Genomic DNA, 72,089 nt, shown 5'->3' with positions numbered 1-72,089 from the left:
CTGACCTAAGACGGGGATTTTTACTAGGATTAAATGTCAGGAATTGTGAAAAACTGAGTTTAAATGTATTTGGCTAAGGTGTATGTAAACTTCCAATTTCAACGGTATATCCTGCCTTGTGGCTCTGTTGAGTTTTGGTGCATGAGAATTTTTGTTTTACTATTCAGCTTCAGCTAATCATCCTAAAATGTCATTAGAAACAAGGTGGTGTTTTTGGTGTAACACTAATATATACTATGCTATTATATTCTGTTATGTAAAATAATAATTCATCATTATGTGATCTTGCGAGGCATTGATTCAGCTTTGATCTAACTTTACTAAACAAGCACCATTGTGAGAAGTGAACTTCTTCTATTCCTAATAATAATAATAATAATAATAATAATAATAAGTGATGAGCATAACTATTAGATGTAGGCAACAGATATTGATGAGTGTTGTTTTAAACTGTTGGAGCGCCCTTCACAGTTCTACAAGGACAGCGCTAAATAAACGTTGATTTGTTTAGCTTGAACTTATGGTTACAATATTCCCTATTACAGAATAAAAGAATACAGAGAGTTAAACTGTCAGTTCATAATATGTCTTTGCATAGATGTAATCATCAAATCGATTGACCAAGTAGTTAATCATTACTAATGTAGAATTGCAGGAAAATCGTTTTAAAACAGACATTAAATCCTTTCCCAAATATTTGTCCACTGACTGGATGTTTTCTGTGGAATTATAATTAAAAACATGTTAAGTATGAAACAATGGCATTATGTACAGTGCCTTCAGAAAGTATTCAGACCCCTTGACTTTTTCCACATTTTGTTACATTACAGCCTTATTTTTCAATTTTTGCCTAAAATGACATACCCAAATCTAACTGCCTGTAGCTCAGGCCCTGAAGCAACGATATGCATATTCTTGGTACCATTTGAAAGGAAACACTTTGAAGTTTGTTGAAATGTGAAAGGAATGTAGGAGAATATAACACAATAGATCTGGTAAAAGATAATACAAAGAAATAAACCAACCGTTCTTTTTTATTTCTTTGTACCCTAATCTTTGAAATGCAAGTGAAAGGCCATAATGTATTATCCCTGCCCAGGTGCAATTTAGATTTTGACCACTAGATGGCAGCAGTGTATGTGCAAAGTTTTAGGCTGATCCAATGAACCATTGTATTTCTGTTAAAAATGTTGTATCAAGACTGCCCAAATGTGCCTAATTTGTTTATTAATAACTTTTCATGTTCAAAATTGTGCACTCTCCTCAAACAGTAGCATAGTATTCTTTCACTGTAATAGATACTGTAAATTGGGCAGTGCAGTTAGATTAACAAGAATTTAAGCTTTCTGCCAATATCAGATATGTCTATGTCCTGGGAAATGTTCTTGTTACTTACAACCTCATGCTAATCGCATTAGCCTACGTTAGCTCAACCGTCCCGTGGAAGGGACACCGATCCCGAAGAAGTCAATTAAATAAAAACATTTCTTAATATACACACAACACCCCTTTATGAACAAGCGAAAAAGGAAGCCGCTCCTCAGTAAAAGGCACATGACAGCCCGCTTGGAGAATGCCAAAAGGCACCTAAAGACTCACAGACCATGAGAAACAAGATTCTCTGGTCTGATGAAACCAAGATTGAACTCTTTGGCCTGAATGCCAAGCACCATGTCTGGAGGAAACCTGGCACCATCCCAATAGTGAAGCATGGTGGTGGCAGCATCATGCTGTGGGGATGTTTTTCAGCGGCAGGGACTGGGAGACGAGTCAGGAGTGAGGCAAAGATTAACGGAGCATAGTAAAGAGAGATCCTCGATGAAAACCTGCTCCAGAGCGCTCAGGACCTCAGACTGGGGTGAAGGTTCACCTTCCAACAGGACAATGACCCTATGCACACAGCCAAGAAAATGCAGGAGTGGCTTTGGGACAAGTCTCCGAATGTCCTTGAGTGGCCCAGCCAGGGGCCGGACTTGAACCCGATCAAATATCTCTGGAGAGACCTGAAAATAGCTGTGCAGCTACACTACCCGTCCAACCTGACAGTGCTTGAGAGGATCTGCAGAGAAGAATGAGGGAAACTCCCCAAATACAGGTGTGCCAAGCTTGTAGCGTCATACCCAAGAAGACTCGAGGCTGTAATCGCTGCCAAATGTGCTTCAACAAAGTACTGAGTAAATGGTCTGAATACTTCTGTAAATGTTATATTTACGTTTTTTATTTGGAATAAATTAGCAAAAATGTCTAAAAACCTGTTTTTGCTTTGTCATTTTGGGGAATTTAATACATTTTAGAATAAGCTGTAACGTAACAAAATGTGGAAAATGTCAAGGGGTCTGAATACTTTCCGAAAGCACTGTATTTGTGATGTAAACCCTTTTGCCATTCTCCATAGTTACGATGTTGTTTTGTTCAGGGGCTGGGTCCAGAGGCATCATGAAATCACATAATAAGATATGTGTTTTATTTCCTTAAACAGCACTTACTATCTGTCACGTATTGGTTGTTTACTGTACTGTACTCAATCAGTGTAATAAATATGAGGCCTTAATCCAACTGAACTTTTCTTTTTTGATGTGGAATTATTTGTGTTTGCTAATATAATACTTTGTAAACACATATACTAAGGCCTGACTTATTCAGCAGTCGTCATTGTAACACATCACAAGTGCTTACGTAGGCATATTGTACTTAGGCCTAAAAGGCGGACATTTAAACATTGGCATTCTGCTGGAAGTGTTTCGACACTGCAGCCATTAACTTGAGGTTGCATTTGTGTAACATACCCTATGAGTAGGCTAATCTATTTTCACACATAATAAATTATGAGTCAAATGTTATTTTAACATACAGAGGAGGTGGGTTTATCATGATACATTATGGCAAAAGTTTAACTCCAATGCTAAGTAGGGTGGAAAAAGATGTCATGCATCAATTCACATTATTAGCCATATTAACTAACTAATGTCCCAATGTATCATTTTAACCAGTGCCCAGACTAAGGCCTCAAGGCCCATGTTCCTCCAAGCATGTATAAGTATGTACTTTTTAACACCTGAATAGAAAGGTCAAGTCTTGGCAAGAGGGAAAGGTTAGACAAAGGGCATTTTCTGGCTTGGAGTTGCAGACAGTATAGTATGCAATTTGGTCTGGTTGTGTTTTGGTTAGACTGGTGACAGAGGTTGAAAGCACAACACAGGGCACATTCAACAGTTAATTAGTACTAAATGTGGGTACTTGATCATGCATGTAGATGTTCACAGGAGGTTATGTGAAGTATGCAACAGGTCGATATCATTTCGTCAAAAGTTCTGAAGTTCCTACAGCTCATTTTACAGTGCATACTTTATACAGATAGGAGCAGGACTGCCGATTCCCAGCACCCAAAGAGCACAGCACACCAACAATACATGTTCATTATCCATTGTCCACAATTAACATCAAGCAGAATACATATACTGAGAAGGCTGGCGGGGAAAAGGATCGAACAAAGCAAACATTGTAAATCTCTGAGGAAGAAAAATGCCACACCTTTTTCCATTCTGGAGAAAACACACAATTGTTTACAGCAGACCACAACTCTTGTGCAATATTTTTAAAAAGGCTCCAGTGCAATGTAAAATTCTTGTACCAGGGCTAAAGCCATTGATTGAATTTGAATTATTATTGAATTTAAGCATGTTTGTAGAGTTTTCTATAGACTTTTTGAGGGGTGGCAGGTGGTTAGAAGCGTTGGGCCAGTAACCGAAGGTTGCTACATCTAATCCCCAAGCTGACAAGGTAAAAATCTGTCATACTGCTCCCGAACAAGGCAGTTAACCCACTGTTCCCCGGTAGGATGTCATTGTAAATAAGAATTTGTTCGTAACTGGCTTGCCTGGTTAAATAACATTTAAAAAATGAAACTAATAGGGACAAGGCCTGACACAACACAAACTTAGGGTCTATCTGAGACTTACATCACATTATTTCTGTTTGATAAGCACTCCTCAGAGTCACCAGCGCATATACTATGGTTACGTTTTGAGGGGCTGTTTCACCGATGTCACCAATGGGTAAATTGAAGGGAATAATGATAAGACAACATTTCAGCTAATCTGCAAGCAGAGGCATATGTACAGTGAATTCGGAAAGTATTCAGACCACTTGAATTTTTCCACATTTTGTTACAATACAGCCTTATTCTAAAATTGATCAACTATTTTTCTCCCCCCATAATGACGAAGCAAAAACATTTTTTTAGGAAATTACGCAAACGTATTAAAAATAAAAAACGGAAATATCACATTTACATAAGTATTCAGACCTTTTACTCAGTACTTTGTTGAAGCGACTTTGGCAGCGATTACAGCCTCCAATCTTCTTGGGTATGATACTACAAGCTTGGCACACCTGTATCTGGGGAGTTTCTCCCATTCTTCTCTAAAGATCCTCTCAAGCTCTGTCAGGTTGGATGGGGATCACCGCTGCACAGCTATTTTCAGGTCTCTCCAGATATGTTCGATCTGGTTCAAGTCCAAGCTCTGGCTGGGCCACTCAAGGACATTGACTCTTGTCCCAAAGCCACTCCTGCATTGTCTTGGCTGTGTGCTTAGGGTTGTTGTCCTGCTGGAAGATGAACCTTGGCCCCAGTCTGAGGTCCTGAGCGCTCTGGAACAGGTTTTTATCAATGATCTCTCTGTTCTTTGCTCCATTCATCTTTCCCTCGATCCTGACTAGTCTCCGAGTCCCTGCCGCTGAAAAACATCCCCACAGCATGATGCTGGTACCTCCATGCTTCACTGTAGAGATGTTGCCAGGTTTCCTCTAGATGTGACACTTGGCATTCAGGCCAAAGAGTTCAATCTTGGATTCATCAGACCAGAGCATCTTGTTTCTCATGGTCAGAGTCCTTTAGGTGCCTTTTGGCAAACTCCAATCAGGCTGTCACGTGCCTTTTACTGAGGAGTGGCATCCGTCTGGCCACTCTACCATAAAGGCCTGATTGGTGGAGCACTGCAGAGATGGTTGTCCTTCTGGAACCTTCTCCCATCTCCACAGAGGAACTCTGGAGCTCTGTCAGAGTGACCATCGGGTTCTTGGTCACCTCCCTGACCAAGGCCCTTCTCCCCCAATTGCTCAGTTTGGCCAGGCGGCAGCTCTAGGAAGAGTCTTGGTGGTTCAAGAACTTCTTCCATTTAAGAATGATGGAGGCCACTTTGTTCTTGGGGACATTCAATGCTGCAGAAATGTTTTGTTACCCTTCCCCAGATCTGTGCCTCGACACAATCCTGTCTCAGAGCTCCACGGACAATTCCTTTGACCTCACGGCTTGGTTTCTTCGCTCTGATATGCACTGTCAACTGTGGGACCTTATATAGACAGCTGTGTGCCTTTCCAAATCATGTCCAATTAATTTAATTTACCACAAGAGACTCCAATCAAGTTGTATAAACATCTCAATGATGATGAATGGAAACAGGATGCACCTGAGCTCAATTTCGAGTCTCATAGCAAAGGGAATAGTTGTGTAAATAATGTATTTCTGGTTTTTGTTTTTTTATAAATTAGCAAAAATATCTACAAATCTGTTCTTCGCTTTGTCATTATGGGGTATTGTGTGTAGATTGATGAGGGAAAACACTTCTTTAATCCCTTTTAGAATAAGACTAACGTAAGAAAATGTGGAAAAAGTGAAGGGGTCTGAATACTTTCTGAATGCACTGTAAATCTACACACAGTAAGAATATAAGCACAACATGCAATAATTTCAAAGTTTTTACTCAGTTAAAGTTCATATAAGGAAATCGGTCGATTGAAATGAATTCAATAGGCCCTAATCTATGGATTTCCCATGACTGGGAATCAGTGGAAGCAGTTGAGGGTAGAACGGCTCATAATAATGGCTGGAACAGAGCGAATGGAATGGTATCAAACACATGGAAACCATGTGTTTGATGTATTTGATACCATTCCACTTATTCTGCTCCAACTATTACCATGTTGTCCTCCCCGATGCGCCACCAATCTCCTGTGCTTGGAATACAGATATGTATCTGTTGGTCACAGATACTTTGAAAAAAAAGTAGGTGCGTGGATCAGAAAACCAGTCAGTATCTGGTGCGACCACCATTTGCCTCATGCAGCGCGACACATCTCCTTCGCATAGAGTTGATCAGGCTGTAGATTGTGGCCTGTGGAATGTTGTCATGCTCCTCTTCAATGGCTGTGCGAAGTTGCTGGATATTGGCAGGTACTGGAACACGCTGTCGTACACGACAATCCAGATCGTCCCAAACATTCTCAATGGGTGACGTGTATGATGAGTATGCAGGCCATGGCAGAACTGGGACATTTTCAGCTTCCAAGAATTGTGCACAAATCCTTGCGACACGCAGCCATGCATTATCATGCTGAAACATGAGGTGATGGCGGCAGATGAATGGCACGACAATGGGCCTCAGTATCTCGTCACGGTATCTCTACATTCAAATTGCCATCGATAAAATGCAATTCTGTTTGTTGTCCGTAGCTTATGCCTGCCCATACCACAACCCCACCACCATGGGGAACTCTGTTCACAACATTGTCATCAGCAAATCGCTCACCCACACAACGCCATACATGCGGTCTGCCATCTGCCAGGTACAGTTGAAACCAGGATTCATCCGTGATAAGCACACTTCTCCAGCGTACCAGTGGCCATCGAAGGTGAGAATTTGCCCACTGAAGTTAGTTACGTTGCAGAACTGCAGTCAGCTCAAGACTCTGGTGAGGACGACGAGCACGCAGATGAGCTTCCCTGAGACGGTTTCTGACAGTTTCCTCAGCTGTCCGGTTGGCTGGTCTCAGACGATCCCGCAGGTGACAAAGCCGGATGTGGAGATCCTGGGCTTGTGTGGTTACACATAGTCTGCGGTTCTGAGGCCGGTTGGACGTAATACCGAATTCTCTAAAATGATATTGGAAGCGGCTTATGGTAGAGAAATTAACATCTGGCAACAGCTCTGGTGGACATTCCTGCAGTCAGCATGCCAATTACACGCTCCCTCAAAACTTGAGACGTCTGTGGTATTGTGTTGTGTACTGTGGCCTTTTATTGTCCCCAACACAAGGTGTAATGATCATGCTGTTTAATCAGCTTCTTGATATGCCACACCTGTCAGGTGGATGGATAATCTTGGCAAAGAAAAAAACGCTCACTAACAAGGAGGTGAACAAAATCTGAGAGAAATAAGCTTTTTGTACATTTATTTCAGCTCATGAAACATTGGACCAACACGTCACATGTTGCGTTTATATTTATTTTCAGTACGTATGGAAGTCTACTTCTGCCTGCAACACTCACCAATGCTATGCATTTTCTACAACATATGCATTGAAAACACACTCCCACATGTACAGTACAGTAACTATATGTACTTATACACAGTATATGCACATTTACACAAACACACACAGTGTCAATGTCGCCTCTCAATTGTGTCACTCACTATGCTAATGACCACCATGTCACCACAACAACCAAGACCTAAACACAACATGGTGGATGCTCCATTACCTTTAACTACTAACCTTTTGAGGCTGAAACACCATAAATCATATCTGTCTATGCACAAATTACATGATCAACTGTTCAAATGCAGTCCACTAAGTCCTCCACTACATCACAACTTGCCGCACTCAATGAAAGTTCTCCTCAGCTGTCATGTCAAAACACCCAAATAAGTCCGTCATCAAACGGTCACCTAACAGTCCAAATCTGCTAAGTACAACTTTACACTAACACAGTTCATCTGCTATGTCATGACAGTGTATTGTTGGTTCTTATGACTGAGGGTCATGTTGAGTATGACCCAAAAATATTTTTGCATTGATGTGTGTAGGCTACCAATCACTGTAGCTTTCCTTTTTTCCCCAAGTAGACAATGTTTTAGAATTCGAGGGCAGTGCATCATATTTAGGTTAGAGGAAAATTAAATGCAAAACATTATTGAATTCAAATGATCTGTTTACAGGTTCACAACAATTTGCAATTATTTTGTCTTTCATCAAACGGTCAGATAAAGCAAATGTTACTGCAAAAGAAAACATTCTGCCGACACCTTCAAAGACATTTGATCAAGTTCACAATTGCTATTTCCTTTAGATACGGTCTTGGTCTAATTCCAATACTTCCAAAGTATAAAGCAAATAAGGGCGTTATTATCACCATAAAAGATGAATGATGGATGTTTTTCAGGTTACAATGCTCATTCACGCAAGCACAGTTTTATGACAGGTCTGATCTCAATATTTTTGTGCGTCTTTTCAGAAATGGTGCACACAGATATTTAATGTAAAATGTACTTGTTTATAAATGAGGCCCCAGAAGAGGACAGCAGGACAGAGGATACCTCAGGCAGCAGCCTGCTCTCAGAGCATTTCGTATTATTGTTTATGTAAATCCGAGACACTCCATTTAGTGTACGTTAGGTTTCGTATGGTTACATAAGACAGATGGTTACTTAAGGCAAAAATGAAAGGAGGCTGGTTGGTTGGAGTGGATGAGTTGGTGTAAAATTGCCAATGCGCAACCAAATTTCTAAATTGCACCTGGTGTATTCTACTATTCTTACTCTCAAGAGTAAGTTGAGACCCCGACCCCTAGCGGCAGGGGCCCTTAGCGACCGCTTATGTAGTTAAAACATTTTTTGGGAAAACTTTATTTAACTAGGCAAGTCAGTTAAGAATACATTCTTATTTACAATGATGGCCTACCCCGGACGACGCTGGGCCAATTGTGCGTTGCCCTGTGGGACTCCCAATCACGGCCGGATGTGATACAACCTAAATTCGAAACCAGGGACTGTAGTGATGCCTTTTGCACTGAGATGCAGTGCCGGATGTGACACAGCCTGGATTCGAACCCAGGATTGTAGTGACACTTCTTTCACTGAGATGCAGTGCCTATGCCTGGCATCGGCTCTGCGCGTGCATTCACAGTGACAAGAAGGAGACTGAGAAGCTCTCAGGACAAAACAGCACACAAATAGACCTACATGTTACCGAAATAAAAATGACCATAACGACTTCTACCTCATGAGCGTTATGAACGCTCATGTGCTCTATAAGAGGGTAAGAAAAGGCAAATGAAAACTTGTAGTCTGTATCAAACATGAATCAGAAATATCTTAAATGTTGCAATAAACGGCAGGGGAATGGAATTGTGAAACGCTAGCAACTATTGCAGTATAATATGGAATATTGATTTACAACGTATGCATTTACTCATGTGAAAGCAACAGCAAACATTTCAACAAGAGAACAAAGAGTTCTCCACTGGCGGGAGTTTGAAAAGCACACAGTAGAGAAACGTGCCTATGGTATATATCCACCATAAACGGTTTCAGAAGCATTTTACTTGCTGTCTGTGATATGTGGTTGTTTTAAATCACCAACATGTACTGTAAATGTACAAATGTACACTTGCAAAGAACATTGGGTATTATTCTAATGAGTTCTGCCCCAAATTATTAGTTTTTTAATAAAATGTGGTCTTGTTTGGGAGCAGAGCTAGAATAATACCCAGTGTGCATTTTCACATTTACATTTTGGTCATTTAGCTGACGTTTTTATTACACCATGGTGCCATTATACTTTTCACACGAAAGCAGCAGAGGATGGTAGGAGGAGTTTCAAGAGGATGGGCTCGTTGTAATGGCTGGATTGGAATAAATGGAACTGAGTCAAACATGGTTTCCATGTGTTTGATTCGTTTCATACTATTCCATGTATTCAATTCCAGTTTATACAATGAGCCAACCCTCCTATAGTCCCTCCCACCAGCCTCATCTACAATGCAGTAAATTTGTGTTGATAAGAGGCCACAAAATTGTGAACCGCTATAAAGAAAATGTTATAGAAAGGTATTTTGCATTTTGAAAGTGTGTAACATGTTACAAAATCCATTGTATTGTAGTTCAGGCCAGTGAAATGTACAAATACAGTACCAGTCAAAAGTTTGGACACACCTACTCATTCAAGGGTTTTTCTTAATTTTTTTACTATTTTCAACATTGTAGAATAATAGTGAAGACATCAAAACTATGAAATAACACATATGGAATCATGTAATAACCAATAAGGTGTTAAACAAATACAAATATGTTGTCAGGATCTCCCATCTCAGCCAATTAACTCTGTAGTTCTGTCAGAGTTGTCATTGGGTTTTTGGTCACCTTCCTAACCAAAGTCCTTCTTGCCCAGTTGCTCAGTTTGGTCGGACAGCCGGCTCTAAGCAGAGTCTCAGTAGATGCATATTTTTTCAATTTCCCAATGATGGAGACCACTGTGCTCTTGGAAACTTACCAACAGCCTAGAAATTGTTTTATACCCTTCCCAGAGATATGTCTCATCACAATTATATCTCAGAGATCTATGGACAGTTCCTTGGACTTCATGGTATAGTTTCTGCTCTGATGCACTGTCAACTGTGGGACTTTATATAGACAGGTATGTTTCTTTCCAAATCATGTCCAATCAATTGACTTGGCCACAGGTGGACTCAAGGATGATCCTCTCAGTGTCATCTCAAGGATGATCAAAGGAAATTGAATAGACCTGAGCTCAATTTGGAGTGTCATAGTAAAAGGGTGTGAATACTTACAGTACCAGTCAAAGTTTGGACACACCTACTCATTCAAGGTTTGCTCTTTATTAGTACTATTTTCTACATTGTACAATAATATTAAAGACATCAAAACTATGAAATAAAACATATTAATCAAAAAAGTGTTAAACAAATACAACTATATTTTAGATTCTTCAAAGTAGCCACCATTTTCCTTGATGACAGCTTTGCACACTCTAGGCATTCTCTCAACCAGCTTCACCTGGAATGCTTTTCAACAATCTTGAAGGAGTTCCCAAATATGCTGAGCACTTGTTGGCTGCTTTGACGTCGCTCTGCAATCCAACTCATCCCAAACCATCTCAATTGGGTTGAGGTCGTGTGTTTGTGGAGGCCAGGCCATCTGATGCAGCACTCTATTACTCTCCTTGGTCAAATAGCCCTTACACAGCCTGGTGGTGTGTTGGGTCATTGTCCTGTTGGAAAAAAAACGATAGTCCCACTAAGCGAAAACCAGACGGGATGGCGTATCGCTGCAGAACGCTGTAGTGTGCATTGAATTCTAAATAATTCCCTGACAGTGTCACCAGCATAGCACCCCCACACCATCACACCTCCTCCATGCTTGATGGTGGGAACCACACATGCGGAGATCATCTGTTCACCATCTCTGCATCTCACAAAGACATGGCGGTTGGAACCAAAAATCTCAAATTTAGACTCAAGACCAAAGGACAGATTTCCACCGGTCTAATGTCCACTGCTAGTGTTTCTTGGCCAAAGCAAGTCTCTTCTTATTATTGGTGTCCTTTAGTAGTGGTTTCTTTGCAGCAATTCGACCATGAAGGCCTGATTCACACACTCCTCTGAACAGTTGATGTTGAGATATGTCAGATATAATTACATTCCCTTACCATGTAAATTCCATGTAATTCAATTAAAATTCCACACCAGTCTTTGAATTCAGAGATGATTCAATTCCACCCAATTGCAATGTTAGGTCAATTATAAGAATTCAATATCCAATTCAATATTGTTCTCTATAATTCCACAAATCCTAATTCAAATTCAATTCCCACAGGCTTTGAAGCTGATAACGTAACTATTTAGACAGACTAGAAATACAAGTTGAAATTATTTAAAACAAATCCTGCAGTAAATGTTTTATACTAAGTGCATTAATGATATTACCTGAGAAATACACAAATATGTCATTGTAATTCAATTCCAAATATTTTTGTGTTTATAATTCAGACAGCCTAATTCCAATTAATTTCCAATTCCATTTTAATTAAATTTAACTGTCACGTCCTGACCAGTTTAGGGATTATTTGCTATTGTAGTTTGGTCAGGACGTGGCAGAGGGTATTTTGTTTATGTGTTTCGGGGTGGTGGTGTATGTACTAGGGTGTTTGATTTATTATTTCTGGGTTTTGGTCTATGTTCTATATTTCTATGTTCTTTCTGGTTTGTTGTATTTCTATGTTTAGGTTGATGGGGGGTTGGACTCTCAATTGGAGGCAGGTGCTTTCTCGTTGCCTCTGATTGAGAGTCCTATATTTGGGTAATTGTTTGGTTTGGTGTTGTGGGAGATTGTTTCTTGTTTTGCCTGTGTGAGCATGACAAGACTGTTTTGTCGTTCGTTCGTTCTGTTATTTTGGTGTTCTCTTTATTTAAAATAAATAACAAGATGAGCATCCACATTCCTGCTGCGTTTTGGTCCTCTATTCCCGACGACAGCCGTTACAGAATCTCCCACCACAAAAGGACCAAGCAGCGGAGAAGGGAGTGATGGGAATATGATATGGACTGTTGGGAAAAGGAGACATGGGCAGAGTTGAGGATAGGCATTTCCAGGGCTGTGGAGGATTTAAGGGAGCCCGAGAGGCAGTCCCAAGATTTTTTTTTGGGGGGGGGGGGCCCGGGTAGTTTGGCTGGGCGAGGAGTGAGCCCCAGGCCAAATCCCTGTACCTTTTTTGGGCAACCAGTGACTGGACAGGTCCTGTGATTTGGGGTAATGGGTACTGTGGCGAGGCCAAGTATTTTTAGGCTGGTACACGCAGTACCAGCGCCCCGCATTTACCAGGGGGAAGTGGGCATCCAGCCAGTAAGAGCGATGCCAGTTCTGCGCTTGAGACCGCCAGTACGCCTCTACGGTCCAGTGCGTCAGCCCAGTCCGACTCGTCCCGTTCCCTCTCCCCGCACTAGCCCTGAGGTGCGTGTTCCCAGGCTGATACCTCCAGTACCAGCACCACGCATCAGGCTTCCAGTGCGTCAGCCCAGTCCGACTCGGCCTGTTCCCGCTCCCCGCACTAGCCCTGAGGTGCGTGTCCCCAGACTGGCACATCCAGTACCACGCATCAGGCTTCCAGTGCGTCAGCCCAGCCTCGAGAGTTTGGCACCAGTGTGCAGTCCAGAGGATCCGGCACCAGTGTGCAGTCCAGAGGATCCGGCACCAGTGTGCAGTCCAGAGGATCCGGCACCAGTGTGCAGTCCAGAGGATCTGGCACCAGTGTGCAGTCCGGAACCGAGGGAGACTGCCTGCGACCCGGAACCGAGGGAGACTGCCTGCGACCCGGAACTGAGTAAGTCTGTTGACGATCCGGAACTAAATGTGATTAACTGTGTACAAAATGATTCTGCTTACAGCGTGGAACGGAATGGGTCTGCCAACGATCCGGAACGATGGGAGTCTGCCTACGGCCCGGAACTGAGCAAGTCTGTCTGCAGTCTGGAGGGCAGTAGGCCTGAGCCGGAACCACCTCCAGTTTAGGTGGGTTGGGGAGGGGGGGTGTAGCACAGGTGCCGTCGTTGACGGCAGCCACCCTCCCTTCCCTCCCTTTAGTTTAGGGGGATTTTTGTTTGTTTTTGGGGATTATGTTTTTTTTGTGTAAAGTGCATCCGGGGTTTGCACATTTAGGGGGGGGTAATGTCACGTCCTGACCAGTTTAGGGATTATTTGCTATTGTAGTTTGGTCAGGACGTGGCAGAGGGTATTTTGTTTATGTGTTTCGGGGTGGTGGTGTATGTAGTAGGGTGTTTGATTTAATATTTCTGGGTTTTGGTCTATGTTTTGTATTTCTATGTTCTTTCTGGTTTGTTGTATTTCTATGTTTAGGTTGATGGGGGTTGGACTCTCAATTGGAGGCAGGTGCTTTCTCGTTGCCTTTGAGAGTCCTATATATGGGTAATTGTTTGGTTTGGTGTTGTGGGAGATTGTTTCTTGTTTTGCCTGTGTGAGCATGACAAGACTGTTTTGTTGTTCGTGCGTTCTTCGTTTTGTTATTTTGGTGTTCTCTTTATTTAAAATAAATAAGATGAGCATCCACATCCCTGCTGCGTTTTGGTCCTCTATTCCCGACGACAGCCGTTACATTAACATATATTCTCCACTTCATGATTGAAAATAAGAATTTAATTGGAATTGCATTTGACCCCAACCCTACAAATTACAATACCCAAAAGGTACCCTATTGGTGAAACAGTATGCCTATTGTTATACTGGCTTGTGTTTAGAGATTGTGGTCCTTCTGTAAGAGGTGACTGGGAATCTAGCGGTTGCTGGGGACAAAGGTCTAGTGGTCAGTTATAGGAAGGTTTTTTTCTGTATAGAAAACTTTTGGACAGGCCACCTAAGTGTTTTTTCAGGCTGCCTGAGTCCAAACAGTGTAGAGATCAGCATGTATTGATTCTCAGTCCTGCATCTCATTCGGAATGTACTGTATGCACTGACATGAACGCAATGGAGAGGTTGGAGAGAGCCGAAAACATTCCTGCTTCGATTGCATGCCATGGATTCTCTACTGTTAACAAACAGTTGAAGTGTCTGACAAAAGACTGTTCTTTTTGGAAACTGTTGAGTCATTATAAACAAACAGGAAAAGAACTTGATTAACATGTGACTCTCCCCTAAGACCTGACACAAAGGGAGTAAAGACAAGATTTCTGTTCTCAAAGACTGAAAACCCCCTTAGAGAAGAGAGATCCATTGGTATCTTCCTCATTCCTTTGTCCATGATCATTAATACGCTCTGTCTATTGAAGAAATTGGCTTTTTAGAGGTGTGTAAATAACAGCAGACGGACTGAAACTTCTCTAAACTAAACTTTCATAAGCAATGTTTGATTTGTAAACACCATCCTTTTACCTTATAAACTCAGCAAAAAAAGAAACGTTCTCTCACTGTCAACTGCGTTTATTTTTAGCAAACTTAACATTGGTAAATATTTGTATGAACATAACAAGATTCAACAACTGAGACATAAACTGAACAAGTTCCACAGACATTTGACTAACAGAAATCGAATAATGTGTCCCTGAACAAAGGGGGGGTCAAAATCAAAAGTAACAGTCAGTATCTGGTGTGGCCACCAGCTGCATTAAGAACTGCAGTGCATCTCCTGCACCTGATTTGCCAGTTCTTGCTGTGAGATGTTACCCTACTCTTCCACCAAGGCACCTGCAAGTTCCCGGACATTTCTGGGGGGAATGGCCCTAGCCCTCACCCTCCGATCCAACAGGCCCCAGACGTGCTCAATGGGATTGAGATCCGCTGGCCATGGCAGAACACTGACATTCCTGTTTTGCAGGAAATCCCACACAGAACAAGTAATGTGACTGGTGGCATTGTCATGCTGGAGCGTCATGTCAGATGAGCCTGCAGGAAGGGTACCACATGAGGGAGGAGGATGTCTTCCTGTATCGCACAGTGTTGAGATTGCCTGCAATGACAACAAGCTCAGTCCGATGATGCTGTGACACACCGCCCCAGACCATGACGGACCCTCCACCTCCAAATTGATCCCGCTCCAGAGTACAGGCCTCAGTGTAACGCTTATTCCTTCGACGATAAACACGAATCCGACCATCACCCCTGGTGAGACAAAACCGTGACTAGTCAGTGAAGAGCACTTTTTGCCAGTCCTGTCTGGTCCAGCAATGGTGGGTTTGTGCCCATAGGAGACGCTGTTGCCAGTGATGTCTGGTGAGGACCTAACTTACAACAGGCCTACAAGCCCTCAGTCCAGCCTCTCTCAGCCTATTGCGGACAGTCTGAGCACTGATGGAGGGATTGTGCGTTCCTGGTGTAACTCGGGCAGTTGATGTTGCCATCCTGTACCTGTTCTGCAGGTGTGATGTCCGGATGTACCGATCCTGTGCAGGTGTTGTTACACGTGGTATGCCACTGCGAGGACAATCAGCTGTCCATCCTGTCTCCCTGTAGCGCTGTCTTAGGCGTCTCACAGTACGGACATTGCAATTTATTGCACTGGCCACATCTGCAGTCCTCATGCCTCCTTGCAGCATGCCTAAGGCATGTTCACGCAGATGAGAAGGAACCCTGGGCATCTTCCTTTTGGTGTTTTTCAGAGTCAGTAGAAAGGCCTCTTTAGTGTCCTAAGTTTTCATAATTGTGACCTTAATTGCCTACCGTCTGTAAGCTGTTAGTGTCTTAACGACCGTTCCACAGGTGCACGTTCATTAATTGTTTATGGTTCATTGAACAAGCATGGGAAACAGTGTTTAAACCCTTTACAATGAAGATCTGTGAAGTTATTTGGATTTTTACAAATTATCTTTGAAAGACAGGGTCCTGAAAAAGGGACGTTTCAAATTTGTTAATGTTATAAATGACTATTATAGCTGGAAATGGCAGATTTTTTATGGAATATCTACAGAGGCCCATTATCAACAACCATCACTCCTGTGTTCCAAAGGCACGTTGTGTTAGCTAATCCAAGTTTATCATTTTAAAAGGCTAATTGATCATTAGAAAACCCTTTTGCAATTATGTTAGCACAGCTGAAAACTGTTGTTCTGATTAAAGAAGTAATAAAACTGGCCTTCTTTAGACTAGTTGAGTATATGGAGCATCAGCATTTGTGAGTTTGATTACAGGCTCAAAATGGCCAGAAACAAAGCAGTTGCTTCTGAAACTCATCAGTCTATTCTTGTTCTGAGAAATGAAGGCTATTCCATGTCAAAAATTGCCAAGAAACTGAAGATTTCGTACAACGCTGTGTACTACTCCCTTCACAGAACAGCACAAACTGGCTGTAACCAGAATAGAAAGAGGAGTGGGAGGCCTCGGTGCACACCTGAGCAAGAGGACAAGTACATTAGAGTGTCTAGTTTGAGAAACAGATGCCTCACAAGTCCTCAACTGGCAGCTTCATTAAATAGTACCCGCAAAACACCAGTCTCAACGTCAACAGTGAAGAGGTGACTCCGGGATGCTGGCCTTCTAGGCAGAGTTGCAAAGAAAAAGTCATATCTCAGATTGGCCAATAAAAAGAAAAGATTAAGATGGGCAAAAGAACAGACAATGGACAGAAGAACTCCGTCTAGAAGGCCAGCATCCCGGAGTCGCCTCTTCACTGTTGACATTGACACTGGAGTTTTGCGGGTACTATTTAATGAAGTCCGAGTGGTTTTGTCTGTCACTGTGACATTTCGATAAAAATTCTTTGGCTAATTTTCTGTGTCATACAGAGCATTTTCTTTGTTTATTTCATCATTATTGAGGAATATTATTTTGATATGTTTAATTTCCATTCATTTAATTACAGCCTTATAATCTGTGGATCTGTGGCGTGCCAATTGACCACTCTGCTTGACAGGTCCTTCATCCTTTATGGTTAAGTCACAATGTGCATTGCATCACCAGTAGTTGATTTATTAGACACAATTTACCAGAACCTGGATAAGAGAGTCTGCTAAATGACCAAAATGTAAAAAACAACCAATCGGCAACCTACTACACATTTAAATGTTTACACAAACAACAAAATCAAAAGGAGCTTATGTTGATGCGATTTGGTAATACAGGCAGACAATGAGATGACTGTGTCTGCTGTTATACAAGCAATTTACTTCCTCCCTTCAATGTGATACCACAAACAAGTCGATAGAGGATAGAGAAGGCATTTTCTGTTAGCATGAACAGTTGCTATCAGCAGCAATGAGGAATACGGTTTGTGTTAGCTGTTCCAAGTCTGGGCACGAACAGTCTACCTGACTCCCTCTCTCCCCCTATCTTCTCTGTTTGGTCATGAAAAAGAAAAAAATACTAACAGCTTACAGACGAAAACACGTTTTTTTCTTTGTATTATCTTTTACCAGATCTAATGTGTTATATTCTCCTACATTAATTTTACATTTCTACAAACTTCAAAGTGTACCCTTTCAAATGGTATCAAGAACATGCGCATCCTTGCTTCAGGTCCTGAGCTACAAGCAGTTAGACTTGGGTATGTCATTTTAGGCGACAATTGAAAAAAAGGGTCCGATCCTTAAGAGGTTGTTCTGTATTATGTTTTATGTGGAGCCCAGGAAGAGTAGCTGCTGCTTTCACAACAGCTAATGGGGATCCTAATAAAAAATATATAAAAAAATAAAGAAACACACCAGAGGGATAATGTTCATATCAATCTTTTAATTAACAAAGATCTATCTACATTTTTGGCCTAATGGCTAAGTCTGCCAGTGCAAGTCAGGCCATTACCCGAGAAGCGAGTGAGTGAGAGAGAGAGAGACATTACAGTACCAAGGTCATTTTTTCAATCAACACAAAAATGTTGTGTACCGTGCATCACTACTGTACATGTGCTCCTGATAAGTGTGTGCACCTCCACTACACACTTTTCAGGGGCACATGTACAGTAGTGTTGCATGGTATATGGAAACTTCAGATGTATCACAATACCATAATTTACACACGAGGTGGAAACACACAAGGACGAGTACAGGCTTCAGCCACTTAAACCTGCTGCAACCTTGCTTAAATAATTTCTACTTGTATTTCTAGGCTGTCTAAATAGTGACATTATCAGCTTCAAAGCCTGTGGGAATTTAATTTGAATTTGTGGAATTGTTGAGGATAATACTGAATTGGGAATTGAATTCTTAGAATTGACCTAACATTGGAATTGGGAGGAATTGAATCATCTCTGAATTCAAAGACTGCCGTGGAAATTGAATTTACATGGTAAGGTAATTTAATTATAACTGAATTTGTGGAATTAACCCCAACCCTGGTAATGTAAAAAATATTTATATATACTAGTTCACTTAAGTTTTACATTCCGTCATTAAGTGCACATGTTCAAGTTAATAAAACACTTGTTTTCCAATCTCTGAGGTTAAATTAAGAAAAAAATACCACAAGAGGTGGCAATTAACATGGTTGAAGTTTAACAGGTTCAACTTTTTGGACCCGTGAAGGATTCTTGTCTACAATGCTCAGATTACAAATGGTTAACTAAGGAGCTAACCATTTAAAGTAACATCAGTTCATTAATAGGTCAATAAACACTACTATTGTTGAGACTATCTTATATTCTAAAAAAGAAATATAAAAAATATTTATATTAAAAAAATAAAAGGACAATACTGTCTGTTTTCATGTTAATGTTTATTTTTAATGTTCTCTGACCTATCCTAACTATCCTCCCATTTCCTCGTATGACTCTGAAGATAAAGTTTCTAGTGTCATTAATTTCTTGCTTACTTTTGCGTAATTTCCATTAACTTAATTACAGCCTTATAATCTGTGGATCTGTGGCGTGCCAATTGACCACTCTGCTTGACAGGTCCTTCAGCCGTTATGGTTAAGTCACAATGTGCATTGCATCACCAGTAGTTGATTTATTAGACACAATTTACCAGAAACTGGATAAGAGAGTCTGCTAAATGACCAAAATGTAAAATGTAAAAAACCTACTACACATTTAAATATTTAAACGAACAACAAAATCAAAAGGAGCTTATGTTGATGCGACTTGGTAATACAGGCAGACAATGAGATGACTGTGTCTGCTATTATACAAGCAATTTACTTCCTCCCTTCAATGTGATAACACAAACAAGTCGATAGAGGATAAAGAAGGCATTCTCTGTTAGCATGAACAGTTGCTATCAGTAGGAATGAGGAATACTGTTTGTGTTAGCTGTTCCAAGTCTGGGCATGGACAGTACCTGACTCCCTCCCTCCCACTTTCTTCTCTGTTTGGTTATGTTTGGCATAACAGTGATATAAAATGTGCCAGTCGGAGAAGATGTACAACGCGCAAAACAAGTACTCTTGGCATTTAGACAAATGTAAACTCAGCAAAAAAAGAAACGTCCCTTTTTCAGGACCCTGTCTTTCAAAGATAACTCGTAAAAATCCAAAGAACTTCACAGATCTTCATTGTAAAGGGTTTAAACACTGTTTCCCATGGTTGTTCAATGAACCATAAACAATTAATGAACGTGCACCGGTTGTTAAGACACTAAGAGCTTACAGACGGTAGGCAATTAAGGTCAGAGTTATAAAAACTTAGGACACTAAAGAGGCCTTTCTACTGACTCTGAAAAAGACCAAAAGAAAGATGCCCAGGGTCCCTGCTCATCTGCGTGAATGTGCCTTAGGCATGCTGCAAGGAGGCATGAGGACTGCAGATGTGGCCAGTGCAATAAATTGCAATGTCCATACTGTGGATGCCTAAAACAGCGCTACAGGGAGACAGGACGGACAGCTGATCATCCTCCCAGTGGCAGACCACGTGAAACAACACCTGCACAGGATTGGTACATCCGAACATCACACCTGCGGGACAGGTACAGGATGGCAACAACAACTGCCCGACTTACACTAGGAATGCACAATCCCTCCATCAGTGCTCAGACTGTCCGCAATAGGCTGAGAGAGGCTGGACTGAGGGCTTGTAGGCCGGGGCAGGTCCACACCAGACATCACCGGCAACAGCGTCGCCTGTGGGCACAAACCCACCGTCGCTGGACCAGACAGGACTGGCAAAAAGTGCTCTTCACTGACGAGTCGTGGTTTTGGCATGACAATGCCACCAGCCATACTGCTCGTTCTGTGCGTGATTGCCTGCAAGACAGGAATGTCAGTGTTCTGCCATGGCCAGCGAAGAGCCCGGATCTCAATCCCATTGAGCACGTCTGGGACCTGTTGGATCGGAGAGTGAGGGCTAGGGCCATTCCCCCCATTGCAGGTGCCTTGGTGAAAGAGTGGGGTAACATCTCACAGCAAGAACCGGCAAATCTGGTGCAGTCCATGAGGAGGAGATGCACTGCAGTACTTAATGCAGCTGGTGGCCACACCAGATACTGACTGTTACTTTGATTTTGACCCCCCGTCCCCCCCCACCCCCATTGTTCAGGGACACATTATTCAATTTCTGTTAGTCACACGTCTGTGGAACTTGTTCAGTTTATGTCTCAGTTGTCGAATCTTGTTATGTTCATGCAAATATTTACACATGTTAAGTTTGCTGAAAATAAACGCAGTTGACAGTGAGAGGATGTTTCTTTTTTGCTGAGTTTATATAACATTCCATTGCTTGCAAGAATTGTTTATAATAATTGAAATTGAGAAATTGTGCTATGGAATCGGTACATCAAAAATCTCTTCCCAACTATTTTGCGATCTATATTTTGCAGCTGTCAATTTTTTGGGTCCCTAAATTAAACTGTTATACCTTTGTATTTATCACAATTTTCTTTAACCAATTTTGGTCTATAATCCAGGGTCGACAGATAAATTCTTAATTTTTCCTGCTTCCACTTGACTCATCCATTTAATTAAATATGCATTTTTCTAAAATGTTGATAAGAACCCCCAGAATCATTGTTTATATCCAAGAAAGCACATATCAGATTGGCAATACTGATGACTTTAAATCTGCATAGGTGAGAGCATTAAAAATATTTGATATTTCTAGAATATGTTGTGCACTGTAGCACAAGAAACAGGTGTGAGTCTGAATCAGGATGACAAGGTCTGTGTCCCTTGATAGGATAGAGGGGACAGATCTGTGCACTTGATCATGTATAAGATGATATACAGTGCATTCAGAAAGTATTCCACATCAATCCACATACAATACCCCAGAATGACACAGCAAAAACAGGTTTTTAGAAATCTTTGCAAATTTGTTAAAAATAAAAATCTTTTACATAGGTGTTTCCCTAAGACCTGTCTGGGTTTAAACATATATTGTACAGAAGGTGAATAGCTTAATCAGTTGATAGTGATAGAATTAGATTACTTCCTAAGAAAAGTAAATTTTGGGGGGATTTAGCCAGCCTGGTCTATAGACTAGACGTAACATAGTACATGTAAATCCGGTATATCAAATTAGTATGATATGTTACGTTTGGTATGAATTCATAAGATAGATGGTTATGGGCAAAAAAAAGTAGGGACGTTGGTTGGGGTGGACGGGTAGGCATATAACGTGAATCCAATGGTTGCGAGTTCAAATCTCATCACAGAAATGTTTTGTTAATTAGCAACTTTTCAACTACTTACTACTTTTTAGCTGCTTTGCAACTACTTAGCATGTTATCTAACCCTTCCCCTAACCATAACCATTTTAACTAACCCTTCCCCTAATCCTAACCTTAACGCTTTTAGCTAACCCTTCACCTAACACTAACCTTAACCCTTTTAGCTAACCCTCACCTAACACTAACCCTTTAACTTCTCTAGGGTAGGGGGCAGTATTTTGACGTCCGGATGAAAGGCGTGCCCAAATTAAACTGCCTGCTACTCAGGCTCAGAAGGTAGGATATGCATATTATTAGTAGATTTGGATAGAAAACATTCTGAAGTTTTTAAAACTGTTTGAATGATGTCTGTGAGTATAACAGAACTCATATGGCAGGCAAAAACCTGAGAAAAATCCAACCAGGAAGTGTGAAAATCTGAGGTTTGTAGTTTTTCAAGTGATTCCCTATCCAGTATACCATGACTTAGGGTTCATTTTGCACTTCCTAAGGCTTCCACTAGATGTCAACAGTCTTTAGAATGTTGTTCATGCTTCTACTGTGAATATGGAGCGAACAAGAGGACCTGGAAGTTGATGATTGAGAAAATGACATGAGCTCAGAGGCGCGCCCACGTGAGAGTTAGCTGCATTCCTTTTCTTTTCTGAAGACATTGGAATTGTCCAGTAGGAATATTACTGAAGATTTATGTTAAAAAACGTCCTAAAGATTGATGCTATACATCGTTTGACATATTTCTACGAATGTAAATAGAACTTTTTTTTACTTTTCGTCATGACATTTGCGCGCAATTCCTGCATTTGGAGTAGTGGACTGAACGCGTGAACAAAAGGAGGTATTTGGACATAAATTATGGACTTTATCAAATAAAACAAACATTTATTGTGGACCTGGGATTCCTGGGAGTGCATTCTGATGAAGATCATCAAAGGTAAGTGAATATTTATAATATTATTTCTGAGTTTTGTTGACTCCACAAAATGGCGGGTTTGGTTTCGTGTCTGAACGCTGTACTCAGATAATTGCAAAATTTGCTTTCGCCGTAAAGCTTTTTTGAAATCTGACACAGCGGTTGCATTAAGGAGAAGTGTATCTATAATTCTTTAAATAACTGTTGAATATTTTATCAATGTTTATGATGAGTATTTCTGTAAATTGATGTGCTCATTCACCGGAGGTTTTGGGAGGCAAACCATTTCTGAACATTACACGCCAATGTAAAATGGGGTTTTTGGATATAAATATGAACTTTATCGAGCAAAACATACATGTATTGTGTAACATGAAGTCCTATGAGTGCCATCTGATGAAGATCATTACATTTTACATTTTAGTCAATTAGCAGACGCTCTTATCCAGAGCGACTTACAGTAGTGAATACATACATTTCATTTCATGCATTTTTTTTTTGTACTGGCCCCCCGTGGGAATCAAACCCACAACCCTGGCGTTGCACACACCATGCTGGCGTTGCAAACACCATGCTCTACCAACTGAGCAACAGGGAAGACATCAAAGGTTAGTGATTAATTTTAGCTGTATTTCTGGTTTTTGTGATGCCTCTCCTTGCTTGGAAAATGGCTGTGTGGTTTTTCTTGTTTAGGTGCTGTCCTAACATAATCTAATGTTATGCTTTCGCCGTAAAGCCTTTTTGAAATCGGACAATGTGGTTGGATTAACTAGAAGTGTATCTTTAAAATGGGATATAATAGTTGTATGTTTGAGAAATTTGAATTATGAGATTTTTGTTGTTTTGAATTTGCCGCCCTGCTATTTCACTGGCTGTTGAATAGTGTGTCCCGCAGGTGAGACGCTAGCATCCCACATACCCCAGAGAGGTTAACTTAACTCCTAAACTTAATCCTAACCCCTAACCCCTAGCCTAGCGAACATTAGCCAGCTAGCTAACGTTAGCTACCTAGCCACCTAGCTAGATTTCATAACATACACTATATTTACAAAAGTATGTTGACACCCCTTGAAATTAGTGGATTTGGCTATTTCAGCCACACCCGTTGCTGACATGTGTGGCTGTCCATAGACAAACATTGGCAGTAGAATGGACTTACTGAAGAGCTCAGTGACTTTCACTGTGGTACTGTCATAGAATGCCACCTTTCCAATAAGTCAGTTCGTCAAATTTCTGCCCTGCTAGAGCTGCCCCGGTCAACTGCATGTGCTGTTATTGTGAAGTGGACACGGCTAGGAGCAATAACGGCTCAGCCGTGTAGTGGTAGGCCACACAAGCTCACAGAAAAAGGACTGCCAAGTGCTGAAGCGTGTAGCGCGTAAAAATCGCCTGTCCTCAGTTGCAACACTCACTACTAAGTTCCAAACTGCCTCTGGAAACAACGTCAGCACAAGAACAGTTTGTCGGGAGCTTCATGAAATGGGTTTCCATGGCTGAGTAGCCGCACACAAACGTAAGATCACCATGCGCAATATCAAGCGTCGGCTGGAGTTGTTTAAAGCTTGTCGCCATTGGACTCTGGAGCAGTGGAAATGCGTTCTCTGGAGTAATAAATCACGCTTCACCATCTGGCAGTCTGACGGACGAATCTGGGTTTGGTTGATGGTCTGTGGTTGTTTTTCATGGTTTGGGCTAGGTCCCTTAGTTCCAGGGAAATCATAACGCAACAGCATACAATTACTTCCTAGATGATTCTGTGCTTCCGAGTTTGTAGCAACAGTTTGGGGAAGGCCCTTTCCTGTTTCAGCATGACTAAGCCCCCATGCACAATGTCAGGTCCATACCGAAACGGTTTGCCGAGATCGGTGTGGAAAAACTTGACTGGCCTGCACAGAACCATGACCTCAACCCCATCGAACACCTTTGGGATGAATTGGAAAGCCGTTCAACATCAGTGCTCGACCTCACTAATGCTCTTGTGGCTGAATGTAAGCAAGTCCCTGCAGCAATGTTCCAACATCTAGTGGAAAGCCTTCCCAGAAGAGTGGAAGCTGTTATAGCAGCAAAGGGGGGACCAACTTCATATTAATGCCTATGATTTTAGAATGAGATGTTCGACGAGCAGGTGTCCACATACTTTTGGTTATGAATTGTATACTACGTTTTGCAAATTCGTAACATACTGATAATACGAATTGTAATTCGTAACACATTATATAAGAAATGGGTGATGGACATCAACAAATGAATACATACCATATGAAACGTAGCATATCACACTAAATGGAGTTTCTCGGATTTTGTTACAGAATAATTCCAAATTCTCTGAGGCCAGGTTGATATAGCAGCCTATAGCTTAACTTCGTCTGTCCAACAGTTAGGCCTACCTCTTATTTCTTAAATAGGAAGAAATAGGTTCCAGCACTAAACCCTCTTGTTTGTAGTCTAATTAAAACGAAGACGGTTGAAATTAATGTCGACTCAAATTGCCTACTTTCAGCGTCCCGAGCTGTTCCATTTCCGATTGATTGTGCTTGCCTGCTGCTTGAAGTTTACCACCACATGTACGTTTTTATTTATTTGTGGGTTTTTTTTTCGGGGGGGTAGATCAGCTTTAATATTAAAAATAGATTGTAGCTTCCATCAATGTAATTGTCTGCATCATTTCCAATCCCCCATATATGTTTTTGTAAATATACAGTGCGTTAGGAAAGTATTCAGCCCCCTTGACTTTTTCCAATTTTGTTACGTTACAGCCTTATTCTAAAATGTTTTCAATTGTTTTCTTTCATCAATCTACACACAATACCCCATAATGGCAAAGTAAAAACAGGTTTGCAAAACAGAAATACCTTATTTACATAAGTATTCAGACCATTTGCTATGAGCCTCGAAATTGAGCTCAGGTGCCTCCTGTTTCCATTGATCATCCTTTTGATGTATCTACAACTTGATTGGAGTCCACATGTGGTAAATTCAATTGATTGGACATGATTTGGAAAGGCACACATCTGTCTATATAAGTTCCCACAGTTGACAGTAGGTCAGAGCAAAAACGAAGGAATTGTCCGTATGGGGCGCGGAGACAGGATTGTGTCGAGGCACACACCCCCCACCACTCACTCAGCCACAGCCTGCCTCACTGCCAGCAGCAGGTCACAGTGAAATATATATATTTTTTAAGAGAAACGGCGGCTGCGGTGCAACTCGTGTACACGGGGCATTAGAAATAGACCGCAACCCACCGCCAAAACATTATCACCATCGACATCGTTTTCAAGTAGAATTTTTTTCAGAAAAACCACGAACATGTCAACACTGTCCACATGTGATGTCATGATACTGTCTGTGTCCTGACCTACTGGCAAATATTCAGAAAATACATGTATATTTATTGGAGTAGTACCTTCTTCACATTAAAGCTTAAAACTGTGCATGCACCATTAAACAACTTGGAAGTATTATTATTACTGGGTAGAGACATCATTTGGATGTTAATAACAAATGTTCTGTGTAAATTGCAGAGTCAGCACATTCATTAACACTACAATATTTGCACAAGAACCTAATGGATATACAACAAGGAAAACAATTTGCCCACTCAGCCTGAAGCCTCAGTCATAAGTAACACAGAAGACATGTATTGTACAGGAAAACGTTTATTCCGGTTGTGTCTGAGTCTGCAAAACCCCATGAAGGAGATACTGCAACGAAATGAAAATGAATTAAACTCACAAGAAACTGTAAGAGAAATCAATTTAAATATGGTACTGTTCTTTTCTACAGTGTAACAGAACTTGAGAGGTTGCAGTGCATATAACGCAAATACATCACTAACAGTTGCAGATATGATCAAATATGACAGTGGAGTAGTTTGGCTTTCCACAACCAAATGCATTCATAGACATGAGTCTACAAGTATGTCAGAGAACTGGATATGAAATACATTTACATATTCACTTAAATACACTGTAAAACTTCTAGTTTATTTGCCGTTTCAAATACCCGGTACTCTGTTAGAAAAGTAATAACAACGACGTCTGGTGTTTGATGTTGGGGAGAACATGCTGGTCCTAAGAGGTAAAGCTGAGTTTGAAGAGCACAGTCTGGGGAGTGGTGACATCTGCTACGGCCAGCTCCTGCCCATCTAACAGACCCAGCTCTGGAAAAAAACGTTAAGTACAAGAATGAGTCCAACCACAAAGAGGACTAGAAGCACACACTATAGACAGTAATGAAGGCTGGGTAAGCATAATGTCATCAATACGAAACACTATTATACCTGTATCAAACCTACATGGCATATATTACAATTAGGGACCTCACCTTTCAGTGACTTGCTCAGATTGGGGCGTGTCCTCTGTTCAATTGACGCGACAGTCTGTCAAAGCAAAATATGAGTCAATAGCCAGCCAACCACTTGTATGCCTGCTCAAGACTATTCTTTTCACCGTGATCAGAACAAAATACATTACATATCGCATATCAAAATGTGAAAATTCACCTGTAAATACAATGTTTTATTTTTTCCTTCCAATGTCGCAGTGATGGCTGGAGATTTCATTTGTCTGAAAAATGTACAGTTGTGCGTGTCATTATGACCAAGACGCAGTCCAAACTATAATATCACATTGGGGTCACAGAATTCAGGAAACATAAAACCTACGTGGCAGGATAACTTACAGAGAAGCATTTTCAGTCAGGTAATCTAGCACCTCCTGGAGCTTGGCTGAGGGAGAGAAGTGCAGGTCCTGGGGGACTTGGCTGCAGGATGAACAGTTCTCCTGACGTTTCAAACAAATATAGAGGTATTAGACAAAAATTTATTATTATCATCATACCATTGTTAACCTGAGAGCTGTACACAGAAATCCCAGTACACAGAAAACCCACCTTTCGCTCTGCCTCAAACGTATAGGTGTACAGACCATCAACGTCATTGAACACCATGTAGTTGTTCAGAGGAATGTAGGCACTGCAGACAAAGCGGAAAGTCATGAAGCTGTTGTGAAATGCATATGCACTTCCATGTACTTATGGACTGGTTTAGTAGTAAATCAGCAATTGAAAACTCACCTTGATGCTATTTTGAAGACCTCCGTGGCACAAGCAGCTAAAATGGGGTCAAAAAGTAATTAGCTAAAGACATTTCTATTTACTAACAGCAAATACAGAAAGTCCAATCACAATGCTGCCTAATGTTTAATACAGCTCGTAAAACCTTTATGCACAAATAAAACTAGCCAAATAAAATGTTCACATTTCCTTTAGTGTGTACTCATTTACCAGCAATGACTGCATTTGTGGACGCCACAGCCGGGATGATCCTCTTTACAACACCTGTAGCACATGAACAAAAATAAAACATTAACTGTGACAATACTACCGGTCAACATTTTATAACACCTACTCATTCAAGGGTTTTATTAACGTTCCTACTATTTTCTACATTGCAGAATAACAGTGAAAACATCAAAACTATGTAATAACACATATGGAATCATATACTAACCAAAAAAGTGTTAAACAAATCAAAATATATTTTAGATTTGTGATTCTTCAAAGTAGCCACCCTTTGCCTTGATGACAGCTTTGCACACTCTTGGCAATCTCTCAACCAGCTTCACATGGAATGCTTTTCCAACAGTCTTGAAGGAGTAAAAAAATATGCTGAGCACTTGTTGGCTGCTTTTCCTCCACCCTGTTGTCCGACTTATCCCAAACCATCTCAATTTGGTTGAGGTCGGGGGATTGTAGAGGCCAGGTAATCTGATGCAGCACTCAATCACTCTCCTTCTTCGTCAAATAGCCCTCACACAGCCTAGAGGTGTATTGGGTCATTGTCCTGTTGAAAAACAAATGATAGTCCCAAAAAGCAAACCAGATGGGATGGCGTATCGCTGCAGAATGCTGTGGTAGCTATGCTGGTTAAGTGTGCCTTGAATTCTAAATAAATCACAGACAGTGTCACCAGCAAAGCACCCCCACGTTTTACGGTGGGAAATACACATGCGGAGATCATCCGTTTACCCACACCACATCTCTCAAAGACACGGCGGTTGGAACCAAAAATCTCAAATTTGGACTCATCAGACCAAAGGACAGATTTCCACCGGTCTAATGTCCATTGCTTGTGTTTCTTGGCCCAAGCAAGTCTCTTATTATTGGTGTCCTTTAGAAGTGTTGTCTTTGCAACAATTTGACCATGAAGGCCTGACTCACGCAGTCTCCTCTGAACAGTTGATGTTGAGATGTGTCTGTGAAGCATTTATTTGGGCTGCAATTTCTGAGACTGGTAACTCTAGCGAACTTATCCTCTGCAGCAGAGGTAACTCTGGGTCTTGCAGCAGAGGTAACTCTGGGTCTCTCATTCCTGTGGCGATCCTCATGAGAGCCAGTTTCATCATAGCGCTTGATGGTTTTTGCGACTGCACTCCAGTAAATTGTCCGTATTGACTGACCTTCATGTCTTAAAGTAATGATGGACTGTCATTTCTCTTTGCTTATTTGAGGTGTTCTTGCCAAAATATGGACTTGGTCTTTTACCAAATAGGGCTATCTTCTGTATACCCCCCTACCTTGTCACAACACAACTGATTGGCTCTAACGTATTAAGAAGGAAAGAAATTCAACAAATGAACATTTAAGAAGGCACACCTATTAATTGAAATGCATTCCAGGTGACTACCTCATGAAGCTGGTTTAAAGAATGCTAAGAGTGTGCAAAGCTGTCAAGGCAAATGGTGGCTATTTGAAAAATCTCAAATATAAAATAGATTTTTATTTGTTTAACACTGTTTTGGTTACTACATGATTCCATATGTATTATTTCATAGTTTTGATGTCTTCACTATTATTCCACAATGTAGAAAACAGTAAAAATAAAGATAAACCCTTAAATGAGTAGGTGTTACAAAACTTTCAACCGGTAGTGTACATTCTGGCTAAAATTGCAAAGGAAGTAAAAAAATGTAAATAATCTATTGTAAATGGGGTATTGTAGATACGCTGAGTGTACTCATGCCCAAATATTATTAACAGTTTAAAAGCTTGTTTAATTTTCTGGCTGTGGGTCAGATTCAGGGTTGAATATTTTCCCGGTATTTTACAAATGTTCCAAGCAAGGCACTACAGAGGGTTGTGCCAACGGCCCAGTACATCACTGGGGCCAAGCTTCCTGCCATCCAGGACCTCTATACCAGGCGGTGTCAGAGGAAGGCCCTAAAAATTGTTAAAGACTCCAGCCACCCTATTCATAGACTGTTCTCTCTGCTGCCACTCGGCCAGCGGTACCGGAGCGCCAAGTCTAGGTCCAAGAGGCTTCTAAACAGCTTCTACCCCCAAGCCATAAGACTCCTGAACATCTAGTCAAATGGCTACCCAGACTGCGGAAGTGTCATTCTAAAGCATATAAGGCATATAAACATCTCTGTATTTGATTAGAAGTTTGAAAATTCAAGCCTGATGTTGCCTGAGCCTGATAAGCCATACATTAAAGACATTTTATGAGCCCAAGCCCCAAAAATCCCAAATGATTGTGCCGTTATCCAATACAGCAGTTATTCCCAAACTGGGGTACGCGCAATGCCGTCGGGGGTACACCAAATAAAAATGTGATTCACATAAAAAAATATATATACATATATATATATAAAAAAAAAAAATGTTCTTCACATTTTCAAACAGTCCATTTGGTAAGGCCTGCGTCCATAGAGACACATACCAGCTCTACTGGTAGTACTGCTACTACTAGCAGTACTACACATGCATCTGTCGACGACACAAGTTGTTCTGCTTCCAAGAGCACATCCAATGCTAGCATCAGTAATTCTACATTTGCTGTTCGCCAAGCTAGCATGGACACTGACAGTTGTGAATCTGATGCAGCCGAAGAGCTACTTCCCCCTTACCCGGGAAAGCACCGAACAACAGACAGGGACGTTGGACCATCGAAGAGGTGTAAATATGATGAGAACTACATTGATTTGGGGTTCACTTATATTGGGAGTAGTGCCTTTCCTCAGCCACAGTGTGTTATATGTGCAAAAGTACTATCTAACAACTCAATGAAACCTTCACTCTTGTACAGACATTTAGAAACAAAACATGACAATATGAAAAATAAGCCATGGGAGTTTTTGAGCGAGAATTAAAAGGCCTTTCGAGTAGTTAGACATGTATAAAAGCCACAGATACCATTAATAAGAAGGGGCTAGAAGCGTCTTATATGGTGAGCTACCGATTGGCTAGGACAGGCAAGCCCCATACTATTGTGGAGGACTTAATTCTTCCTGCTGCCGCGGATATGAGTGGGACAATGCTGGGGGAAAAAGATAAAAAAAATAGACAGACAATGACTTAATCAAATAACACCGTTTCACGACGCATCAGGGACATGGCAGGAGATGTTTTGAAACAATTACAAGCCAGTGAATTCTATGCGTTACAGCTGGATGAGTCAACAGACGTGTCGGGCCTGGCGCAACTCCTGGTATATGTCTGTTACGTTTATGGGGGGTCAATTAAGGAGGACATCCTCTTCTGCAAACCACTGGAAACCAGGACAACAGGAGAGGATATTTTTAAAGTACTGGTCAGCTTTGCGATATCAAATGGACTTTGGTGGTGTTGGCATCTGTACTGATGGCGCAAAAGCCATGACAGGGAGACATAGTGTGACACGTGCAAGCAGTTGCTCCTGATGCCACTTGGGTACACTGCAGCATCCACGAGAGGCTCTTGCTGCCAAGGGAATGCCTGACAGCTTGAAAGATGTTTTGGACACTACAGTGAAAATGGTTAACTTTGTTAAAACCTCTTCAGCATCTGATCCCGTTAGCGGGATCAAAATCCAGCGAAAAATCATATCGCCAATTAGCATTAAAAAAAAATCATAATTAAAAAAATAAATAAATAATATATATTTTTTTTTTTTATAGATACACCTCTCCTGAATCGACCCACGTCGTCCGATTTCAAAAAGGTTTTACAGGAAAAGCAAATCATTAGATTATATTAGATGAGTCCATCGTAAAAAGCAGCTTCATAGCCATTTTCCGACCAACCACTTGCATCACATATAATCAAAAAACAGCTAAATGCAGCACTAACCTTTTACAAACTTCATCAGATGGCACCCCTAGGACATCATGTTATACAATGCATGCATTCTTTTGTTCAATAAAGGTCATATTTATATATAAAAACAGCATTTTACATCTCTGTCTGACGTTGACTACATAATTTCCCCTCAAAAGCGTCCCGGTAAACAATGCTACATTTCCCTAAATTACTATACTATAACGATTTTTTAAATGTATATTGTCAATCTAACATTTATAGATGAATATCTCTTGAGAACACCCGTCATACCAGATTTTAAATTAACTTTACTGGGTAATCACACTTTGCGATAAAAGGAGATGCGATACTCAGAAAATGAGCTAATATACAGAGCTCGGCGCCATCTTGGAAGCAATAGAATGTACCATCTCATCTTGTATAATATTGTCAATAATCGCCTACCTTTAGTTGTCTTCATCAGAAAGCATCCCAGGTCCACAACAGATGTATTTTCGGTCAAAAAGTCCATACTTCACGTTCCATTAACCTGATGTTGGTAGCGTGTCCTATGGCTCTCTCGAAGCGCAGCTCTGAAGTTCAGAATAAATGCAATGCTCGCGCATGTAGGTTCGTTCAAACATGTCAAACGTTGTATAAAATAAATCTTCAGGGCCTCTAACACCAAGAGAGCCAATAAGATTCGAGGGGGATGATGTCATGGCCTTTAAAACCGTATCCAAAGGTGGGGGCAGACATGGCCGCCGGCGTCATAATGGTGATGGCCCATCCCCTGTGACCAATTTCAAACTCGTGTCATTCACTGAGTTTTGACTCTATAAGGCTCAAACCACTGTGAAAGGACTGGCGACATCTAGTGGAAGCAATAGGAAGTGCTCAGTGAACCATTGCTCACGGTGTGATTAATAGGCAAAGTGATGAAGTCGAGTCCACAATTCAGAATTACACTTCCTGTTTCAATCGGTCTCGGGGTTTTGACTGCCATATGAGTTCTGTTATACTCACAGACACCATTCAAACAGTTTTAGAAACTTTAGAGTGTTTTCTATCCATATATAATAAGTATATGCATGCCCTATCTTCTGAGTTTGATTAGTAGGCCGTTGAAAATGGGAACGATTTTTTTTCAAAATGCGCTGTGGCGCCCCCTATCCTAGGGTATCCTCAAGAGGTTAATTAAAGCAAGGCCCCTGAACACTCATGTATTTTCTGCACTATGCAAGGATATGGGCAGCAATCATGTAACGCTTTTACAACAAGAAGTGTGCTGGTTATCAAGGGGCAAAATATTTACACGTTTTTTTTAAATTGAGAGACAAGCTTAAAGTTTTCTTTACTGACCATAAGTTTCACTTGTCTGACCACTTGCATGATTACGAGTTTCTCACACGACTGGCCTATCTGGGTGATGTTTTTTCTTGCCTGAATGATCTGAATCTAGGATTACAGGGACAAATAAGGTTTTATATGTAAGATGGTTAAATAAAGAGCAAAATAATTGATTATTATTATATTATTATTTGCGCCCTGGTGCTATAAGAGCTCTTTGTCACTGTTCTGACAAAAACTCACACTCATTCTTATGTTTAACAAATGTATCATATAGTGTGTGTGTGTGTGTGGCAGGCTTACAATGATGGCAAAAAACAACATTTGAGAGTGCGCTGACCCTGGTGCTAGAGGGGGTACGCAGCTGGAGGTTGAATGTTTGAAGGGGTACGGGACTATACAAAGTTTGGGAACCACTGCAACAGCTCTCTAGGCTCTCTACTCTTTTCTATTTTTACCAATGACCTGCCACTGGCATTAAACAAAGCATGTGTGACCATGTATGCTGATGATTCAACCATATACGCATCAGCAACCACAGCTAATGAAGTCACTGAAACCCTTAACAAAGAGTTGCAGTCTGTTTTGGAATGAGAGGCCAGTAATAAACTGGTCCTAAACATCTCTAAAACTAAGAGCATTGTATTTGGTACAAATCATTCCTTAAGTGCTAGACCTCAGCAGAATCTGGTAATGAATGGTGTGGCTGTTGAACAAGGATGGCAGGTAGCCTAGTGGTTAGAGCGTTGGACTAGTAACCGAAAGGTTGCAAGTTTAAATTGTTTAAGGCAATGCTACCAAATACTAATTGAGTGCATGTAAACTTCTGACCCACTGGGAATGTGATGAAAGAAATAAAAGCTGAAATAAATCCTTCTCTCTATTATTATTCTGACATTTCACATTCATAAAATAAAGTGGTGATCCTAACTGACCTAAGACAGGGAATTTGAAATAGTGAAAAACTGAGTTGAAATGTATTTGGCTAAGGTGTATGTAAACTTCTGACTTCAACTGGCCCCATCACTAAGGTCACCAACACATCTATTGGTCTGGGGGTGTTTCCAAGGGTATGGAAGTCAGCCATAATAACGGCCATTTTTAAATCGGGCGACCCTGCTGACATGAGTAACTACAGGCCCATTAGTATACTACCTGTAGTGTCGAAGGTTGTTGAAAAGTGTGTAGCAGAACAACTGATTTCCCACCTCAACAACAGCCCCTTCACATTACACTCCATGCAGTTTGGCTTCAGAGCGAAACACTCCACAGAAACGGCCAACTGCTTTCTTCTGGAAAATGTGAAGTCCAAGATGGACAAAGGGGGCGTTGTTGGGGCTGTGTTTCTGGACCTAAGGAAGGCTTTCGATACTGTTAATCATGAGATTCTCATCACAAAATTGTCCAAGTTCAACTTTTCCCCTGATGCCTTGAGATGGATGAAATCATACCTTGAAGGCAGAACTCAGTGTGTCAGAGTGAGCAATGAGCTGTCGCCCACTCTTAGCTATGATGTGGGCGTGCCCCAAGGGTCAATACTGGGGCCCCTCTTGTTCAGCCTGTACATTAATGATCTGCCTTCCGTCTGCACTGGGTCTGAAGTTCAAATGTATGCAGATGATACAGTGATATATGTGCATGCAAAGAGCAAACAACAAGCTGCACAAGAACTCACTACTGTAATGGTCCAGGTTACAAAGTGGCTCAGTGACTCGTGTTTGCATCTCAATGTGAAAAATACTGTTTGCATGTTCTTCACAAAGAGGGCAACAGATGCTACTGAGCCAGATGTCTATGTGTCAGGGGAGAAGCTCCAGGTGGTATCTGATTTTAAGTACCTTGGAATCATACTTGATTCCAACCTCTCTTTTAAAAAGCATGTGAAAAAGGTAATTCAAATAACCAAATTCAACCTAGCTAATTTACGATTTATACGAAATTGTTTGACCACAGAGGTAGCAAGACTGTACTTCAAATCGATGATACTCCCCCACTTAACATACTGCTTGACTAGTTGGACCCAAGCTTGCTATACAACATTAAAACCTATTCAGTCTGTCTACAAACAGGCTCTCAAAGTGCTCGATAGGAAGCCCAATAGCCATCATCACTGTTACATCCTCAGAAAGCATGAGCTCCTGAGTTGGGAAAATCTGGTGCAATACACCGACGCATGTCTTGTATTCAAGATCCTAAATGGCCTGGCTCCCCCTCCACTCAGTATTTTTGTTAAACAGAAAACCCAAACATATGGCAGCAGATCCACAAGGTCTGCCATGAGAGGTGACTGTATAGTTCCCTTAAGGAAAAGCACCTTTAGTAAATCCGCTTTCTCTGTGAGAGCGTCCCATGTCTGGAATACACTGCCATCAGACACACATAACTGCACCAAATATCACACTTTCACAAAATGCATGAAGACATGGCTAAAGGTCAATCAGATTTGTGAACATAATCCCTAGCTATGTATTGCCGCTTTCCATGTTGTCTGTTGTCTGTAGCTTGTGAGGTGTGGAAACACTGTTGTTTTTATGGATTTTGTCTTGTTGCTTTTTGTTCTATGTTGCTCTGTCTGTATGCTATGTCTTGCTTGTCCTATGTTATTCTGCGTGTGCTCACTGTTCTATGATTGTCTATATTGTAATTGTTTTTAATAACCTGCCCAGGGACTGCGGTTGAAAATTAGCCGGCTGGCTAAAACCGGCACTTTTACTGAAACGTTGATTAATGTGCACTGTCCCTGTAAAAATAAAATAAACTCAAACTCAAACTGTAGTTCTGTCCTTGAGCTGTTCTTGTCAAATTATGTTCTGTATTATGTCATTCTGTATTATGTTTCATGTTTTGTGTGGACCCCAGGAAGAGTAGCTGCTGCTATTGCAACAGCTAATGGGGATCCTAATAAAATACCAAATACCCTTTGCTATGAGACTCAACATTCTTTTTCCATTGATCATCCTTGAGATGAGGAGTCCACCTGTGGTAAATTCAATTGATTGGACATGATTTGGAAAGGCACACCCCTGTCTATATAAGGTCTCACAGTTGACAGTGCATGACCGAGCAAAAACCATGCCACGAGGTTGAAGGAATTGCCCGTAGAACTCTGAGACAGGATTGTGTTGAGGCACAAATCTGGGGAAGGGTACAACAACATTTCTGCAGAATTGAAGGTCCCCAAGAACACAGTGGCCTCCATCATTCTTAAATGGAAAAAGTTCTTCAACCACCAAGATTCTTCCTAGAGCTGCTGCCCGGCCAAACTGAGCAATTGGGGGAGAAGGGCCTTGGTCAGGGAGGTCACCAAGAACCTCCAGAGTTCCTCTGTGGAGATGGGAGAACCTTCCAGAAGGACAACCATCTATGCAGCACTCAGCACACCAATCAGGCCTTTTGGTAGAGTGGCCAGACAGAAGCCACTCCTCAGTAAAAGACACATGACAGCCCACTTGGCGTCTGCCAAAAGGCTCCTAAAGGACTCTCAGACCATGAGAAACAAGATTCTCTGGTCTGATGAAACCAAGATGGAACTCTTTGGTCTGAATGCCAAACTTCACGTCTGGATGAAACCTGGCACCATCCCTACGGTGAAGCATGGTGGTGTCAGCATTATGCTGTGGGGATGTTTTTCAGCAGCAGGGACTGGGAGACTAGTCAGGATTGAGGGAACAGAGCAAAGTACAGAGAGATACTTGATGAAAACCTGTTCCAGAGCGCTCAGGACCTCAGACTGGGGCGACGGTTCACCTTCCAACAGGACAACGACCCTAAGCACACAGCCAAGACCATGCATGGGTGGCTTCGGGACAAGTCTCTGAATGTTCTTGAGTGGCCCAGCTAGAGCCCGTACATGAACCCGATCTAACATCTGTGGAGAGACCTGAAAATAGCTGTGCAGCAACGCTCCCCATCCAACCTGACAGCCCTTAAGAGGATCTGCAGAGAAGAATGGGAGAAACTCCCCAAATACAGGTGTGCCAAGCTTTTAGCGTCATACCCAAGAAGACTCGAGGCTGTAAACGCTGCCAACGGTGCTTCAACAAAGTACTGACTAAAGGGTCTGAATACGTATGCAAATAAGGTATATGTTTTTTATTTTTCATACATTTGCAAAAATGTCTAAACCTGTTTTTACTTTGTCATTATGGGGTATTGTGTGTAGATTGAGGGGGGAAATTATTTCATCCATTTTAGAAGAAGGCTGTAGCATAACAAAATGTGGAAAAAGTCAAGGGGTTTGAATACTTTCCGAATACACTGTATATACAGTCTTATTATCTAGTGATCTATTTCTCTTGTTATCAGGTCATTTATTCTTCTCTTTTGGCTTACCAGAATATACCGTTAGACATTAGCCTTTAGCTCAAGTAGACTATATGTAGGTCTAGGTTTTGATTATCAGGTCAGTCTCACTGTGCATGCTGCAGATGCATCAACTACTGCTGAACAATTTCAGTAGGACATTAGGCTATTTAGATAAGGTGGGTACGTCGCCAATGTTAGTTGCGGTTTTGGGGGTTCGTTAGTAATACTGTATGTTATGCTATGCAATGCTACTGTATGTCATGGCTGAGCTGTGCCGCTCTGCAGCAGTCTACTGTATGGTCTTCGATCTGTACAATGTCTTCTGTTATTTAACCACATATGCCTTTTCTATTCCAATTTCAGGGGAGCAAATGCGCCTTATGTTCCAATAGCAGGGATTCAGTTCATATTGAGCGTTAGGACCTTTCAGCATGCAGTCTGCTCAAGAATCCATCTGTCTGCCTTCTCTTCATGGACTACAGAGAGGCAATGAACATGCATATCAGTATCTCTCCTCTCTCTCAGTAGCACAAGTTTGAGTTCACGTTAAGGCAACGGTGTTGGGTTTACATTATGCTTTTCCAGAGGCGGTCCGTATGATGGCTTTAGGGGTTCTTCAGTCTGATTACACTAAATGTTCCTTCCCTTTAATCTTGCATGATCTCTTAAGTTCTGTGGAACATTGTTGTCATGTGGAACATTGTCATCATCATCAGAACACTGCTTTGTCCTCTCATGTTGTGCTGCCTGCATGCTGAGCACGGGCAGCACCTGGCGAACCTCTGTTCAACATTGATGCTGGCAACCAATGACAAGACACTGGAACTCATCACGGTTCTGGTTCCTTTGTCAGCACTGAGGGATAGCTCTGAGTTATTGGCGCCCAATTCTGCATCGGCGCCGCTACTGGTTCTCAATTGATCCCAGCTTCACTCTGATCCTCTGCTGCTACAATGTATTGATTCTGAGCTTGTGAAACATATATGAGTTCGTGCAGTATTCTTGCTCCCACCCCAGCCTCCACCTTTTAGGTTCCCTGTTCCTGCTAGGGGGATTGGTATAGCTTACCGCACTCACTGCTCGTAGGCTTTATTTTATATGGCCGCTTTACTCGGGCAGTGAGTTACCCTGAAGGAGCAGAGCCTATATCGCCAAGACATGCATTATTCATTGCTGAATAAATGGATGAGCATATTTCTAAGCAGCGTGTTCTTTCTGAAATGAAACGTTTTGTTTTCCTTAACTTAATCATTGTAATGGCATGCTTGAATAATACAGGACTAAAATAAGATGTAGACGGCTTTCACTTCTCTTCATAAAGATTGAATGGATATGGGTGTACAAAAAAATGTTATAGCCTACCGCCATCGTGCGTTCTCTCTTGATTCAAACTCCCATTACATGTTAAAGTCCTTGAAAAGGCTATTAGTATAAGAAATGCCCCCCCCCCCCCCGATTAAACATTTAGTGGGACTCCAAGAGCTAAGGGGTGTTTTTTAAAGGAGAGAGGCCAGGGGAGCGCAGGTGAGTATTGCGCAAGAGACAGGGCCTATAAGTTAGGAGCTTATGCATAACCCATCATTCATTAACTAAATATACGGCTAATACTATTGAATTTATTACCTGAAAGAGGTAGGCTAGGACATTGAGAGATATATAACAATCTTGAACAGGATGATCTATTTTGAATGCAATTTGAATGGAATTGATTAAGAGAAAGATTTGGAGTGGGTTTAAGCAGGAAATCTCAGTAACCTGTTTCCCGGTATTCAACCCTAGTCAGATCCTTACGGAGGTACAAGAATGGCAGCACAATTCAGTATGGTAGAATGTGTGTTCTCACCCTGGGTGAGTCTGTAGGTGACTCCTGTGATGCTGAACTCTGCTGCCCGCTCCTGAGACTTCTGGTACACCCACTGGATGTGCTCCGGGTCATCCGCGTCCAGCCCCACACCATCTGACAATACAACACACAATCAGGTTAGAAATATTAAGGGATCTTCAAGTAGAGTTGCAAGAAAAAGTATGTGAACCCTTTGGAATTACCTGGATTTCTACATAAATTGGTCATCAAAATGTGATCTGATCTTCCTCTAAGTCACAATAGACAAACACAGTGTGCTTAAACTAATAACACACAAATTATTGTATTTTTCTTGTCTATATTGAATACATCATTTATACATTCACAGTGTAGATTGGAAAATGTATGTGAACCCCATGGCTAATAATGACTTCTCCAAAAGCTAATTGGAGCCAGGACTCCGATAACCTGGAGTCCAATCAATGAGACGACATTGGAGATGTTGGTTAGAGCTGCCCTGCAATATAAAAAACACTCACAAAATGTTTGTTATTCACATGAAGCATTGCCTGATGTGAACCATGCCTCGAACAAAAGAGATCTCAGAAGACCTAAGATTAAGAATTGTTGACTTGCATAAAGCTGGAAAGGGTTACAAAAGTATATATAAAGGCCTTGATGTTCATCAGTCCATGGTAGGACAAATTGTCTATAAATGGAGAAAGTTCAGCACTGTTGCTACTCTCCCTAGGAGTGGCCGGCCTGCAAATATGACTGCAAGAGCACAGCGCAGAACTCTCAATGAGGTTAAGAAGAATCCTAGAGTGTCAGCTAAAGACTTACAGAAATCTTTGGAACATGCTTACATCTCTGTTGACGAGTTTACGATATGTAATACACTAAACAAGAATGGTGTTCAAGGGAGGACACCACGGAAGAAGCCACTGCTGTCAAAAAAAACATTGCTGCACATCTGAAGTATGCAAAAGAGCACCTGAATGTTCCACAGCACTACTGGCAAAATATTGTGTGGACAGATAAAACTAAAGTTGAGTTGATTGGAAGGAAGGAACATACAACACTATGTGTGGAGAAAAGAAAGGCACAGCACACCAATATCAAAACCTCATCTCTACTGTAAAATATGGTGGAGAGAGCATCATGGTTTGGGGCTGCTTTGCTGCCTCAGGGCCTGGACAGCTTGCTACAGTATCATCTACGGAAAAATGAATTCCCATGTTTATCAAGAAATTTTGCAGGAGAATGTAAGGCTATCTGGGGCGGCAGGTAGCCTAGTGGTTAGAGCGTTGGACTAGTAACCGAAAGGTTGCAAGATCGAATCCCGAGCTGTCAAGGTAAAAATCTGTCGTTCTGCCCCTGAACAAGGCAGTTAACCCACTGTTCCTAGGCCATCATTGAAAATAAGAATTTGTTCTTAACTGACTTGCCTAGTTAAATAAAGGTTAAATATATTTATATATATTTTTTTAAATATCTGTCCGCCAATTAAAGCTCAACAGAAGTTGGGTGATGCAACAGGACAACGACCCAAAACACAGAAGTAAATCAACAACAGAATGGCTTCTGTTGAAGAAGAAAATACACCTTCTGGAGTGGCCCAGTCAGAGTCCTGACCACAACCCGATTGAGATGCTGTGGCATGACCTCGAGAGCGGTTCACACCAGACATCCCAAGAATATTGCTGAACTGAAACAGTTTTGTAAAGAGGAATGGTCCAAAATTCCTCCTGACCGTTGTGCAGGTCTGATCTGCAACTACAGAAAACATTTGGTTGAGTTAATTGCTGCCAAAGGAGCGTCAACCAGTTATTAAATCCAAGGGTTCACATACTTTTTCCACCCTGCACTGTGAATGTTTACACGGTGTGTTCAATAAAGACATGAAAACGTATAATTGTTTGTGTGTCATTAGTTTAAGCAGACTGTGTTTGTCTATTGTTGTGACTTAGATGAAGATCAGATCAAATTGTATGACCAATTTATGCAGAAATCCAGGTAATTCCAAAGGGTTCACATACTTTTTCTTGCCACTGTACCTAACGCTGGTACTACTAATGAAATAAATCCGGCACTCCTTATGGAGCATTAAAATATTTGAATCAAAAGCATAATCTGTGAGAAAACGAAGGCACAGTAATACCTGGTCAACTAACAAGCTGGTTGGGTACATACCTCCGAAGGGTTTCTCTTTAGGCCAAAGCAGCATGCGGACATACTCAACACAATGTTCTGGTAACCGGGGCATGGAGGCTATCGTACACATGGGGAAGTTAATCTGAGAAAATAAATATATTTAGAGGAAGAAACACATTAGATCCTGGAATAAAAAGAATAGCCATCCTGATACATCTGGACGTAAAACAAAAGCTAGCACACCTGTGGTGGGTAGAGCTCCAGGGTGCAGTCGATGCAGGCAGTCATGCCAGGGAAGATGACTCGAGCGTTTCCCTTGAAGCCCTCTGTCCCCCCGTCAATCAGCGGGATGATGGAGCTGGGGTCCAGCACCCCGTCTTCATAAACCAGCAGAGACAGCTAGAGAGGAATGGAAAATCACACAGGGTAAATTGTGAAAAAGGCAGACCACACTGACCTCTGTTTAACAATCTTTTTATTTTATTTTTTAAATCTAATGGACTGGCTTTTTATATATTGATCATAGAAATCTGTGCAGGACATAAGGGTACTCAAACAAGTGAGCACTAGATTGCTTTTGACTTGATCTATATTTAACTTAGAATACATTTTGTAATAACATACCAACATGCCATTCATCCACCTCCTGGCGATTATGGAGTCGAGTCCACAAACTATTATGTGGAATTCTGGGTGAGGGAGACAAAGCTGTAATTATTTAAAATGAAACAAAACATACAGCTAATTTGATATTTCCCATAATGAGTAATCTGGAAGAGGACGAGGATAGAAGAATCCCAGTACTTACGTCTGTAAAACGACTCATCAAAGTCTTGTATTTTCTTGAAATGGCTGTGCAATTTTATAAGGATATCAGTAGATTAGGGCGGCAGGTAGCCTAGTGGTTACAGCGTTGGGCCAGTAACTGAAAGGGCCCTGGTTTGAATACCCGTGCCGACAAGGTGAAAAATCTGTCAATGTGCCCTTGAGCAAGGCACTTAAACCTAATTTGCTCCAGGGGAGCAGTACTACTATGGCTGATCTTGTAAAACAACACCTATCTGGTGTAGGTGACAATGAAACTTTTTTTTATTAACCTGGGCTATAACAATAATGTATTATTTATTATTATTATTATAAATCAACTCCAAAATCATCCATTTTACTTCATCTCCAAAGGATACGGGACCACATTGCATCCTGGAATGCGGCCATTGATAAAATCCGCTGCAATGTCTGCCTTTGGCCGACCCACATCCTTCAGCCTTCAGAGATACACATACCATCCATTAGAAAAAGCATTCAGACCCCTTGGCTTTTTCCACATTTTGTTACGTTACAGCCTTACACTAAAATTGATTAAAAAAAATTTTTTCCCCTCATCAATCTACACACAATACCCCACAATGACAAAGCAAAAACAGGTTTTTAGAAATGTTTGCAAATGTACTAAAAATAAAAACTGAAATATATAATTTACATAAGTATTCAGACCCTTTACTTAGTACTTTGTTGACGCACCTTAGGCAGCGATTACAGCCTGTCGAGCGTTCTTGGTTATGACGCTACAAGTTTGTCATACCTGTATTTCGGGAGTTTCTCCCATTCTTCTCTGCAGATCCTCTCAAGCTCTGTCAGGTTGGATGGGGAGTGTCGCTGCACAGCTATTTTCAGGTCTCTCCAGACATGTTTGATCGGGTTCAAGTCCGGGTTCTGGCTGGGCAACTCAAGGACATTCAGAGACTTGTCCCGAAGCCACTCCTGCATTGTCTTGGCTGTGTGCTTAGGGTCGTTGTCCTGTTGGAAGGTGAACCGTCACCCCAGTCTGAAGTCCTGAACACTCTGGAGCAGCGCTCTTCATCAAGGATCACTCTGTACTTTGCTCCATTCATCTTTCCCTCGATCCTGACTAGTCTCCTAGTCCCTGCCACTGAAAACCAACCCCACAGCATGATGCTGCTACCACCACCATGCTTCCAAACATGCTGGTGCCAGGTTTCCTCCAGACATGACGCTTGGCATTGAGGCCAAAGAGTTCAATCTTGGTTTCATCAGACCAGTTTGCGTACCAATGTTGTTTCTCATGGTCTGAGAGTCCTTTAGGTGCCTTTTGGAAAACTCCAAGCGGGCTGTCATGTGCCTTTTACTGAGGAGTGGCTTCCATCTGGACTGACTGAGTGCTGCAGAGATGGTTGCCCTCCTGAAAGGTTCCACAGAGGAACTCTGGAGCTCTTTCAGAGTTACCATCAGGTTCTTTGTCAACTCCCTGACCAAGGCCCTTCTCCCCCGATTGCTCAGTTTAGCCGGGCAGCCAGCTTTAGGAAGAGTCTTGGTGGTTCCAAACTTCTTCCATTTAAGAATGATGGAGGACACTGTGTTCTTGGGACCTTCAATGCTGCAGAAATGTTTTGGTACCCTTCCCCAGATCTGTGCCTTGACACAATCCTGCCTCTGAGCACTACGGACAATTCCTTTGACCTTATGGCTTGGTTTTTGCTTATATAGACAGGTGTTTGCCTTACCAAATCATGTCCAATCAATTGGATTTACCACATATGGACTCCAATCAAGTTGTAGAAACATGTTAAGGATGATCAATGGAAACAGGATGCCCCTGAGCTCAATTTCGAGTCTCATTGCAAAGGATCTGAATACTAACGTAAATAAGGTTTTTCCCATTTTTAAAACATTTCTAAAAACCTGTTTTCGCTTTGTCATTATGGGGTATTGTGTGTAGATTGATGAGGGATTTTTGTTAAATCAATTTTAGAATAAGGCTGTAACGTAACAAAATGTGGAAAAAGTAAAGTGGTCTGAATACTTTCCGAATGCACTGTATGTACAAAATCAACAACACCAATAATGACATGGGATGAGTAGAAAAAAGTAAAAGGAAAATGATCTGACCTAAAGAGGAACTGTCTGTTGAGGTTGGAAACGTCAATGGTATCCATGTCAACAACGTGTATGTGACGAAAACCTGACAAGGCCTGGTCCACAGCATCCCCAAAAGATGGGAAAAAGACGTAGTGAATATCTATCAGAACCAATGTTGTTGTAAGTGTCCTAATTAAACTACTTAAGTAAGACTACACTGGGTATCTTTCTCCTCAAGAAATAGGCTATTCTACATTTCCATGAAAGATATGATACGCAAACTGACGGTTACTAGCAGAACAGTGTGTGCAGGTCTCTCACATTGCCACTCATTGCAAAGGGAAAATATGTTGTATTTGCATTCAAGAGATGGAATCATACCAGATCTTTGAGAAGTTCACATCCAAGGCCACCTGCTCCAATAACAAGTATTTTGCAGGTGTCCAACAAAAACTGGAGCGACTGTAAGGAAATAAGCAACAGTTCCGTTAGGGTTAGGTTAATCAGTAATAAAGGAGGACATCACAGCACAATCAAAAGTATTCAGATGTGCAACTGAGCTCTGGTATGACATGAACCATGGCTTTTAGTATGAAATGATTTGCAACCCATTCAGTGCTGTTCCTTGTTTTATTTACAAACTTTGTGTATGCACTGTGATGATTACCTCTGTGCTCGGCTCAAAGTCAGGGTGAGTGAAAGGTCCTGGTCTTTCCAGAAACGTACTGATGTGGTTCCATCGTCCTTCCCATTCGCCCCCGTCTCCGCTGCCCCCATCCACCACCATCCTGGAGAGAACACAGGACAGGAGTCCAGCTAAATATGTCAGTGGGGAGACATTTGAGGAATATGAAACTTCATTATCTAATAAATGTTTTATTAATTAGAAACAGCTGCCATACATGTTTATAGCAGACATGCAAATAGCAGAGAAGCACATAGTTATTTTATAAACAATAATATGTAGAAAGTACAGTCATGATTACCTAGCAGCAACCTTATGACATATCTTATTGTCTCATGTTTTTGTTTATAACTCTGTGATGGTTTAAACGTGTGTCGCTGCACCTAGGGTGCCATGCTATGGAAGAAGCACAGTACCTTATTGACAGCCAGTAAGTGGATAGCTAGCTAGCCAACACTACAGTAAATGTCTCAGCGCCTCTAGCACTGAGATGCAGTGCCTTAGACAGCTGGGTCACTCGGGAGCCCATTCAATGGTTGAATCGGTTTCAAAGCAGCCATTTGTAGGGATACTATGTTAAAGACCAACAACAACAGGAAATATTTACTGTAGGCTAGTTAGAACTAGCTAGCGTAGCTATATATTTATTTGGATTTAGCTGCCGTCTGAGTTACTCGAGACAGATTTTTAATCCCTGCTCTATTCACCCTCTCAAACCTGCTGCCAGTTCTAGCAATTCATTACTAACTTCTCAGTCAGCTCCACTACTCTCCTTCTTTTCTTCTCCCTAAAAAGAGAGAATAAAAGAAGTTTCATTCATGCTTTGCTTTCAGCAGGTAACCAGTTAATGGGATGTGAAAGCATCGTTCGGGCAGTTAACGGCTATGTCTTGCTTGTTTACTTCTGCAGCTACTTACGGCTCGTCTGTATCCGCCATTTTCGTGCCCAGGAAGAAAAATAGCTACCCACAATGCATTGCACGGACACCAGTGTGGTATGGACAATGCAATCCGAGATCCTTGGGACGTCCCTACCATAAACCCTAACCTTAAACTCTTAACCTCTAACATTAACCCCTACCCTAACCTTAACCATTTTACATTTCTATGGGGTAAGGACGTCCCAAGGATTCTGAATAGCACGGACCGTGTGGTGATGGTTTTTCTGAACTGATGGCCAGTGGTGTAAAGTACTTAAGTAGTACTTATATTTATTTTTGTACTTAAAATCGTTTTTTGGGTTATCTGTACTTTACTATTTATATTTTTGCCAATTTTTCGTTTTACTCCACTACATTCCTAAAGAAAATAATGTCCTTTTTACTCCATACATTTTCCCTGACACCCAAAAGTACTTGTTACATTTTGAATGCTTAGCAGGACACAAATGGTCTAATTCACGCACTTATAAAGGGATCATCCCTATTGCCTCTTATCTGGCACTCACTAAACACAAATGCTTTGTTTGTAAATTATGTCTGAGTGTTGAACTGTGCCCCTGGCTATGCGTAAATTTAAAAAAAAAACAAGAAAATCGTCTCGTCTGGTTTGCTTAATATGAGAAATTCTAAATAATTTATACTTTTACTTTTGATTTAAGTACATTTAAAACCAACTACGTTTAGACTATTACTTAAGTAGTATTTTACTGGGTGACTTCCACTTTTACTTTGAGTAATTTTCTTTTAAGGTATCTTTACTTTTACTCAAGTATGAAAATTGGGTACTTTTTCCACCACTGCTGATGGCTTCTACGTTTGTGGCTACTGGGTAGAATATAGAGTACGGACCAAAACGTGCACGTTGGAGTTGCGTCAGGGACAACAGTAGCATTTTAGCTAAGCCTAACCCTTAAACTAACCTTAACCTCTCCTAACCTACTACTTTAATTATTCAAACCTACTACGTTAGTTCTCCTAACCTGTTATGTAAAGTCAGGTCATCAGTATCGAGAAACCAATAGTAGGCCTATCATCTGTGTAAAACTAAAACGTGCACCAAGACCGAGATTTGGAAACCAAGATCTAGACTAGAACCCCTTGGGAAAGCCTTTATTCACTATGATACCAGTAGGTGGTAGTATATACTATGAAATGACAGAGATAAACTCGTGGAAGATCAAACATATTGAATAAGGGTAGACCGAGTACACAAAAAGCAAACATGCAGTGTATTTCAGGTACCCTGCTTTCCGTTCTCTTTCACATGGTCTATGTAACGTTTTACTTCTAATTGTGGTTCGTTTGTAACTACGTTTTATTTGGTCCCAGGTGTTGGATGCAGTGGCGGTTCTAGACCATTTCAACTGGGGGGGCCAAGCTGGGGCCAGTTGTACTGATAGAGGGGCCAGTTACATTAGACGTTATATCGTTTTCTTCACTGTATTGCAGGCATAAGCAGGCAAAAGACCATGTTCATAATCATTCAACAATTTATTTGCATTTTCTGTCTAATAACAGATGTAAAAAAAGAAAGATAGCAAAAATGAGTTATGTAAAAATTATTTCATACTCCACATTTAGGGGGGCCACAAGGGGGTCCAAAATTGTTGTCACAGGGGCACAGCCCCCGCCCCCACAGAACCGCTAGTGGTTGGATGGATGGTGGTTTAATAATGGCAAAGAAGGTGAATGTGACTCATTGGTAATTACTTGATAATTACACTGCTGAGGGAACAGCTCTTTAAGATTAGCAATTACCCATAAAACCAGTTAACAGTCTCAGAGGGGATGGGAAAATAGCCTGTCTGAAGTACATTTCTGTTCAAGAAGAAATAGTCCTTGAGAGTGGCAATTAATGTCAGTTGCCCTTATTGGCCTGGATGCAATCTGCAGCACAATCAATTATTCAGGGCTGCCTTGGCATATATTTACATCACTCTTCTCTTGGGTGTTATTTTTAGATGTAGTGCTATCTATTTACACCAGCGGTTCCCAAACTAGGGTTCACGGCCCCAAGTGGTTTCGCCTGATAAGAAAATGGGGTCTTGGGAGACTTTCCAAAATCCCCCCCAAAAAATGATATGCAGTACTAGTCAAAAGTGTGGACACGCTGACTCATTCAAGAGTTTTTCTTTATTTTTAATATTTTCTACATTGTAGAATAATAGTGAAGACATCAAAACTATGAAATAACACATATGGAATCATGTAGTTACCAAAAAAAGTGTTAAACAAATCAAAATGTAATTAATATTTAAGATTCTTCAAAGTAGCCACCTTTTGCCTTGATGACAGCTTTGCACACGCTTGGCATTTTCTCAACCAGCTTCATGAGGTAGTCACCTGGAATGCATTTCAATTAACAGGTGTGCCTTCTGAAAAGTTAATTTGTGGAATTTCTTTCCTTCTTAATGCGTTTGAACCAATCAGTTGTGATGTGACAAGGTAGGGGGGTATACAGAAGATAGCCCTATTTGGTAAAAGACCAAGTCCATATTATGGCAAGAACACCTCAAATAAGCAAAGAGAAACAACAGTCCATCATTACTTTAAGACATGAAGGTCAGTCAATACGGAAAATTTACTTGAGTGCAGTCGCAAAAACCATCAAGCGCTATGATGAAACTGGCTCTCATGAGGGTCGCCAAAGGAAAAGAAGACCCATAGTTACCACTGCTGCAGAGGATACGTTTATTAGAGTTACCAACCTCAGAAATTTCAGGCCAAATAAATGCTTCACTGAGTTCAAGTAACAGACACATCTCAAAATCAACTGTTCAGAGGAGGCTGTGTAAATCAGGCCTTCATGGTCAAATTGCTGCAAAGAGACTTGCTTGGGCCAAGAAAAATGAGCAATGGACATTAGACTGGTGGAAATCTGTCCTTTTGTCTGATGAGTCCAAATTAGCGATTTTTGGTTCCAACCGCTGCGTCTTTGTGAGATGCAGAGATGGTGAACGGATGATCTCCGCATATGTGGTTCCCACCGTCAAGCATGGAGGAGGTGTGATGGTGCTATGCTGGTGACACGGTCTGTGATTTATTTAGAATTCAAGGCACACTTAACCAGCTTGTCTACCACAGCATTCTGTAGCAATACCCCATCCCATCTGGTTTGCGCTTAGTGGGACAATCATTTTTTTTTCAACAGGACAATGACCCAGAACACACCTCCAGGGCTATTTGACCAAGGAGAAGAATGATGGAGTGCTGCATCAGAAGACCTGGCCTCCACAATCACCCGACCTCAACCCAATTGAGATGGTTTGGGATGAGTTGGACCGCAGAGTGAAGGAAAAGCAGCCAACAAGTGCTCAGCATATGTCAAATCAAATCAAATTTTATTGGTCACATACACGTTTAACAGATGTTATTGCGGGTGTAGCGAAAGGCTTGTGCTTCTAGTTCCGACAGTGCAGCAATATCTATTAAGTAATATCTAACAATTTCACAACAAATACCTAATGCACACAAATCTAAGTAAAGGAATGGAATTAAGAATATACAGTGGCAAGAAAAAGTATATGTAAACCCTTTGGAAATACCTGGATTTCTGCATAAATTGGTCATAACATTTGATCTGATCTTCATCTTGGTCACAACAATAGACAAACACAGTCTGCTTAAACTAATAACACACAAACAATTATACATTTTCATGTCTTTATTGAACACCCCATGTAAACATTCACAGTGCAGGGTGGGAAAAGTATGTGAACCCTTGGATTTAATAACTGTTTGACCCTCCTTTGCCACCAATAACCTCAACCAAACTTTTTCTGTAGTTGTGGATCAGACCTGCACAATCGTTTTGGACCATTCCTCTTTACAAAACTGTTTCAATTCAGCAATATTCTTGGGACGTCTGATGTGACGTGCTCTATTGAGGTCATGCTGCAGCATCTCAATCGGGTTGTGGTCAGGACTCTAACTAGGTCACTGCAGAAGGTGTATTTTCTTCTGTTGAAGCCATTCTGTTGTTGATTTACTTCTACGTTTTGGGTCGTTGTCCTGTTGCATCACCCAACTTCTGTTGAGCTTCAACTGGTGGACAGATAGCCTTATATTCTCCTGCAAAATGTCTTGATATACATGGGAATTCATTTTTCCGTTGATGATAGCAAGCTCCCCAGGCCCTGAGGCAGCAAAGCAGCCCCAAACCATGACGCTCCCTCCACCATACTTTACAGTTGGGATGAGGTTTTGACGTAGGTGTGCTGTGCCTTTTTTTCTCCACACATAGTGTTGTGTGTTCCTTCAAAACAACTCACCTGTAGTTTCATCTGTCCACAGAATATTTTGCCAGTAGCGCTGTGGAATATCCAAGTGCACTTTTGCAAACTTCAGACATTCAGCAATGTTTTTTTTGGACAGCAGTGGCTTCTTCGTGGTGTCCTCACATGAACACCATTCTTGTTTTGCGTTTAAGGTATCGTAGACTCGTCAACAAAGATGTTAGCATGTTCCAAAGATTTCTGTAAGTCTTTAGCTGACACTCTAGGATTCTTCTTAACCTCATTGAGAGTTCTGCGCTGTGCTCTTGCAGTCATCTTTGCTGGATGGCCACTCCTAGGGAGAGTAGCAACAGTGCTGAACTTTCTCCATTTATAGATAATTTGTCTTACCGTGGACTGATGAACATCAAGGCTTTTAGAGATACTTTTGTAACCCTTTCCAGCATTATGCAAGCCAACAATTGTTAATCTTAGGTCTTTCTGAGATTTATTTTGTTCTAGGCATGGTTCACATAAGGCAATGCTTCTTGTGAATAGCAAACTCTATTTTTTGTGTGTTTTTTATAGGGCAAGGCAGCTCTAACCAACATCTCCAATCTCGTCTCATTGATTGGACTCCAGGTTAGCTGACTCCTGACTCCAATTCGCTTTTGGAGAAGTCATTAGCCTAGGGGTTCACATACTTTCCCCAACCTAAACTGTGAATGTTTAAATGATGTATTCAATATAGACAAGAAAAATACAATAATTTGTGTGTTATTAGTTTAAGCACAATATGCTTGTCTATTGTTGTGATATAGATTAAGATCAGATCAATTTTGATGACCAAGTTATGCAGAAATCCATGTAATTCCAAAGAGTTCACATACTTTTTCTTGCCACTTTATAAACTTGACTTGGAGTAATGTTTGTATTTTACATACTAGGCATGGCCTGTAGATTTACCCTACTTTTAAGATGTTGCTCTAGCAGGGTGGGTGTAAAGAGACACATGATATGACTCCATTGGATATGACTTTCAGTCTCTACTCCTCTGCTTCTCACGAGTAGGTCTAAGTGATAAAGTCTACCCAGATTACACTAATGACACTGGGAGGTTAATCTCATCACAGAATGATTAATAAACCTTAGATGTGCCTCAACGTATTTTAAGAGACATGCCTGGGAGCACATTAATGTCATTAATCCATCTGCTCACCCCCACCCACCCACATTAAAGCACATTTGCAACCATTACCTTCCGCAGAGGTTACCAAAATCTGCCTAATGTATGCAATTACATCATGGAGCTCCCTGCAGTTTCATGCAGATATAATTCTGGGACTTGTTAAAAACATCAGCATTGGTGTGTGAGTCTCTCTGTGTTTGTGTATGCAAATCATGTGTATTCATGCAATATAAAGTGCTCTCTGGGTTATATCTGAAGAGAACATTCAAGTTTTTTTCATAATGAGATTTTTGTTCCATGTGACAGCCTCTGAAATCTGATGACTAATAATCATGTTAACCCAGAAGTCCTTCATAGCTGACTAACTGACATTATTATAACCTCCCTCTCTCTGTCTCTCTCTCATCAATGATGTCAACAAGGCAGACAACAGAGCCATCCGATCAGAATTCTATCAAAAGAGGTTAATCACCGTGAAAGAATCTCATTTGAAAACATTAAGAAGTTCCATGTGGAATATGCAATTTGATCTCATAATGTGATATCATTGGTGGAAGGTTTTTGACATTGGAGTGATCCCCCAGTACTTTTGTATACTTTTTAGCCAGTAGTTCTGAAAATAACACTCACAAAGCAAAAGTGGTCCCTAAGAATTACATACTACGTCACATATGTGCAGATATGTGCACCACGTCATTGTTCTCTCGTTCTGCTGTGTGTGTATCGTGCTAGCTGTCACTCAAATGGCAGGGGGCTGAAGCTCATTGGCTAGAACTCAAATTGCTAGAGGCCTGGCCCATGTGGGAGTATATTATTAGATGCAGGGAAAATGGCGCAGCACACCTTCCAGAAAATCCCTAGTTTGAAAGCGACTGTTTTTGTTGATGTAAAAAAAAAAAAAAATTTACTCATAGATTATGCATGTATGAACTACATATTGACACATCCAGCCCAATACTTAGTAGTCGCTAAAGTTCCGTAGAATGTCTTTAAGACTCCATAATGTTTTATCTGGAGATGTTACAATGCAAAAACTGGTGGCATATGAAGCTTTAGCCCTTGCTCTGTAATATGAATTGTATTTTGATCTCAATAAAATATTTATGAATATTGAAAACTTAATATTTTTGATTTGGCAAATGTTTTAATATATTGTGGAATATAATATACTCTATGGGCATATCAAAATTCCAGAGTAGGATCTCTGCTAGTTTTGAAGGTATGGTCGGTCCATTTTATACAGATTTATTTACCTTTATTTAACTAGGCAAGTCAGTTAAGAACAAATTCTTATTTTCAATGATGGCTAGGAACAGTGCCCCTTGTTCAGGGGCAGAACGACATATTTGTACCTTGTCAGCTCGGGGATTTGAACTTGCAACCTTTCGGTTACTAGCCCAACACTAACCACTAGGCTACCATGCCACCCCATGGAGATAAATTGGCATAGTAGGCAAAGTACAGTTGAAGTCGGAAGTTTACATACACTTTAGCCAAGTACATTTCAACTCAGTTTTTCACAATTCCTGACATTTAATCCTAGTAAAAATCCCCTGTCTTAGGTCAGTTAGGATCACAACTTTATTTTAAGAATGTGAAATGTCATAATAATAGTAGGGAGAATTATTTATTTCAGCTTTATTTCTTTCATCACATTCCCAGTGGGTCAGAAGTTTACATACACTCAATTAGTACTTGGTAGCATTGCCCTTACATTGTTTTGACTTGGGTCAAACGTTTCAGGTACCCTTCCACAAGCTTCCCACAATAAGTTGGGTGAATTTTGGCCCATTCCTCCTGACAGAGCTGGTGTAATTGAGTCAGGTTTCTAGGCCTCCTTGCTTGCACACGCTTTTTCAGTTCTGCCCACAAATTTTCTATAGGATTGAGGTCAGGGCTTTGTGATGGCCACGCCTATACCTTGAATTTGTTGTCCTTAAGCCATTTTGCCACAACTTTGGAAGTATGCTTGGGGTCATTGTTCATTTGGAAGACCCATTCGCAAGCAACCTTTAACTTCCTGACTGATGTCTTGAGATGTTGCTTCAATTTATCCACAAAATTTTCCTACCTCATGATGCTATCTATTTTGTGAAGTGCACCAGTCCCTCCTGCAGCAAAGCAACCCCACAACATGATGCTGCCACCCCGTGCTTCACGGTTGGGATGGTGTTCTTCGGCTTGCAAGCCCCCCCCCCCCTTTTCCTCCAAACATAACGATTGTCATTATGACCAAACAATTCTATTTTTTGTTTCATCAGACCAGAGGACATTTCTCCAAAAAATACGATCTTTGTCCCCATGTGCAGTTGCAAACCGTAGTCTGGCTTTTTTATGGCGGTTTTGGAGCAGTGGCTTCTTCCTTGCTGAGCTGCCTTTCAGGTTATGGCGATATAGGACTCGTTTTACTGTGGATATAGATACTTTTGTACCTGTTTCCTCCAGCATCTTCACAAAGTCCTTTGCTGTTGTTCTGGGATTGATTTGCACTGTTCGCACCAAACTACGTTCATCTCTAGGAGACAGAACGCGTCTCCTTCCTGAGCGGTATGACGGCTGCGTGGTCCCATGGTGTTTATACTTGCGTACAATTGTTTGTACAGATGAACGTGGTACCGTCAGGCGTTTGGGAATTGCTCCCGAGGATGAACCAGACTTGTGGAGGTCTACAATGTTTTATGGAGGTCTACAATGTCGGCTGATTTCTTTTGATTGTCCCATGATGTCAAGCAAAGAGCACTGAGTTTGAAGGTAGGCCTTGAAATACATCCACAGGTACACCTCCAATTGACTCAAATTATGTCAATTAGCCTATCAGAAGTTTCTAAAGCCATGACATCATTTTCTGGAATTTTCCAAGCTGTTTAAAGGCACAGTCAACTTAGTGTATGTAAACTTATGACCCACTGGAATTGTGATACAGTGAGTTATAAGTGAATTCATCTGTCTGTAAACAATTGTTGGAAAAATGACTTGTGTCGTGTACAAAGTAGATGTCCTAACCGACTTGCCAAACTATAGTTTGTTAACAAGAAATTTGTGGAGTGGTTGAAAAACTAGTTTTAATGACTCCAACCTAAGTGTATGTGAACTTCCGACTTCAACTGTATCTGATCACAGTCCTCCTTTTACTTCTATTATTGCACATCCTGCAAATCACCAGTAGAGGGCGACCATTTTGAGTTAATTTACACATTCTCTCAGTTGGTAATGCTTCAAATAACTCCAATAGTAGCAGAGATCCCACTCAGGAACTTTGATTTGCCGAGAGAGTATATTATGTTCAACAATAATATGAAACATTTACCAGATAATTGTTTTGATATTTTCAATATTCATGATTATTTTGTTCAATATTCATAAATTAATGTAAAAAACATTATTGCAATTATTGCAATATTATTGCAGAAAACAAATACTGAAGGCATCTATAAATGAAATCCCATCTTATCTTTCCAAAATGCTTCTAAAAATCTGCAATGAACACCAAATCTATCTTTTCTGCTTTTACATAATGTTCAATAGTTTCCAGAAAATAAAGAATATTGTCACCAATGTAGTGACCCTCAATAAAGCCAGATTGCTCACTTTGTCATTTTGCTTATTACTTTCTTTATTCCAATGATAAACATTTTAATACAATACGGGTGTCACAGTACACTACGGGTCTCTAGTTTTTGAGGTGTACAGGGATTTTATATTGGCCATTTGCCTCCTGCTTCAATCGTTACGTAATCAGTTGGTGTACAATCATAGCCAGGAGATTTACCAGTTTTGAAAGAGTTAATTTACATTAGTATTTCATCCTCAGCAATCAACCCGGCACAGGATCCTTTTGTATTTCTATTAACTGGTTCCCATCGTCTTCAGGGAAGAGTTACAGTCAAGTTCTGTTAATGGGGTTACCTGCTCCCAGAAAGAAAAAAATGTGACTGAAATATTGTACTTTCTCCTGTAATATCTGGTTGGGTGATAATAAATTAAGCCCTTCAGAGGAAAGCAGTTTTATGACCATTTTCTTATGGTGATTCCTTTGGTTCAACCTTAAAAAAAAAGCTTGTAACACTTTTCAACTTTTTCCCTCCAAGCGGCGTTTGATCTGTAAATAATACTTTTAACCCTTTCTGCATAAAGGCTCTCAAGCTCATGTTGTCTACTCTTGATCAGAATAAGTATTTCAATCGGAGGTTCTATTACTGCATCAATTTGTTTACTCAAGTCATTTATACCCTCAGTTAATTCATTTTCCCTCCTAACATACACACACACACACCCATTTTCCCTCCTAACATACACACACACCCATTCAGTCAAGTGATGACCACTTGACTGAATGGTGTCTGAACACACTTTTGAAAGTGTCCCAGACAACCTGAGCATCAGTTGATCCCGCATTATGTTAAAAAAAAGAACACAAAATTAGTTGTTTTTTTAATACAAATTCTTCATCTTTTAGGAGTGATTGACTGACACCACTGTTTGCCTTGTAGCACCTACGGATGAAACCCTGTGAACTCTTAAAGGAGACCTGGGTGAGGCCAAAATGTAATAAATATTGATAAATAATTTCTCAATTATGCTTTTAGATATAAATGTCAAATATATGTCAATAATCCTTCCTCCAAAGGACTATTCTATGAACTGCATTTCTTGAGAATCATGGTCTTTTTTTGTCTGGGTTTTATAAAGAATCCCTCATCGTCTTTGTATCTGTTGAAGAAGTTATCTGACTCCTATGGATATTGATCAAAGTGCACCATCATTCAGGATTTTCCTAATCAAGTCCTGATGGTCAATACAACTGTGATAAGATACTGTGATTAGCCTAATTGAAGAAATGAGCAGATGTCTTCATAATAGAAGAGAAATTCTCATATTAGTGTAGTAACATGCCACATGGTAGGCTACAGCTTACATAATGCAGTGATAGCCTAGCTACACATTACTTGAGGCGTTTTGAGGAAGTGAGAGCACCACGTCATCTGTCAATTCTCTCTTTTCAAGAACATTCTGAATGTCACAGGTTCTCCTTTGACCTGTTCGAACTTTCTGTTATCCATCATAGTACAGTTACTGTTGTAACCAGGGAGGGACTGTAGTGACCAGAGGAATCCTAGCCCAACACTCAATCATCATGGGATAGTCAGTCTGTGGTCAAATCAAATCACATCACATTTAATTTGTCACATACACATGGTTAGCAGATGTTATTGCAAGTGTAGCGAAATGCTTGTGCTTATATACTCAGCAAAAAAATAAACGTCCTCTCACTGTCAACTGCGTTTATTTTCAGCAAACTTAACATGTGTAAATATTTGTATGAACATAACAAGATTCAACAACTGCGACATAAACTGAACAAGTTCCACAGACATGTGACTAACAGAAATGGAATAATGTGTCCCTGAACAAGGGGGGGGTCAAAATCAAAAGTAAAGTCAGTATCTGGTGTGGCCACCAGCTGCATTAAGTACTGCAATGTATCTCCTCCTCATGGACTGCACCAGATTTGCCAGTTCTTGCTGTGAGATGTTACCCCACTCTTCCACCAAGTTCCCAGACATTTCTGGGGGGAATGGCCCTAGCCCTCACCCTCCGATCCAACAGGTCCCAGACGTGCTCAATGGGATTGAGATCTGGGCTCTTCGCTGGCCATGGCAGAACACTGACATTCCTGTCTTGCAGGAAATCACACACAGAACGAGCAGTATGGCTGGTGGCATCGTCACGCTGGAGCGTCATGTCAGGATGAGCCTGCAGGAAGGGTACCACATGAGGGAGGAGGATGTCTTCCCTGTAACGCACAGCGTTGAGATTGCCTGCATTGACAACAAGCTCAGCCCGATGATGCTGTGACACACCGCCCCAGACCATGACGAACCCTCCACCTCCAAATTGATCCCGCTCCAGAGTACAGGCCTCAGTGTAACGCTCATTCCTTCGACAATAAACGTGAATTTGACAATCACCCCTGGTGAGACAAAACCGCGACTCGTCAGTGAAGAGCACTTTTTACCAGTTCTGTCTGGTCCAGCGACGGTGGGTTTGCCTCTCTCAGCCTATTGCAGAGAGTCTGAGCACTGATGGAGGGATTGTGCGTTCCTGGTGTAACTCGGGCAGTTGTTGTTGCCATCCTGTACCTGTCCCGCGGGTGTGATGTTCGGATGTACCGATCCTGTGCAGATGTTGTTACACGTGGTCTGCCACTGCGAGAACGATCAGCTGTCCGTCTAGTCTCACCGTAGTGCTGTCTTACTCGTCTCACAGTTCGGACATTGCAATTTATTGCCCTGGCCACATCTGCAGTCCTCATGCCTCCTTGCAGCATACCTAAGGCACTTTCACGCAGATGAGCAGGGACCCTGGGCATCTTTCTTTTGGTGTTTTACAGAGTCCGTAGAAAGGCCTCTTTAGTGTCCTAAGTTTTCATAACAGTGACCTTAATTGCCTACCGTCTGTAAGCTGTTAGTGTCTTAACGACCGTTCCACAGGTGCATGTTCATTAATTGTTTATGGTTCATTGAACAAGCATGGGAAAGTGTTTAAACCCTTTACAATGAAGATCTGTGAAGTTATTTGGATTTTTATGATTTATCTTTGAAAGACAGGGTCCCGAAAAAGGGACGTTTCTTTTTTTGCTGAGTTTAGTTCCGACTGTGCAAGTAATGTCTAACAGTAATCTAACAATTCCACAACAACTACCTAATACACACAAATCTAAGTAATGGATGAGTGATGACCGAGCGACATAGGCAAGATGCAATAGATGGTATAAAATACAGTATATACACATATGAGATGATTAATGCAAGATATGTAAACATTATTAATGTGGCATTATTAAAGTGACTAGTGATCCATTTATTAAAGTGGCCAATGATTTCAAGTGTGTATGTAGGCAGCAGCCTCTCTTTGTTAGTGAGCGTGGGGACTCTCACTAGAACCTTACATCAGTTTATGGCATTATCTTCCTTGCACTGAAATGTACAATTTTAAAGTCAATCTAACACAACATTAGCATTTGTGTCCATTCATTATATACTGCTCAAAAAAATAAAGGGAACACTTAAACAACACATCCTAGATCTGAATGAAAGAAATAATCCTATTAAATACTTTTTTCTTTACATAGTTGAATGTGCTGACAACAGAATCACACAAAAATAAATCAATGGAAATCCAATTTATCAACCCATTGAGGTCTGGATTTGGAGTCACACTCAAAATTAAAGTGGAAAACCACACTACAGGCTGATCCAACTTTGATGTAATGTCCTTAAAACAAGTCAAAATGAGGCTCAGTAGTGTGTGTGGCCTCCACGTGCCTGTATGACCTCCCTAAAATGCCTGGGCATGCTCCTGATGAGGTGGCGGATGGTCTCCTGAGGGATCTCCTCCCAGACCTGGACTAAAGCATCTGCCAACTACTGGACAGTCTGTGGTGCAACGTGGTGTTGGTGGATGGAGCGAGACATGATGTCCCAGATGTGCTCAATTGGATTCAGGTCTGGGGAACGGGCGGGCCAGTCCATAGCATCAATGCCTTCCTCTTGCAGGAACTGCTGACACACTCCAGCCACATGAGGTCTAGCATTGTCTTGCATTAGGAGGAACCCAGGGCCAACCACACCAGCATATGGTCTCACAAGGGGTCTGAGGATCTCATCTCGGTACCTAATGGCAGTCAGGCTACCTCTGGCGAGCACATGGAGGGCTGTGCGGCCCCCCAAAGAAATGCCACCCCACACCATGACTGACCCACCGCCAAACCGGTCATGCTGGAGGATGTTGCAGGCAGCAGAACGTTCTCCACGGCGTCTCCAGACTCTGTCACGTCTGTCACGTGCTCAGTGTGAACCTGCTTTCATCTGTGAAGAGCACAGGGCGCCAGTTGGGAATTTGCCAATCTTGGTGTTCTCTGGCAAATGCCAAACGTCCTGCACGGTGTTGGGCTGTAAGCACAACCCCCACCTGTGGACGTCGGGCCCTCATACCACCCTCATGGAGCCTGCTTCTGACCGTTTGAGCAGACACATGCACATTTGTGGCCTGCTGGAGGTCATTTTGCAGGGCTCTGGCAGTGCTTCTCCTGCTCCTCCTTCCACAAAGGCGGAGGTAGCGGTCCTGCTGCTGGGTTGTTGCCCTCCTACGGCCTCCTCCACATCTCCTGATGTACTGGCCTGTCTCCTGGTAGCGCCTCCATGCTCTGGAAACTACGCTGACAGACACAGCAAACCTTCTTGCCACAGCTCGCATTGATGTGCCATCCTGGATGAATTGCACTACCTGAGCCACTTGTGTGGGTTGTAGACTCCATCTCATGCTACCACTAGAGTGAAAGCACCACCAGCATTCAAAAGTGACCAAAACATCAGCCAGGAAGAATAGGAACTGAGAAGTGGTCTGTGGTCCCCACCTGCAGAACCACTCCTTTATTGGGGGTGTCTTGCTAATACCCTATAATTTCCACCTGTTGTCTATTCCATTTGCACAACAGCATGTGAAATTTATTGTCAATCAGTGTTGCTTCCTAAGTGGACAGTTTGATTTCACAGAAGTGTGATTGACTTGGAGTTACATTGTGTTGTTTAAGTGTTCCCTTCATTTTTTTGAGCAGTGTATATAGATTGTATTTTGTGGGGGGAAAGGTTATTCTAACAAGAGTCCCATTGCCATACTGTACATTTAGAGTACGCTAAGTCTACAGTGGTGATAGTAGTAATGATGATGTGTCACCATTGTCTTCCATGGAGGGCAGTGAGCGGTGCTGTCAGGGAGAGGAGAGGATAGAGGGGCACTACCCAGATTGTTATTGCCCTGTGAGTGATTCATTACTCTCTCCGCCTTAGTGGTTTGATTAAGGCTCCTGTGATTTATCTATGTTATTCAGAACATTATTATACTATCCATATACGCACTCAACAAAAACACAGTGTCTACTGGCTTGTGCACGTGGGTGCATGTGCGTGTGTGAATCTCCTTGCTATAATATAAATCTTGTAGCTTGCCAAGTGCGTCTGAATAAATTAGGAAATGTACTCTCTCCATCAACAATTGCGTATTAAAGCAGTATTGTGGAAAACTCTAACCAAAGATTAAGGCAGAGACTATTTAATTGTATAATATAAAAATCTTTAATCAAGCAGCTGTGAGGGAGCTCTATCTCTGATTTCACAGGGAAGAAGTCCAAGAGTAAAATGGCCCTTATATAGTGGGAGGTAAAAATACAATGATTATTGCCCTCCGACGAACCATCAAACAGGCAAAGCATCAATACAGGACTAAGATTGAATCGTACTAAACTGGCTCCAACGCTCGTCGGAGGTGGCAGGGCTTGCAAACTATTACAGACTACAAAGGGAAGCACAGCGCGAGCTGCACAGAGACAGGAGCCTACCAGACGAGCTAAATCACTGAAGCATGCATGAGAGCATCAGCTGCTCCGGACAACTGTGTGATCACGCTGTCCATAGCCGATGTGAGTAAGACCTTTAAACACAAGGCCGCAGGGCCAGACGAATTACCAGGACGTGTACTTCGAGCATGCGCTGACCAACTGGCAAGTGTCTTCACTGACATTTTCAACCTGTCCCTGACTGAGTCTGTAATAGCAATATGTTTCAAGCAGACCACCATAGTCCCTGTGCCCAAAAACACTAAGGTTACCTGCCTAAATGACTACCGACCCGTAGCACTCACGTCTGTAGCCATGAAAGGCTGGTCATGGCTCACAACATCACCATTATCCCAGAAACCCTACTGTAGACCCATTCCAATTTTAATACGGCACCAACAGATCCACAGATGATGCAATCTCTATTGCACTCCACACTGCCCTTTCACACCTGGACAAAAGGAACACCTATGCGAGAATGCTATTCATTGAACGCTGAGCTGTAGTCAACACCATAGTGCCCACAAATCTCATGACTAAGCTAATTACCCTGGGACTAAACCCATCCCTCTGCAACTGGATCCAGGACTTCCTGACGGGCCGCCTCGAGGTGGTAAGGGTAGGTAACAACACATCCGCCACGCTGGTCCTCAACACAGGGGCCCCTCAGGGGTGCGTGCTCATTCCCCTCCTGTACTCCCTGTTCACTCATGACTGCATGGCCAGGCACGACTCCAACACCATCATCAAGTTTGCCGATGACACAACAGCGGTAGGCCTGATCAGTGACAACGATGAGACAGCCTATAGGGAAGAGGTCAGAGAGCTGGCAGGACAACAACCTCTCCCTCAACGTGATCAAGACAAAGGATATGATTGTGGACTACAGGAAGAGGACCCAGCACGCCCCCATTCTCATAGACGGGGCTGCAGTGGAGCAAGTTGAGAGATTCAAGTTCCTTGGTGTCCACATCAACAAACTATCATGGTCCAAACACACTAAGACAGTCGTGAAGAGGGCACCTTAAAGCCTATTCCCCCTCAGGAGACTGAAAAGATTTGGCACGGGTCCTCAGATCCTCAAAAGGTTCTACAGCTGCACCATCGAGAGCATCCTGACTGGTTGCATCACTGCCTGGTATGGCAACTGCTCGGCCTCCGACCGCAAGGCACTACAGAGGGTAGTGCGAACGGTCCAGTACATCACTGGGGCCAAGCTTCCTGCCATCCAGGACCTCTATACCAGGCGGTGTCAGAGGAAGGCCGTAAAAATTGTCAAAGACTCCAGCCACCCTAGTCACGGAATGTTCTCTCTGCTACCGCATGGCAAGCAGTACTGGAGCGCCAAGTCTAGGTCAAAAAGCTTCTTAACAGCTTCTACCACCAAGCCATAAGACTACTGAACAGCTATTCAAATGGCTACCCAGACCCCTCTTTTACACTGCTGCTACTCTCTGTTTATCATCTATGCAGTCACTTTAACTCTACCTACATGTACATATTACCTCAATTACCTCGACTAACCGGTGCCACCGCACATTGATTCTGTACCGGTACCCCCTGTATATAGCCTCACTATTGTTATTTTACTGCTGCTTTTTATTTATTAGTAACATTAATTGTAAAAAATTTACTTAACACTTTTTTCCCCCTTAAAACGTCTTGAAGCGTTGTTGGTTAAGGGCTTGTAAGTAAGCATTTCCCTGTACGGTCTACACTTGTTGTATTTGGCGCATGTGACAAATAAAATTTGATTTACATAAGTTCTTTTATACAAGCAACAGTTCCAGAACACAATGGCCTTTGTTAGGGTGCAGACATACCAGGAGTCTATGAAAGGCATAACGTCACAGTCCAACACAGAACATATCCTTTGAGAAGTTACAACATCCCCTGATGCGCATTACACACTTATTAAATTATTTAAAATGTGATGGATGTGTTTACTTTAAGCTGAAATTGCCTGGGTGTAATCATTGTGCCAGAAGTGTAGTAAATATGTCTTATCTGCAGTGAAAATGCATGTTGTGCGTTTAATGGTTCAGATCTGTGAGCTTCAGTTTGTCTTCATGTCATCAGGTTGACAGAGTGGAGGAAGCAAGATAGCAGCAAATGCATAGAGTCCCTAGACGTGAATGGAAAGGTGGAAGTAAATACATACATATAACCTACTAGGGGATGATTTAATGTCAAATGAGTGTAGATGTTGGATACACTTTCAAGAACTTTGGCTACATATCAATGGATTTGAGGGATTTTCAGATCTCCATCTTCCAACCAGTACAACGTATACCTTTTCACCCCCAAAATGTTTTGATGACCCCCACTTCCTCCCTTTAACAACTGACCCAGGGCCTGCATTGGAATAGTCTTAATGATAATAGTATCAGTGAAGCTGTAATACATAGACCAGTCTAAATCAGTCTTTAAAAAACAACCAGGGAGTTCAGTAGTCCATCTTCTGGATTCTGCTGTCTTCCTGGTGTGAGGGGTGGGTGGGGCGTTATTGCTGGTTTGCACTTTGTACTTCCTGTTTCTAATGGGCAGACCCCCACATACAGGCAGTTTGTGCTCGGCAGATCCTGCCAGGAGGGGTGGAGGGCTAGCACTGACCTTGCTTCGCATGTTTTTTCCCGCTGTTGTCCCCAAGAGCTTTTCTAAGATGGAGGAAAGGCCCTGCCTCTGATGTTGGCTGGATCTGAAGTAGGCTAAGTCAGAGACGCATCTATAGTGGAATTTACATTGATCCCAGTGTTTATAATGGCCCAAAAAGAAAGTTTTCACACAGTTTGAATATGCAATGGAAAAAAGGACAACCTTAGATTTTTTGTTTTAGGAATGCAAGGCCATTTCTTCTGTCATATAACAATGTTTACACTTGACATAGGCTTACTATAGTCATCACCAAGCATATTAAACAAATTGAGTTGAAATCTGTTTTTGGGACCTGTAATCGTGCTAATATTACAGCAAGCATTATACAGTGCCTTCAGAAAGTATTCATACCACTTAACTTATTTCACATTTTGTTGTGTTACAGCCCGAATTCAAAATGGATTAAATATATGTTTTTTCTCACCCATCTACACACAATACCCCATAATGACAAAGTGAAAACATGTTTTTCGACATTTCTTTCAAATTGATTGAAAAGGAAATACAGAAATTGCTAGTTTACATGTTTTCACACCCCTGAGTCAATACATGTTAGAATCACCTTTGGCAGCAATTACAGCTGAGAGTCTTTCTGGGTAAGTTTCTAAGAGCTTTACACACCTGGATTGTGAAATATTTGCCCATTATTATTTTCAAAATTCTTCAAGCTCTGTCAAATTGGTTATTGATCATTGCTAGACAACCATTTTAAAGTCTTGCCATAGATTTTTATGCAGATTTAAGCCAAAACTGTAACTCACGGATCATCTCCCAGTGTCAGGTGGAAAGCAGACTGAACCAGGATTTTGCCTGTGCTTAGCTCTATTCGGTTTCTTTTTGATCCTGACAAACTCCCCAGTCCTTAAAAATTACAAACATACCCATAACACGATGCAGCCACCACTATGCTTGAAAATATGGGGTGGTACTCAGTAATGTGTTGTATTGGATTTGCCCCAATAATAGCTCTTTGTATTCAGGACAAAAAGCTAGTTGCTTTGCCACATTTTTTGCAGTATTACTTTAGTGCCTTGTTACAAACAGGTATTCTGTCCAGGCTTCCTTCTTTTCACTCAGTCAATTAGGTTAATATTGTTTTGATCGAACCTCAGTTTTCTCCTATCACAGCAATTCAACTCTTTAACTGTTTTAAAGTCACCATTGACCTATCGGCAACTGAGTTAGGAAAGACGCTCATATCTTTGTAATGACTGGGTGTATTGATACACCATCCAAAGGGTAATTAGTAACTTCACCATGCTCAAAGTGATATTCAATGTCTGCTTTTTTATTTTGACCCCTCTACCAATAGGTGCACTTTCTTGCGATGCATTGGAAAACCTCCCTGGTCTTTGTGGTTGAATCTGTGTTTGAAATTCACTGCTCGACTGAGGGACCTTATAGATAATTGTATGTGTGGGGTACAGAGATGAGGTAGTCATTAACCTCTTACATGTAATGGCAAAATGTAGATTTCTGTCTAAGTAGACATACCCAAAAGTAACTGCTATTCATGTGGAATTACATGATTCAGTCATGCAAATACTTGGTATATTTGGAAAGAAGACATCTGGGAGATTATGAGGAAATGATCAAAAGACAGATAGGAGTTACATAGCTCAGAATACACAAGATCGAGCACACACAAAATAACCTTGTTTCATTTTGAAAGTCATCTTTCATTGATAAGCAATAAGTGAATTATTGATGACTAGAGCTGGAAACACATCAGATGGCTTCCACAACATTGTGAACAATATCAGAGAAAAATGGGACTGATAGACCTAACAACTGGAAATGGGCAGATGTTTTAGTAAGTGGTGTCAGGTGTGGTCACGGGACATTGCCAAGTGTCCCTATACCTCTCCAAAGTGACATATGTCTGTAAATGAGATAATGCCAATGCTATTACATATTTGTCCTTTCAACCTCTCCAAAGTGTCCGAATGTGGTAATTGCACTGTTTTAGCACACTGGATGTGCCTAAAAGGTATTGTTCACTATAAAAAACTAAATGTTTACAACACCCAACTCTTTCAAACATTGTGGTGGTTTTGGGGGCCAAACAGGGGATATCCATGGTTTTTTCAACCTCTCCAAAGTGCCTGAACATTTAGCCTAGGCATATCCAATGTATTGGTCCTACATAAAAATGAACTGTTTACAAAAATAATATAAAAGCAACAGATGTACATTAAAAATATATATAAAATGTCTTATCAAACACAAACTTGGTTACACATGTGTCCTTCACTGAAAAAGGTGCAAAAATAGAAATAAGCTAAACTATTTACAAATGGCATTTGTGTTTGTTTTACATCCTATGTGTAGCTGATTAGATTTATCTTTCACCATAGCTTGTGCATGTCCTGGTAGTCTTTGAAGCAGTCCCCCTCTGCCAGGAAACAAAAAGCGAACTGGCATTTCGGACAGAAGATCTGGCATTTCACCCTTTTCCCCTGTGTTTTGTGCAATGCTTGCAGTTCTTCCTTTTGTCTTTTTGCATGTGTGTTGTATAGTGGAGCTCACCTTGAGTGGGGGGTCTTGTGACGGTTGTGAAGTTGCTTTGGGCCCCCAATTCAGCCCTTTCCAACACCAGCTGCTCTCTGAAGGCCAACTTGGAGAGAGGGGGTTAACCTTTTGCTTTGGCCATCTGCTTGTGGAGAATGAAAGAAAGCATTTACTGTAGCAATGTCCACAACTTCCTGGTCTTGTGGAGGACCTGGTTGTAGCCTATCAGAGCATGCTGTCATTGTAGTCCTTCACAGAAACGGGGACATTCTTCCTCACCCATGCCCCATTGGCATTTTTCACCCTCCTTGAGACATGGTTGTTATTGAATGCCTTATGCTGTGTGGTGAACATGGTTACTCCCCTAGTGTTCTTCCATTTCACAAAAAGCAGCTTGTTAGTCCTGATCCAACGTATGGTTCCCCTCTCCTACTGTCTTTGTCATGCTGTCATCCGGAGACACCTGAAACCCCACCTCTTTAAGGAATACCTAGGATAGGATAAAGTAATCCTTCTAACCCCCCCCCCCCCCCCCCCCCCTTAAAAGATTTAGATGCACTATTGTAAAGTGGTTGTTCCACTGGATATTATAAGGTGAATGCACCATTTTGTAAGTCGCTCTGGATAAGAGCGTCTGCTAAATGACTTAAATGTAAATGTAAATGTAATGCTGTTTACCTTGGTCTCGGGGAAACCGGTTCTGTTAGGACAAATGGTGCCACAAGCCCCTATTTTCTTTTTCAAGAGGTCTATGAAAAATGGATGTAGAACCATCAGACGGGCTGATTGATATTTATTTTATTTTTTTTATTTTACTTTACCTTTATTAACTAGGCAAGTCAGTTAAGAACAAATTCTTATTTTCAATGACGGCCTAGGAACAGTGGGTTAACTGCCTTGTTCAGGGGCAGAACGACAGATTTGTACCTTGTCAGCTCGGGGATTCGAACTTGCTGCCGCCCCGATATAGCAGTGGGGGGTGAAGACCTTGACCGGCGGGGGCGCTTGCTGGGGAAGGGTGGCTCCCAAACGTCAACATCCAAATCTTCTGCAACCTCCAGTCTGTGGTGAATAAAATAAAGGGATATATTGCTGTAAGACACACAGAATTACAGTTGACAAAATCTACAAAACAACATTACTGTAAAGTAAAAACACCAAACCTTAACTTTATCTGTACAGTGACTCACATAGAAGGTGTGAAGAACACACAATGCAAACAGTAACACTTTGGAGACAAAGGCAGAGGTGAGAACCACAAATAAACAATGGCCATGAGAGTTTATTGGCCTCTCCAAAGTTTCAAGGATGAAACTTAGAACAGCAAACAGTGAACTAATATGAAACATAGACAATAACTACTTTGGAATTATATAACATTTTAATTATTTGTTAAATAGGCCTATGTAAACTAAATCCAAAGCACAAAAAGCAGACAACTTATAAAAAACTAAAAATACATATAGTAAATTAGAAATATAAAGTCATGAAAGCAATCTTCGTCAGCCAGTCGAAAACCTCGTTGTCCAAATCGCTCCCCTGATTCCCGAGTCTGACTCCAGTATTTTATTCAAAGATTCTAGATCGGTATACTTATTCATAGCCGTCTTTTTTAGTAGCCAGTCCCCTGTGTAATGGATGCCTACAGCACGGAAGCAGGCGACATCATATTTTTGATGTGCAAAGATACTGTCACTCGGTGGACATTCGATGTTTCCATTACGTCATACATCATTAGATAACATTGGCAATAGGCTAGATTTGTTCCTAACAACCTAAGGATTCATTTGATACCTATAGCTCAAACACAGACCAAATCGAAGCTTACCTTGTAAGATGTTTGGTTAAAACATTGTGTAAAATAAACATTTTGACTCTCGGGGCTGGTGATCAATAATGGTAGGTCCCAGGCAGACAAATAATATATCGTTATGATCTGTGGAGTCCTGGCTTTCAGTGTGTATCATGTATTCTGTGTTTATTTTGTTTACGCTTCACAACGCTATCTGAAATGTAGGTAGCAGCCATCTTGAAATGTGGTTATCTGCTCGACCTTGTCTTATATATTCGTATCCCCATATATGGTAGTAAGTCACACCAAAGACTTTCAAGGAACCGATCAATAGCCAAGATACTCAGCTTTCCGCAGACCCCCTGCGTTTGCAGCAGTGGTTTAAAGTACTTAAGTAAAAATACTTTTAAGTACTACTTAAATCGTTTTTTGGGGTATCAACTTTTACTTACTCGATTCTTAAAGAAATTCTTAAAGAAAATAATGTACTTTTTACTCCTTACATTTTCTCTGACACTCAAAAGTACTCGTTACATTTTGAATGCTTTGCAGGACACGAAAATTGTCTAATTCATGCACTTATCAAGAAAACATCCTTGGTCATTCCTAATGCCTCTGATCTGGCAGACTCACTAAACACATGCTTCATTTGTGAATTTTGTCTGAGTGTTGAACTGTGCCCCTGGCTATCTGTAAGTAAAAAAAAAGACAATTGTGTTGTCTGGTTTACTTAATATAAGACATTTTAAATGATTTTTACTTTTACTTTTGGTACATGTAAACCCAAGTATTTTTTAGACTTTTACTCAAGTAGTATTTTACTGGGTGACTTTCACTTTTATTTGAGTCATTTTCTTTTAAGGTATCCTTACTTTTACTCAAATATGAAAATTGGGTACTTTTTCCACCACTGGTTTGCAAATAGCTACAGTTCTCATAACAGGCTGAATTGAATAAAAATTATAATGGGGACTTTACATTTAAGAGATTAAAAAAATATTTTTAAACACTATTAATGAACACAGAATGAGTCCATGCAACTTATGTGACTTGTTAAGCACATTTTTACTCCTGACCTTATTTAGGTTTTCCATAACAAAGGGGTTGAAAACTTATTGACTCAAGACATTTCAGCTTTTCATTTTAAATTAATTTGTAAAAATTCAAGCTGCAACACAACAAAATGTGGAAAAAGTCAAGGGGTGTGAATACTTTCTGAAGGCACTGTATATTATTTTCACACTAAAAAGGTTTATCAGGGAGAAGTGGTTTGGTGTCTCCTCTGTGCTGATCTGTATCATTGTATTGGATGTTTGAATGTGATCTTCCTATCAGTACCTGCATCTGACAGGGAAGCACCGGCTGTGTCTTTCAAACACAGAACAGGAATATAACTACAAGAAAGCCTTCAGACAGAGGAACGGAAATTTCCTCTCAGCCTATTTCAACCCCGTTTATTCCTGCTTGTGCTTCTTATTTCCTGTCCTCCTCAGTATACTTCCTGTCCTTCCATGTCTTGTGTTCCTCCAATAGTATTGGCTCCCCATGCAGAAAGAGATTATGTTGGAGAGATAAGAACCTATCCCCAGTCCTGCAGAATTTAATCTGCTGAGCAAAACAAAGAACCTGGAATTATTTATTTGACTATGGACAGTTTATTATTATTTCTTTTTTTAACCTTTATTTTACCAGTTTAGTCTCACTGAGATTAACAATCTCTTTTACAAGAGAGACCTGGCCTAAATAGCAGCAGACAAAGGTGCAGACACATTTACAACATAAAACACAAAGCACAGTTTAATTGACACATATTTGTGATCATTGTAGAGTGGTCCCTGCAGCGTACCATCACAAATATGTGGTTGGAACAGTAGCAACAGAACGTATGATGCAACAAATGCGTCTAAACAGTATTGTTGTCTGAAAAGCATCTAAACAATGTTATGTGATGGGAAATAAAAGGTACTCACAACTTTATTCCTAAATTTCACCCTTTATTGTAAAAGATAAATGCGAACACATCCACAGCCAAATTCATTCCATAAACCAGCTTAAAATTAAATAACAGGTTGCGTTGACAAAAAAAACAAAAAAAAACACGAGTTAGCGACCTAACAGATAGACTTGCTTGAAATGTACCACATCTCTGGTGAGTACAAAGGAAACATTTAATATTGTTTAGAAAAGAGATGCGGGTCACAGCAGTTAACAGCAGCTAAATTCTTTATGATTGGAGCCATGTTTGTTTATGTTTGACAAGCAAAAACGTCCGAATGCCATTCACTATAAGACACAAATAAACAAAGTCAAAGTCAAAGATGGCTGCGCCCATTGCCTGAAAAATATTAGCTTACTTTGGCCACTTTTCAGCATATTACAAATCTTCGATGTACACATGTCCAAAGTTTTTATTTGTAAGTAAAACAACAATGAAGGCAATGCGGGCGCCAGCTGGATAATGTGCCAGGGGGAAAAGTTTGTTCAAGTTTGTGTTCTGACTAGAGATGCACAATGTCTTCATACTTGATCTGGGAAACACTGGGGAAGTGCTTGGACTCTTGTTAAAGAGAGAAGTTTGTCCAGCTCAGTAAATCCTCAAACATAAATTGTCCGCAACAATGAAATGGGCTACTTCTTATGTGAATTAATGAGGAGGCAGAACACACCTCAATTCAAACTGTTGTTAGAAATGAAAAATGATAAGAAAATAATTAGAAATGGACAAGTTAAAACATAGCCTATAGATAATTAGCAGGCAGTGTGCCTTGGTTTGAGGACAGCGCAGGTTGACTGTCCTGTTGCGTAATAATCACATTTTGGAACAGTTTGTGCATTCTGACATCACTCCCATAAAAAAACGTATGCTGCGGCAACCGTTATAGATATTTGGAACTCAAGAGGGAAAAGGTTAAAAAAACAAAAAAACTGCAAGATGGTTTGGGAAAATGTGGTGCAACTAGGTGTCAAAACATTGACAGGCCCCACTTCATTTTCCATTATATTATTTAACCTATCTTTAAACTAATTTAAAAAGACAAGCTCCTGTAATTTCAGGACCATTAGAAGCTTGTTCCAAGCGGAAGGGGCGGAGAACTGGAAATCTTTTTTCCCTAGCTCTGTATAGGCCTTATGCACAATCAACAAAACACATTCAGTCATGTGAGTGCAGGCGATAGTTTTAATTTGTCTGCTGGACAATGTAGTTACACAAGTATAAATAAAAACGTGCCAAGGATTTAATCTCAGAAGAGCTAAGGAAGGTATATAGAGGGTACAGTAATGAGTGAGAGCTTTAGAATGAGTGACAAACCTCAGTGCCCTATGATACACAGTGTCCAGCATACGTAATGACGTCACAGGGGCATACATGTACAAGACATAACATGTATAACATTGTCAGGTAGGCCTACCACTGCAATGCTGAACAAAGGGGAACTATTTTGGAACAAGCTTATATGATGGACCTTAACAGACAGATGCTCCATTCCTCCAACATTTTCCAATGGGTGAACGTGTTTTCAGTGGAGAGGCTTTGGACTGGTGCATCATGTTTGTCTGTTCCCACCCTCAGGTTCATCCCCTGGAGAGTCTTTCAGGCCCACATTTGTATACCCTCCTCTTTTCTCTCGGTACACTGGGCTTGGGCAGGGTGGAGCCCTAGGAAGTGGGGTATATCCTTCCTCTCCGCTGAGGACATTACTGAGGAGGGGGTGGCTGAGCCGAGGGAGTGCTGCAGGCCCTGTGCTGGCGATAGGGATACAGATGCAGATACAGTGTGGGGCCCTCAGCCTGACTCTCTTCTCTGACAATATGCCTTTATTAAACACTTCATAAACCACAGACTTGGCCAATTCACTTTTAAAGGAAAACTTGTGAATGGTGGGTTTTGTATCTTCAAATGTATGTTTCTGCAATCTAATAGCCCATTTCTCCCCACCAATAGATTGGCACAGAGGTACTGTGGCTGTAGATCTCGCATTCTGAGATAATTAGTCATTTTATATGCACATATAATGGAATGGAATCCCCAATATGCACAGTAATAAAAAGGGATTTAATGTCCTGCCATTATCACTCAATTTAACAGCAGCACCCCATAATCATATAATTGTTACGACTCTTACCAGTAGTTGAGAGTACAATATGAGCTGTATCGTTCATAATGAGCATTCATTTGAGCATTAACGAATTATAAGATTGTTCACCTGTGTCTACTCTGTGGCTCTTGTTTTCTAAAATGGGATATCCAGATGTACATGCAGTATGTAACTACATCAATAGGCCTAATGTATACACCTGTTTCTTTCTAGTCCCACAATGACATTTACATTTTAGTCATTTAGCAGACACTGTCATCCAG

At 41.2% G+C, this 72,089-nt stretch overlaps 1 protein-coding gene across 4 annotated transcripts; it reads right to left on the bottom strand.

The window, feature by feature from the left end:
* Positions 1 to 26,440: 26,440 nt before the first annotated feature.
* Positions 26,441 to 67,936, bottom strand: LOC100196693 (ubiquitin-like modifier activating enzyme 3). Of its 4 annotated transcripts, NM_001141715.1 has the most exon segments (20): positions 26,443 to 26,961; positions 27,126 to 27,180; positions 27,304 to 27,367; positions 27,483 to 27,583; positions 27,693 to 27,774; positions 27,876 to 27,912; positions 28,086 to 28,139; positions 39,358 to 39,471; positions 41,512 to 41,614; positions 41,716 to 41,871; positions 42,097 to 42,161; positions 42,281 to 42,324; positions 42,657 to 42,737; positions 44,380 to 44,462; positions 44,731 to 44,811; positions 45,017 to 45,137; positions 65,956 to 66,079; positions 66,616 to 66,686; positions 66,865 to 66,999; positions 67,766 to 67,936. In NM_001141715.1, coding segments are annotated over 16 exon segments (1,329 nt in total). In that variant the 5' UTR covers position 45,137; positions 65,956 to 66,079; positions 66,616 to 66,686; positions 66,865 to 66,999; positions 67,766 to 67,936; the 3' UTR covers positions 26,443 to 26,872.
* Between the last annotated feature and the right edge of the window lie 4,153 nt (positions 67,937 to 72,089).

Source organism: Salmo salar, chromosome 22 (genome assembly GCF_965601325.2).
Source record: "Salmo salar chromosome 22, fSalSal1, whole genome shotgun sequence".
Taxonomy (NCBI): domain Eukaryota; kingdom Metazoa; phylum Chordata; class Actinopteri; order Salmoniformes; family Salmonidae; genus Salmo; species Salmo salar.
The sequence above is the reverse complement of the archived record's forward strand: the minus strand, read 5'-3'. Positions and strand labels throughout refer to the sequence as shown.

Coding starts and splice junctions, on each gene's coding strand:
- LOC100196693 (XM_014166581.1), bottom strand. CDS start 45,850: ATGAAACTTCTTTTATTCTCTCTTTTTAGGGAGAAGAAAAGAAGGAGA. Junction 41,615..41,715: donor TGGAGCTCTACCCACCACAG/GTGTGCTAGCTT, acceptor TTATTTTCTCAG/ATTAACTTCCCCATGTGTAC. Junction 26,962..27,125: donor TCTGAGCAAGTCACTGAAAG/GTGAGGTCCCTA, acceptor GTTTTTTTCCAG/AGCTGGGTCTGTTAGATGGG.